Source organism: Oryza brachyantha, chromosome 10 (assembly GCF_000231095.2).
Source record: "Oryza brachyantha chromosome 10, ObraRS2, whole genome shotgun sequence".
Taxonomy (NCBI): Eukaryota; Viridiplantae; Streptophyta; class Magnoliopsida; order Poales; family Poaceae; genus Oryza; species Oryza brachyantha.
In genome coordinates, this window is record NC_023172.2 from 3,296,103 (window position 1) to 3,368,191 (window position 72,089).

The 72,089-nt window shown below is 40.8% G+C and overlaps 5 protein-coding genes and 1 pseudogene across 11 annotated transcripts in view; 4 read left to right on the forward strand and 2 right to left on the reverse strand.

Annotated features, from left to right (window-relative positions):
* The first annotated feature begins 700 nt into the window (after positions 1 to 700).
* On the forward strand, positions 701 to 3,018 carry LOC107305099 (pectinesterase inhibitor 10-like). Of its 6 annotated transcripts, XM_040527957.1 has the most exons (6): positions 701 to 879; positions 986 to 1,146; positions 1,235 to 1,325; positions 1,426 to 1,456; positions 1,539 to 2,267; positions 2,507 to 3,018. In XM_040527957.1, the coding sequence occupies exon 5, from the start codon at positions 1,589 to 1,591 to the stop codon at positions 2,264 to 2,266; it is 678 nt and encodes a 225-aa protein (XP_040383891.1). In that variant the 5' UTR covers positions 701 to 879; positions 986 to 1,146; positions 1,235 to 1,325; positions 1,426 to 1,456; positions 1,539 to 1,588; the 3' UTR covers position 2,267; positions 2,507 to 3,018. The 6 variants fall into 6 exon arrangements, with proteins under 6 accessions (XP_040383891.1, XP_040383887.1, XP_040383888.1 ...); XM_040527953.1 differs by lacking the exon at positions 2,507 to 3,018 and having other exon boundaries at positions 1,552 to 2,375; XM_040527954.1 differs by lacking the exon at positions 2,507 to 3,018 and having other exon boundaries at positions 986 to 1,049; positions 1,191 to 1,325; positions 1,539 to 2,375.
* Positions 3,019 to 6,547: 3,529 nt separating this feature from the next.
* LOC121053197 lies at positions 6,548 to 7,787 on the forward strand. The gene is made up of 3 exons (XM_015841674.2): positions 6,548 to 7,154; positions 7,249 to 7,474; positions 7,649 to 7,787. The coding sequence occupies exons 1-3, from the start codon at positions 7,056 to 7,058 to the stop codon at positions 7,783 to 7,785; spliced, it is 462 nt and encodes a 153-aa protein (XP_015697160.1). The 5' UTR covers positions 6,548 to 7,055; the 3' UTR covers positions 7,786 to 7,787.
* A 4,485-nt stretch (positions 7,788 to 12,272) lies between these two features.
* On the forward strand, positions 12,273 to 14,454 carry LOC107305042 (annotated as a pseudogene).
* A 3,218-nt stretch (positions 14,455 to 17,672) lies between these two features.
* Positions 17,673 to 22,803, reverse strand: LOC102704647 (AT-rich interactive domain-containing protein 4-like). The gene is made up of 11 exons (XM_006662175.2): positions 22,651 to 22,803; positions 22,384 to 22,575; positions 21,272 to 21,325; positions 20,741 to 20,829; positions 20,394 to 20,646; positions 20,248 to 20,304; positions 19,501 to 19,532; positions 18,723 to 18,855; positions 18,466 to 18,639; positions 18,068 to 18,302; positions 17,673 to 17,972 (listed from the first exon to the last, which is right to left on the reverse strand). The coding sequence occupies exons 1-11, from the start codon at positions 22,801 to 22,803 to the stop codon at positions 17,965 to 17,967; spliced, it is 1,380 nt and encodes a 459-aa protein (XP_006662238.1). The 3' UTR covers positions 17,673 to 17,964.
* A 34,213-nt stretch (positions 22,804 to 57,016) lies between these two features.
* On the forward strand, positions 57,017 to 60,259 carry LOC102704645 (receptor-like serine/threonine-protein kinase At2g45590). Its single transcript, XM_006661599.3, has one exon. It carries the CDS (start codon positions 57,327 to 57,329, stop codon positions 59,403 to 59,405), a length of 2,079 nt encoding a protein of 692 aa, XP_006661662.3. The 5' UTR covers positions 57,017 to 57,326; the 3' UTR covers positions 59,406 to 60,259.
* Positions 60,260 to 68,682: 8,423 nt separating this feature from the next.
* LOC102704364 (transcription initiation factor IIF subunit alpha) overlaps positions 68,683 to 72,089 on the reverse strand; it is an 8,501-nt gene continuing 5,094 nt past the window's right edge. Inside the window, exons 5-9 of one of the 2 annotated variants that reach the window (XM_015841968.2) lie at positions 71,895 to 72,010; positions 70,538 to 70,660; positions 70,218 to 70,427; positions 69,938 to 70,135; positions 68,683 to 69,043 (exon numbers count right to left, since the gene is read on the reverse strand). In XM_015841968.2, the coding sequence (XP_015697454.2) occupies positions 68,948 to 69,043; positions 69,938 to 70,135; positions 70,218 to 70,427; positions 70,538 to 70,660; positions 71,895 to 72,010 (743 nt within the window). In that variant the 3' untranslated portion in view covers positions 68,683 to 68,947. The remainder of the gene's footprint in view (positions 69,044 to 69,937; positions 70,136 to 70,217; positions 70,428 to 70,537; positions 70,661 to 71,894; positions 72,011 to 72,089) is intronic. The other variant, XM_040528442.1, reaches the window with a different exon arrangement.

Consider the following 72,089-nt stretch of genomic DNA (forward strand, 5'->3'; position numbering starts at 1 on the left):
GCACCGCTAGATTGTACATGTTGTTGATTGGCATAGTTGCACCGTGAAGTGTACGCATCAGATTGACTACTTCCTCCTATATATCGATGTGCATCTGATTGCTGACATTCCTTTGCCTTCTTAGCATCTTCTTCCGCTACATAGCGCGTCTGATCCATAATCCGTCGCTTGTATGGTTTCTGATTTACATAGTACAAAAAATATTTTATGCTATTATAGCATAGACGTAGTATCCCTACACTATGGCCACTAATTAATTAAGGATTTAAGGCATAATGGATTAAAATACCAATTGCAGAGCTAGCTAGTTGAGATATATTAAAAGACATCCATATCGTCATCTAGCAACATAATTATACAAAATATATGCTACTATGGAAGTAGGGATTAAAAACGTTCATTTAGCTTTGCTCATACATACAAGATGTACCATTTGCCTTCTCTATTTACAGTAGATCAACAAAAATGCATAGACGCCGAGGTTAAGATCAGGGGCGAAGCCCAGTAGAGCCCCATGGGTGCAAATGAACCCCCTCCAAAATTTTTTTTAGTTATTACCCCCATATATGGGCCATGGATGCACCCCCCTCGGCCCAATAAATTGCACCCCTAGTCCAGGTAGCAGCCCAACAAGGTGAGAAGGCCCATATTGAGTCAGCCCATGAGGGAGAAGATCGATCTGGGTAGAGGAGAGGGCAGATCGATCGTTTTTCCTTTTTTTTCTCTTCCACACCGACGAACGCGTATCCCTCTCGCCGGCTCCGTCTCTTTGTCTTCCGTCTTCACGACTTCATCTCTTCGGTCCTCTCCTCAGTGCGCCGATCGCCATGACCGACGCCAGCCAGTCATCGCCGCAGCTCTCCCACAGACCAGCAAAAGGTAGATAAGCAGAACCTTTCCCCCTCTATTCCTTTCTCAATTAATCTGATTTGTAAGATATAAAGCTCTAAATTTGTTGTTGGTGTTTTTCTTGATTATATTATAGGGTTTCAGTTTGGAAAAATTCAGAGAAACACCTAGAAAGTTTCTGACTGAAGGTCGTAATTGATGTAAGTAATGTCAACTGATAATTGTCATTTGTCATGCAACTTTCTATGGTTTTTGTTCGTGTGAGACAGTGAGATTAATAAATGATGAAGATTAAAGGTAATGATTCTATATATGCTCACCTAATTCATCTTTTTATTCAGAAAAAATAGAAGCTGAATTGGATGTTCTCTCTTTTTCTTTCTAGATCGCTGGATTATGTGATATTGTGATGGAATGGCTCTTGTCTATGTATGCATATGCTGAATTGCTAATAATATTTTGTTGACAACTCACAAGTCAGTAACCAATTTATAATATTATTAGTGAGTTTATTTATTTTGATGAACAATGAGCATCACTTTTTTATTTTGTTGCACCCCCCTAATTTTACTCTAGCTTCGCGGCCACGAGAAAGACGGCCTACCAAGTAAACATCTGGCTTCTGTCTTCCATTTCCACCAATTAATAACTAACACCATAATCCAAGGCATGCAACTAACCGCGTCCAGTTTGTATATATAGCTACCAGAAGCGGCCATGGCGTCCTCTAGTCGCAACAATGGCGCACCCTTGCCCGTCCTCCTCCTCCTTCTCCTTCATGGTGGCAGCCGCGGTCGTCGTCGCCGCAGCTTCGTTAGCCGACGTTGCCGCGGCCTCTCCGTCGTCACCCAAGGCAACACCGCCGCCGCCACCCCCATGCATGGCGTCACAGTCGGTCGTGGTGTTCCTCCGCGCGCGCTGCGCCAGCACGCTCTACCGGCTGACCTGCTACGACGCGCTCATCCCCTACGGGTGCACGTTCCGGACCAGCCCTGTCAAGCTCGCCCGCGCCGCCGCCGACGTCAACGCGGCGAGCCTCAAGAACCTGACGGCACTCACCAAGCAGCTCGTGTCCCGCGGCATCCCCGGCGAGGCACCCGGAATAGCCAAGGAGATCCAAGACTGCGCGAGCGGGTTGTCGTCGGCGTTGAGCCTCGCCAAGCAGACGGCGGCCGAGCTCGCCAGGCTCGACGCGATGGGGGATGCCCCGACGGGGAACCAGGCGAGCTGGGCTTTGTCCAACGCGAAGACGTGGCTGAGCGCCGCGATGACGAACGAGGCCACCTGCGCCGACGAGCTTGGGTCGACGGGCGCCGCCGTGTCGCCGGCAGCGAGGGAGGTGATCGCAGGGGTGGTGACCGCCAGGCAGTACACCAGCATCGCGCTCTCGTTTGTCAATGCCATTCCGCTGTCGTGAGGTGAAACATATAGTGCTGTACCTCTTTGGAATTTTCTTAAACCTTTTTAATAAATAATTTTATTACTAAATCTCGGAAAAAATATTTTAACCGGATAAACCTTTTGGCCACGCCAGTGTTAGTAGCGTGGCCAAAAGGTTCATCCGTTAGATATATGTTCTCGCGAGGTTTAGTAATAAAATTATTTATTAAAAAGATTTAAAAAATAACAAAATTTCACTTCGTTGTGCCTGACACAGCGCTTTCTTTCGTTCTGGGACGGAGGACATAAACATGTGTATACTGCACGGGCTAGCAAGTTTAAACATATTTTTCAATTCAGTTACAGTCAACATATTTCTTTATTTGTCGGGTGAGTGACTTCTATTCTCTCGATAAAGATCTCACCATTTTATCGATTTGAATATTAGTAAGCATGCACGTGGAATAACTGCAGGAGCCTTTCGAATTTGATGGGCCATCTGTGATAGAATCCAACAGCATATTACACATACAATCATATTTGATGGGCCAAGACATGACATATTTTAGATTACTGTATTTTGTTTAGCCCGTCACTGATCGAGATATCATCTCTGAAGGGTGTAAAGTTAGACCCAACACAATATATCGGTGATGAATATAATTAAGAAATCGTCACGGATAACATCATGACGGGTCATAAACAAGGGTCGTCAGAGATCAGTGTGCGTGTGTCCATTTCTGTTGCATTTTGTATTCCATTCTACACATTTCGGGTAGGGGTTGTAAGAGAGCGATATTTTGATATTTAATTGAGAAAATGTTGGAAAAAGTATTTTTGGACAGTAATAATAATTAAATATCTAAATAAATGATATATGTACATTATTACATACTTGTATTAACTATTTTTTCATGTTTGCAGTGATTTTCTTCCTTTTTAATTTGAGAAAAAAATTAGAAAAGCATTTGTCCATGGTAATATTAATTAAACATCACAAATAAATGATATATATTATTACATATTTAAAATAAACTATTTCTTCATGTTTCAGTGAATTTTTTCTCTTTATTTGAAGAAAAAGTTGAAAAAGTAACATTGCAATAAATGATATATACATTATTACATATTTATAATGAACTATTTGTTCAATGGATAAAAATTAGATGTACGGAGTTGATTGATTGAGACAAGAGTATACAAGTGGAGTGCAAGATTTCTTAAATGTTGCTGAGGCACATATAAATAGAAAGAATAATAAAAATATGACTTGTCCATGTGTCGATTGCAAAAATAAGAAAACGTTTGTCGATAGAGTACACTTACACTTACGCTCTCATCTGATTCATTAAGAATTCACTAAAGACTACACGTGTTTAACAAGACATAAAGAGACAGAAGCACTTACTGTCAGAGATTTAGCGACTGGATATGGTCGATATCGACAGCGATAGTCTTCAGTTAAATTTCCAACACGAGGTGAGTTACTGGCGTATGGTAATTGTATTAGTGATGCTTCTTGATTCGGTTCAATACCATAACTCATCCTATATAGTTGATGGTTATTGGATTATTTTCCGTTCGGGTTGAGTGTTATATGTTTGATCCGGTTAGTAGGTAGGTGAAGGGTATTATAGATTAGATTGGGATTTTTAATTTTTTTTGGTTCAGTCCAACATCTCGATTGGAGTTTATTTTCCGTTCATCTATACATCTTATCTTATATGAGCTGTATTTGATTCCTGAACTAGTACTGGTCAATCACTTTGAGTATTCCGAGTTAATTTGATAATCATTTTATTGATCTCATACTGCATTGGTTGAGATCGATCTATGGGGTTGTTTTAGCTGATGAAATTCTTGATTAAACTGCTTTATGTTACTCTTGGTTGTGTCGGAGTTCTAGCCAATGGGTCATCATGATACCTTTGTAGATTATGGCTCATTAGATTTATAGCTAATGTGTAGTTTCGCTAGGACTTTTCATCAATCTATGGTTGATACGACTTTATACTGCCTTGATTTGGTCCGATATGGAAAGACTATATTGAACTAAGTCAGTGAACTATTGGAGTAAATTTATAAATTTCTCATTGCTTGTGGCTGATGATCATTGATGCAATTTTATATTCATGATCCCCTGAATGTTCTAGTTCATATAAATAGCAAAATAAATTGGGTGTTTGGTGAATGGCCTATTTATTGAGCATTTTTGTCATGGTAATTTATTTATATTTACTTCTTTTAGGATCTAGGAGCCGATCGATCTATCTCTGTCTTAGACTAAATTGGCTGGATACCAAATCAACCATCGGTTGGATGGTCGATTGGCTGATTTTATTTAACTTGATTTTTTCCTTATTGATTAGGATCAAATCAAGTAGCATACCCCCAACCATCGGTTCAGGTCATGCATTGAAACTAAGTAGATCTTCCAGGCCGCTAGGATCGTTTTAAATCCAAGTCATAATGTCTGGGACATAGCAAAATGTTGATTCCACAGCATTATCCTTGTGGAGTTTCATAGACTTACCGTTGCACATAAGCACGTGGCCAAACAGAGCGTCAAAGATTATCAGAGGCTTTGCATAGAGTCGTTCAACATGACAAGGTAGGGATTGCAGAAAACTCCAAGGTAACCATATAAGGCCGACCATGCTAGAAAGAATGCTCCATGAGACCATCAGTGAGCTCGTCCATCATGCACTGATTAACCAATTGGGCATCCTCATCAACACCTTACAGAGCTTGATCAGGAAGACCATGGATGGGACGGTAGTTAATGAGCCGAAAAGGGGACATGTTTGTTTTCTATGAATAAAGAGTCGTGGGTTACTTATGGGATAGAGAAGGATGTCCCCATACCCCTGGATATCACTGTACTTCCTATTATGGAGGATATCAGAATGGAGGTAATCGTTATGCGGGGCACGATCTCATGGGTACCGGCCATAGAATTTTTTACTTGGGGGGCAACCCAAATGCAACCAGTATAGAGACCCGCCGGAGTGGGAAATACCGTGGAGAGAGCACTAGCCAGTCTAGAATTGGTCTTTGGAGGAGAGGAGAGACGATGAGTAGGCTAACAAGAATATTGAGATTATGATTGAACAATTTGGTTTAATTTTTGCCTAGTTCTCTGGACAGGACAACACCTCGACAGTCGAACACGTCAGTTGATTTCTAGCTTAATGCAGTCTTTGGAAACCTAAGGACTTGATCGTATGGATATGGAAAATACGGGATTTCCGATCCTAGCGGGAAAAGGAGGGAAACGGATACTCAATTTTAAGTGAGTAAACTGAATTCCATACTCGATCTCATAGATCCCTATTGAATTCTGTGGAAAGCCGTATTCGATGAAAGTCGTATGTATGGTTTGGAGGGAGATCTTTCCTATCTTTCGAGATCCACCTTACAATATGGGGGTGAAAAAGCCAAAAAAATAAGCGATTTGTTTTTAGCCCTTATAAAAAGAAAACGGATGAAGTATCTTTCGAGATTCACCTTACAATATGAGGTGAAAAAGCCAAAAAAATAAGCGATGCGTTTTTAGCCCTTATATGTCCCTTCTCTCTGGCTCAGCCTTCATGTTTCTTCGACCTAACTCTATCAGGACATGGGATTTGACATTGGACCCCATATATTTATTTTATTTCCAAATAGTTTTATCGGGGATCGAACCCACAACACATGGGTTTGCTTAAGTCAAGTGAACCACAATGCTACAGGAGCTTTTGTGTTGATGGGAGTCTTGTTTTTTACTTGTTCAAAATTATCGAATCTGTTTGTTTTATCCGGACTCTGGTTTGGTCCATCCATTCCAGGGAGTGAACGGCGGCGGCGTGGCCAACCAGGGAGAGGGGGAGAGTGGCGCGGCATGGCCAGCCGGGGAAATGGGGAGCGTGGCGGCGGAGGCGGAGTGCGGTGCAGCCTACGGGGCAGATCCTCGCCCCGGTGACTCTTACTCCACGGGCTGGCCTATGGAGCACCGTGATGGGTAGCGGTGAGGCGAAGTGATCCTGGTGGCAGGGCTGCATCCTCCTCGACGAGCAGCAGCAGGAGGAGGCCATGTTCCCGCAGGCGTGGACGGACGACGGCGAGTCGTGCCCAGAGGGGACGGTCCCGGTGCGGCGGACGAGGAAGCGCGTTGTGCTGAGGTCCAGCTCCGCCGTCGAACCAGCGCCGCACCGCCGGCGTCATCCACCGCGAATCCACCAGCGACGGCCCCCGAGGTCAGTGAAATCTTAGTCAGCCAACCTGCTTGCAAAGCTGCTGCCGGTCACCGGCAAGCTCGCCAGCCATCGCAGCTGGCTCGCTCTCCGTATCTCCGCCATTATTGTCATCGCAAAACGCATCAGAAAACTCATAACCACATGAGAACTGAAGAAAATTCAGAGTTGGGGAGGAAGCAGATGCACACGGCTAGTTAATGCTACCGTACTGTGCTCTCTCATTAATACCACATCATCACTAACCCGAATGATTAGTTGGGAAAACAGTACAATTAGTGCCGTTGCTAGTACAATTATCACAGCACCCTGTCTCTCAGTCTTGTTGCCCGTCAACGGCGTTGCCGAGACAGATATAAGGTATGAGTTTCCATAACTACATTACTCTAAGTATGAAATACAAGCTAGTTCAATGATGAATGATTATGCTTTTTGATGTGTGAATGGTGAGAGACAACTCAAAATATTATGAACAAATCAACATGTTTCAAGTCAAGTAGCATTTGGTTGTTGCATCTAAGTGTTAGAAAATATTCTGTCATAACAAAAGGTTAACTCTGCTTGCCTAATTACTTTTTTTACATGCCAAAATAGATGGACAGAACATGGATACAGGGGAGACAATTCACATCTGCATACATGGAGGGAGTGAAACAGTTCATGAAATTTGATGGACAGAACCTATACCTGATGGTGAGACACCAAGAACTAGTGCAGAAGTTGTCTCCAAGGTTCTCTCTCTCGGGACAACTCAAATACCACATTTTTGAAAAATGCTGGGCTGCAGGTGAACTCCAAGAAATCAGTGACACCGACAGAAGCAGCACTTCAAGATGAACTTACAGCCGAAAGGCAAAGTTCAGTCATTCTCCATGAAGAAGTTCTCACACTAAAAGAACAAGCTAATCTTGCAAATGAAGCACTAGCAAAGACTCAAAAGGAGTTAGGAGAGTTCAAGCAACAGCAGGAAGAGAATAATATGCTCCTTCGACGTATCTTGAGCCTTTCCCAGGGTAACTTAAAGTTGTCATAGTGTCCTTTATGATTTTGTGCACTGCGATGAATTCCATCTACTGATATCAATTTTTTGATGGCTTATTGTCATGTGGTGGACTTGGTTATGTGACCTGATGTTTGGTGCTATGGTGGACTTAATTATCTTGTTGGTCTGAACTTTTGTGGACTAGTGAACATATGTGCTAGGTTCTGTGAAACTTGTAAGATATGGTTCTCCGTGAAGTTGGTATTTGTGTTACAATGTTTATTGGGCTTATTTGTACTATGCTGTGAAGTTCTAATTGTTTCTCTATGTGATGAATCTTGATGTTGGGCCAATTTCTAAGCGTTGTGAAATTCAGAATATTGCTCCAAATGGGTCATAGCTAAATGTGAATTTCAGAATAGCCAAATCGACCACAAAGGATGGGCCAAATGGGCTGGGCCAGCAGCATTAAACAGACCTTCATCCCTAACAGATCAACACATGGCTACATCTGGTAAAGACACGTGTCTGAAATTAGAGACGTACACATGGCGCTTCAAAATGAGAGCACGTGTTGCCTCCACCTTTAGCCACGTGGCGTCATCCTATACCTCCACGTGGACATACAAAATGCAAACACGTGGCACTAAATATGACAGCCACGTGGCTCTAGAGAACCGGAGATGCCGATCCAGCTTGGCGTACACGTCATCGGTCATTTCACTGCCAACGTGGACTCCACGTGTGAGCCATGTGGCTTGGACAACGTCAATCACTAGCCAGCTGGAAAGTAATTTTGTGACAAGCACCTTCGTCATGGATAAAAGTGTTTCTATGACGAAATATACTGTTTAGTCATAGACACACATATGTGACGCGACTTCTATGACGAATCGTATTTTGTCAGAAGTTTGCCATAAATATTACGTTATGACAATTTTTGCGTCTTCAGTGACAAACGTAGATTGTCATAGATGTGCCAATCTCCACTAGTGGAAGGATTAAGTTTGATGACAGTAAGAGGCCGATGAAATCCATGGCCATCCTTTCCTGGTCAACATGGTGCATGCCGGAATTGGCCGATCAGTTGACAGACCGGAGATCGGTGTACAAGAGACCAGGGTTGTCTTCATCGGGTTTGGTATAGAAGTATCAAAATTAACAGCAGTGCATGGAATCAGTGTCGTACTATGGAGAGGTACGGTGAAGTTTCAGTATTGTTGGGATCAAGGAATAATGTTATCGTTGATGGATGCCTTCCCTGAGTGTAGTGGCAAGTGAGCTTATGCACTGTCTACACTTAGCGTTGGTCTTGATTGGTCTCAGTCCACGAGAGGTTGGGGCCGATCAGCCTGAGACAGCCAGAGTTTGATCGTTCAGATGACGTTGATGCTAACGAGCGATCCAACCTGCAGTGGTGTCTATCAGGTATATTCACTTAGAGACATAAGAGAAGAGTCCAAAGACTACGTAACTAGGAGGTGAAGAAGAAGGAGATTGATCGTCAAGCCAGGCCAGTGCACAAAGAGAGAGCAGGGTGATCCATCAGCTATGCTCATTCAGCCTTTAGAATATAAAGCGTGCACAACTGACGGGAACGAAGGCAGATCGGCACAGTTGGTCCTGTTGCCACAACAAGCAGTGTTTGATAAACCCAATGACGATCACCGACACTTGAAGTTGTTGTACGATCACTGACAACCAGTGAATATTTTCATCTGGGATAGTTTACAATAGCAAATATACATTATAATGTTGAGATCTATTTTGAGAGATGAATTTTTGGATTGATGGGTTGAAACTACCACCTATCAAAGGTAACATAACCTATAGTGGGTGGAATTTTATGACCCGTTAGAGATGAGTGCTCTCATCTATGATGATTCATCCTACTACACCCGTCACAAATAACGTGACATCTCTAATGGGTCATGTTTGTGACATGTTATAGATCTCTTGTGATGGGTTTGAACTACAACCTGTCATAAATGCCCTCCTATCCATGACAGCTTATCTCGAATAACTCTATCTCAAACGGGTTATGTTTCAGTCCGTAAGTGATAAGTCCTCTGTGAAGGGTTATATTGATTTACTTCGGATGCTCTGTGTCATGGTTGGTTAGATCTATAGTAGTGACATATGTTAGATTTGTCTTTTTTTTTTGGTTTTGGGCGCCTCGTAAAGATTGAATGTGGTCATGTGGAACCTAATAGCATGCACTGCCTATTACTTGTTTTCTATTCTCTATGTTTCAAACCATAAGACTTGTTTTGTTTTGTTAATACAAGATTTTAATCAACGATATGTTGTATTATATTATTATTTAAATCATACGCAAGTACTATTCTTTAAATGATACACAAGTAAGTTTGAATAGGAAAATAATAAATTGGGTTTTGTGCCATCTTGCATTTTGAAAAGCACCACACAGGAACGTCGGTTCAGAAATCGGGTGTAGTCTCCGGTTTCACTTGCAACGCTGATCGAGGTGTGGTTAATGATAACCTTGCAAACACAGGAATACCAACGACATTAAATTAATAACAAAAGAGAGCTGCGGCCAAGACGGTGGGAATAAGTTGCTAGGCAGCAGTGTGAAGGGAAGCTATATATATGACAACAAAAGAGAGCTGCGGCCGGAATATAATTAATCAATTATCGCCTATCGGAGCATCTGATTGTGCTACGTAATTATTTAACCAAACTAAACATTACAAAGTTGTACTCCTCCTGGCTTACACGTGATCGATAACTATATACACGCATCGGATTATATATTATTTAGATCATGCATATTCATACATGTGATGCCACGAATCACCCTTGGTCAATGATTTGTTGGATTAAAATATTTAAATAATTTACGTATGAACAAATACAGGAGACTATGAACTTCTGACGCCAACAGCGAGAGAATCACGTGGACGATAATCCCGTTGGAGATAGCTGCAGGTTTGAGGAATCGACCATTTACAGAAATTTCCTCACAATTGCAAATAGATTCAAATTCTATATAAAGTTTGGTTAAATTATGTAAATAATGAACATACAAATCTCATATCAAATCATTTTTGGACCGGTGGCAGTAATTAATAATCATATTCCGAAACAGTCCTAACAGTTTGTAGCATGGTATTACTGTAACTAGCCAGTACAATTACACGAGTTATTTGTATTGTATCTGTTGATAAATTCTTTCTAAAAACACATTTTTGTTGAGTCATCAGTGATATCATGTAATATTATATATATATATATATATATAATTAGATCCTACTATCAGGTGTAGCTACTCCCTACATGTCCATGTTGAAAAACATTTTCATAACTGTTTCTGCTACCATCCAACAGAAAATATGGACACTATTAAATCTCGTATGAATGATATAACAACATGTACAGAGTTTGTACTTTCTGTTGGAAGAGAGAAAAAATATGTATAGAGGTGTTTCTGCACCTTAGACGTGAAGGGAGTAGCTACACCTAGTAGTAGGATAGAGGCTTCCTCTATATATATATATATATATATATATATATATATATATATATATATATATATATATATATATATATATATATATATATATATATATATATATATATATAAAAGAGCTAACGCCAGTCAGTAATGAATACCTATTTGTAATGGCTATTAAAAACAAGTCATTACAGAGATAGTGTTGGACATGTATACTATTGCATCCGTTTTATATTGTAAGACTTTCTTGTTTTGCCTAAATTCATCAATTGATGAATGTATATAATTTATATATATATGTAGATTCATTAGTATCCATATGAATCGTGTTTAGAAAGTCTTACATTATGAAACAGAGAGAGTAACTTTTACAAAGTGAATATTAGATATCACGTAAAATTTGGTACCAGATTTTATATAGAAAACAGTTATACATCTTAGTACTTCTTAAGAATGGTAAAATTACTCTATAAAAGTGGTATTGATATAAAGTTATCCGTAACGTCTCTACGTTACCAACCGTTAAATGTAACCAGAGCTACATCTCTAATAGATTAATTCGAAGTTATTATATACGCACAATACAACTGCATCCATGCACACCCAACCGTGTGCACACTCTCTCTCCTTTATCTTTTTCCATGTTTAATTAAAGTATTTGCATTCTCTTGAGTTATTATAGATAAAGTTTCCACATCACTGACAAAAAATTGCAATGGCAAGCTCGCAATATTCCATAATTAGAGATAAGGATTTTTTGTTGTTAGTGATGAGGGGTCTGTGTCAGCGAGTGTAATGAATTTTTATCTTCTTCATTTGTTCTTAAATAGAAGTGGTTTAGGATCCCGATCAGAGAAAAAAAGTACAACAAAAATCACCTCTCCATGCGATGAAATCCCCCATGCGATATCCCGATCTGGCAGTCTTGTTTTACTTTATTACTGTAAAGATACGCGAAAATTACCACAGACGTCATCTCTATGTACTTTTGTTTCTATGCCAGTTTTTGCTGCAGTGATACAATTTTATATGTTTGTGGATGGAGATAGTATTTGGAAGAAGACTACATCATCATATCTCACTAGCAATTAATACACTGCTATTTAATGTATGAAACTTTTCTTTCGATCTCATAAAACTTCCTCATGTAATAACCATATCAACTTAGTAATTTTATTGACGTATCACCCTATTTAATGTATATGATACCTCCATAAAATATACATTGACACTAGTCTAATTACGTGTACATGTTACTAGCTACTACTAGCTACGTGGCCATGACCTGCCTTGCGTCGCCCATAAATGCATGAGAGCATGAAGAGCTCAATCTATCATCGCCTTATCGGAAATGGCCTTCCTGATTGTATGGATCATGCTCTCACTTGTGCTGGTGATCCCCTCTTACCTCCAACTTCTCGGTCGCTCTCGTCGCCGTCTTCCACCGGGACCATGCCCGCTTCCGCTCGTCGGCAGCCTCCTCAGCATTGGCGATCTTCCCCACCGCTCACTGGCGCGCCTTGCCGAGCACTACGGCCCGCTCATGACCGTCCGGCTCGGCACGGCGACCTGCGTCGTCGCCTCCTCGCCGGCGACGGCCCGGGCAGTGCTGGAGACGCACAACGCCAGCCTCGCCGGCCGCGGCCGGCAGGACGCATGGCGCGCCCGCGGCCACGCGGAGAGCTCCATCTTCGTCCTCCCGCCGTGCCGCAGGTGGCGCCTGCTGCGCAAGCTCGGCGCGGCGCACCTGTTCTAGCAGCGGAGGCTTGCCGAGCAGGCGCCGCTCCGGGACGAGATCGTCGCCGGCCTCCTCCTCCGGCGTGTCACGGAGCAGGCGGAGCGCGGCGCGCCGCTGGACGTGGGGCGCCTGGTTCTCGCGGCGAACGTGGAGCTGCTGTGGCGCACCATGTTCTCCACCTCCCTCGACGCGGCGACGCTGGACGAGCTCTGCGACGTGGCGCGCGAGGCCACGGCGCTGCTCGGGACGCCCAACGTCTCCGACTTCTTCCCCGCGGTTGCCGCGCTTGACCTGATGGGTCTGCGTCGCCGGACGGCCACGCTGATGGAGAAGGCGTACCGGCTGGTCGACGGGCAGATCGACCATCGCATGCGCTGCCGGGAGTTAACGGCCGGCGGCCACGGCGAGGCCAAGGACTTGCTTGACGTGCTTCTTCACATGTCTGAGCAAGAGCAGGATGATGGCAACGACGAAGTGATAAATCGTGATTTGATGAGAGCGTTCCTGACGGTAATGAAAGACTCCAAAACTCTCATCACTGAGAAAATTCGTGACTTGAGATGTCTTAATATTACATAGTAGTGGTAGCAACGTCGTAAAATTTATATCTAAATATATATTTTTTTATCGATATATTAAATATTTTATTCAAAACTTTCATAAGATATATTTATCAATTTATCTATTTTAACATGATATATGATAGATAATTTTAGAGCAATTTTCCAGTCCTTAAGAAGGTATAGGAGATACCAAAATTTCAGTGTAAAATTTTGATATCTTTTACTACCTAAGTATTAGGAGGTACCAAAATTTACGGTAAAAATTTTGATACATCTCAGTATCTACTCAAAGATGATAAAATTGCTCATAATTTTATCATAAAGTTATATATTTTAGCTATATTTTTACCCTTATAGAATTTCTACTACACATGCTACCAGGGTAGTATAATAAAATCAAATTTGTTGGATCCAAATCAATAACGACCCACAGTCATTCTAAATCTATCCACTTGTTCTGTTATGTGGTTTTCAATGATAGTTTTGTATTGTCAGTCTGATCAGAACCTCCACAACTCTACATATATGGTTAACATAAATAAAACGATGCCTTATGTTGAAATAGACTAATAATCATCATTTTGATTGAATTTCAGGATTTATTTGTTGGGGGAAGTGACACTACCTCAACTACCGTGGAGTGGGCAATGGCAGAGTTACTATAAAACCCCAAAATCATGAAAACTTTACAGCAAGAAATGAACACTGTTCTGGGCTCAAAAACACGAGTTGAAGAGTCTGACATTGGCCAGCTTCCCTATCTCCAAGCAATCATCAAAGAAACCCTAAGGTTACACCCAATTGTGCCCTTGCGACTATACGAGGCAGAGGAAACAGTAGAAATACAAGGATACACAATTCCCAGGGGAAGCAAGGTAATAGTGAATGCATGGGCCATTCATCAAAGTACTGAAGCATGGATACAGCCAGAGAAGTTCCTCCCTGAGAGATTCATTACAAAAGATATCGAATTCGCAGGTAGACACTTTGAATTTATTCCGTTTGGTTCAGGAAGGCACATTTGCATCGGATTGACCCTCACAAATCGAATGCTGCATGTGATACTTGGCTCACTTGTGCACCGATTTGAATGGACAGTGCCTGAAATGGTGAGCAAGAATGGTTTAGACATGGGTGAGAAGTTTGGGTTAGCAGTGTCGATGGCCACCCGGCCAAATATTATAGCTAGAAAAAAATGTGAAATCTGTAATGTGTCGACTGTATCTCTCTAGAACGTACGTATATGTTCATTTGAAAGCAAATGTTAAACGGTATCGTACTTGTGCACTTTATGTGGTGGAATATATGTTGTTCAGACATTACTCGTGTGTGTATATACGGTGGTGCTACGTGAAGAGCGCCATAGAAACGATACGCGCTATGAAACAACGTGACGTGGCACACTTAGTAGTTAAAAAATAATAGCACACACAGGTAGGTGGTGGATTGCGATGATAACGTTATGATGTTAAAATTTAACAATTGTTTAAATTATATGAGTGATTGTTGTGGATTTAAATTTTAACCTATAGTTACGTTGGTGATGTGTTCCGATGATAATGCCGTAGAGTTAAAATTAACGACCAATGCTCAGAATGCATATGTAAATACAATTGTTTGTTGTTAATTAATTATGATAGCGTAGTAGAGTTAAATTTTAACTTATTTTCATCAGTAAAAGAGTTATCGTATAACTTTGATGTGGTGGGTGAAGGGCATGGGGTAGACATCTATCCCAAAACACACATGAATTCTCACACCAATAAAAAGATTAATACTCTATGGTGATGACCGGTGTCATCACCACCTTCTTCCTCTTTGCCCACCTTCCTTGGTGCCACGAGTTGCTAAAAGGGCTCTCTAGGGTGAGTTATGGATCGTAGACACTTCCTCCAAATCCGGTTGTCACAAAGGACAATGCTAATGGTAAATTGACCAACCACCTCTACAATCTCCAAATTTGCCTCGCCAGCATACATATCTTCTCTAGACAAGACCTTACACTATTATTGCACTTCGCCCATAGTTGGCGTCCAATTAAGTTGTGACCCTCTGACCGATCAGTATCAATCCGAACAAATAGGAATGATGGACTAGAGTTGGAGGTTCCAATAGGTTGAATTAAATACATAGGTACATAAATAAAATGCCCTACTTGAGGGTAGGGGCGCCGCCCAGGATTGGCTGTGGAAGGAGCGCATGGGGATCACTAGGAGGCTGTGTGGCATTAGGTAATAGTCTCTAATGAAAAATATACTCCATAGCAAATTGATAACTCTAAATGCTATGATCGAAATGATCTGAATAGGAAAAATTCTATCAATTAAAGGCATATTTGTTTGATAATAAATGTTGGCATACATTCTTAAGTAAGGAAGTGGCTAACCTTTTAGTCTTCTTGTGCATGTGGTTAGACTAGGTGGCTAAGACTTAAGCAAATTATAATTTTGGCATAAAGCAAACATTGTTTACTAAAATTATGATTTGTCTAGGGTTAGTTATGGCAAATGTAGTTGCCAATGAAACATGCACTGAATACCTTTCCATTGAAAAAACTAATCCAAAGGAGCCCTCATCAGTTAAGCCATAGAAGGACAACTGAAACCGCCCAAAGAAATTTGTGTAAAACTTCTATATCTATGTTGAGAGGCTTAGAAACTAGAGCAAGAAAATACACTATGATGAACCAAAAAACAGACATCAACTCTGAAATTTAGTCCCAAAATTCGAATTTTGGTTGCGGTTGATAAACTGATACGATACTAGGAGATTCACACGACGAACAAGTTTGTTTCATCATTATTTGGATTCTCGTGGTTGTGAGAAAGCAAATGAGAGGAACTGATTAGTGGCTTGGGAAATATTGTGTCGTCCTCTCATGTATGGTGGGTTCAGGATTCCAAACTTGGAGTATATGAGTTGGGCACTCTGAATCTGTTGGCTTTGGTTGAAAAGAATGGACAATATCCAGGCATAACAAGGTCTTTCCTCGAAGGTCCCCCATATGGCAAATGATCATTTTAAAATGGTGGTAGTCTCGCATGTTGGCAATGGATAGTCCACTCTTTTTTGGACACATAATTGGTTAGAGGAAAGGTTATTATGGAGATAGTGCCTAGCACTTTCACAATTGATTGCAAAGAAGGTGGTCAAGAAGTATATATACGATAAAGCTAGCATCGGAGAACCATAAATGGGTGTCAGATATTAAGGTGCCTCTAACTGTTATAGCCATTAGGGCACGTACAGAGGTGTTTGTTAGCTGATTCTCTTAATCGTCATATAAGCAAATTTAGTGACGTGGAGGAAAAAGAGGGAAGAAGAGAGAAAAGCCGTTGTCATGTATGGCAATAGATTAGAGTCGACTCTTAGCATTTATTAAATAAAACATTCTTGCATGAGGGTGGATAAAAAGGAAACTAGCATAACAAAAAAAATATTTTATTGCATTAATAAGGAAACCATATTTGACTCTACCTTTGTATGTATCATAATAGCATAAGTTCTTGTTGCTGACGTGGATCAGATAAGAGTCGATAATGGGCTCTACCATTAAACATGCCCTTATGGAGTATCGTCGGGTATTAGAGTTACTACATGACGTCTGTTAAATGATATAGCATATCAACATCAAGGAGAACTCACTAGTTAAGGATCTTACACTTCCAAGTTAGTTTATAAACCCTCTTTGTTGGGACGGTGCATTTTGCTCCTCAAAGAAGAATTTGGAGGCTCCTACAAAATCCAAGTTTTTTTGTTTGGCCCTATCCTCAACATATGTTGGATTGCCGACCTTCTTGCCAAAAGATGCTTTCTCCTACCCGTCGGCATGCCCTCTATGTGGCTGGGAGAAAAAAAAATCCATCAACATATTCTTATCCGTTGTGTTTTTAATCAGCACGTTTGGTCGTTGATCTTGCAAAAGGTGGGTTTCTTCTCTACACTCCATGATCATAACACTCAAATTTTCTCTACTTGATCGTGTATATATAGCGCTAAAAGGGCTGATGAAGAATGAGAAAAAGAGACGTAATGATTATTTTGATTGCTTGGAATATCTGAAAACATAGAAATAACTATGTTTTCAACGGGGCTACTCCTAATGTGTAAGTTGTGCTACAGGTTGAAGCGGTAATGGAGGCAAGGCTCTTAGGTTCTTTCACATCCCTATTTAATTCTTAAAAATTTTTAGTTCAAAACTTTATATAATTTTATTTTCAACCCGTTTTAAACCTGACCCTTAAATTTTATAGGTAAAATGGTTAGTCCATTATTACCCCTAACTCCAGGCAGTAGCATCTATGGGTGCCCTTTGAAGGTTGGCAGGAGCCTCAGGACAGTGTCAGCTACTTGCTATAGCGCCTGTGTTAGCTCGGTACGGAGGCCATTGTGGGTGTATTTTTGGTGGTTTGCGCTGTGAGTTGGGGGTGTGACGTTCGGGTTTTCACCCAACTCCCACTTCCTTTCATTCCCCCTTCTTAATGAAATAACACGCAGACCTGCGTGTTCGGTAAAAAAACAGCTGGATTCTCTCAACATATTACTACACTGTGTATTCGATTACTTTGAATCTCGCGTCCAAATTTCATGCAGTCCATTGTGCTAAACATTGAACCTTGCCCTTGCTACAACATATTGCAGATGTGCAAGTGAGCTGCACATCCTGCTTCCATCCCCAACTCTAGCATCGGCGCCCCCTTTGCACATCTCCGCATTGCTTTGCTGCTGCCCTTGTATCTGCTTCACCTCGCTGAAAGAAAAAAACATGCCGATCAATAACAGTTTTGCCCTTCATCAGAAGTTTCTCGTTAGGCTGAAAAGAACTCCATTTGCAGTCGGAATTACCTGGTTTTGGCCCTTGACTTCCCTTAAGCCTGTCCTTAGCAAGGGTTGCCGACCATCTTGGCGGATGGGAATACAGACCGTGTACAGCAGGTTCATCATTATGTTGGTTTGCGCCAAACAAAATCCGATCCACATCTTGTCTATCAAACGAACAAACTGGAGTACCATTTATGCAAGCAATTCCCAGTGCAACCAGGCTTTTGTAAGAGATCTCTTGAGCAAGATATTTCAAAACCTAGACAATTAAAGAAAATCTTCAGTTAGTGATGAACAAGGGTATAGAACACTCTATGATTGAGTTCAGGCAGTGAAGCTTGATTAATCACAACTAAAGAGCATAGGAATCATGATAATCATCCTATGCATTAAAATGTGAAAAAAAAATAAAGAAAACTAACCTGAGCTGCCCACTTAGGTAGGGTCATCCAGACCTCAAAAGTAGAAGCACCACAAGCCACAGACATCGAAGTCAAAGGCTCAGCTGAAGAAGTCTTGCCATCCGCGCTAACCAAGATAGCACGAACTAACTGGCGCTTCTCAATAATTTCTTTTTTAATGCGGTTTTCCAGAAGCTACATAATACAATGAAGCAGCATATGACACTGCAAATATCAAACTGAAGACAAAACTGCAACATACATAAATAAATATATACCTGATCATCGAATAAAGTTCGCACATTACCAGAAACAAGCAGTGAAATGTGTGATGAACTGGACGTTGTGATATCACAACGCATTGTAACCACCCTGCGTGGAAGAGTTCCAACATGGAGAGGTGGAGTAGCACTGCAAAGAGAAAAGTTGTGAACAGAAATAAGGTAATTTCTATCTACCATGCAAGTAAATGCAGATCTCCAAACTAAGAATAAATAGCATTACTTAGGTCGCGTTCGGCGACATAGGTAAGTTAACTTAGCTTCCTCGTTTTTCGCGTGCACGCTTATCAAACTGCTAAACGGTGTATTTTTGCAAAAGTTTTCTATAGGAAAATTGCTCTAAAAAATCATATTAATCTATTTCATATTTTTTTAATAATTAATAATTAATTAATCATATACTAATCTATTACTCCGTTTTCCGCGCTGGGTAAGTTAACTTACCTCCTCCACAACCGAACACGGCCTTAAAACGTCATCACAAAAAGATACATGTTAACTAATCTACCATGATTATAGTTTACAATACACAAATAAAAGCATTTAATTTGTGTTACCATTAAGTTTTGTCTTTAGCAGCGCCAATCGAGATTAGTTAGTTCATTGATATACCATCCGTTTGAGTTTTTAAATAATACTAGTCAGGAAAAATATGATATGATTACTGAAACAAGGATATGATGCAAGCATGACTCACGCATGAGCTATAGTGGGTTGTCAGATATTGAATTTATATATCAATATATGTGCTGGATTATATGGTAACAGAAGATACCTGACTCTGTCCTGGAGTATGCACCATCGAACCTAGGAAAAAAATCAAACATTAAACAGGCCCTACGATCAAGTCTGCTGCGTCATCCTTCTTGTCCAGTTTAAAAGACTAAATGAACCTAGATGCAGTATATGCAATATTATCTTGCTACTAAATTCATGGTGCATCAAGATGTAGATACAATGGTACTAGCCAAATACCAGTATTTGCAATAATAAATAAATATAGAAGTTCAAAAATTTAAATTTTGTATATATTTCTTGAAAAAAGCATATAAAACTTGCGATCCTGTATCAATCAGGAAAAAGAAAATAAAAATCAAGCTTGGATGGCAGACACACTGGCCACCACTGCCAGTGTAGGGAACTGCGCATGCTGAATTAAAAATCAAAACTCACAAAACTCAGACCGTGAGAATGTGACCAAGATACATATCAAGCCTCGCTCTGTAATCATGCTACTGTGGACTTTGGAACCTGGCCCCATCATCTTGTATAAGCTACTAACAAGTAACAACAATGGCCAGCGGGCTTGTGTAAGCTTTGGAACCTGGCGCCACCAGCTTGTATAAGCTACTTCGAATGCGGCAGTATTTATGATTTATAAATTAACATCATGCATGTCATTACTCCAATAACATAGCATTTCCATGAACTAGGCCATTGGGGTCTATTCAGAACTCAGCACCTCACGAGACAGCAATAAAAGGAACGACTCATAGTAACTAGAAAAATAAATAAAACATACTTCAATATTAAGAAGAGCACTCAAACCATCCTCTAATGAGCCCAATAAACATGCATCCTGTAAAGAGATGGAAGTAAAATCATTGATTGTAATAAGAAAAATACCATATTATAAAAGAAAATTCAGGCATGATCATTAAAACTTACCAGGGTGGATGGTGGTCCACAAATAAGAAGCTTCATGTTCACATCTTCATCATATATCTTTATGTCTGGAAAATGTTCAGAGCTACCTTCTTCCTCTGCCATTTCACTCTCTAGAGGGAAGGTATTAATGTTTGGAGCATCCCCAAGTAGATAAGGCCCACGCGCAATACCTTCCACATCATTGTTCCTTGCACAATACAGTCGAAAAGAAGCATGTGCAAGCTGAAATGCATCCCATGCATGGCTGCAGGAGCTACATTAAGGATTAATCCATTATTATTTTATGGAAAAACAAAAATAAATGGGACTTCAAAATACATTCAACAAAGGCATAATGAATATGTTACCTCTGAACAACTGACATCAAGGCATGGCGAAAATGAGATGCTGCATAGGATGAAAATGAATTTCTCCAATATATAACATATGAAATCCCCTGGGAATGAAAGTGCATTAAAACCACAAATTCGAAAATAAGAAATAAGATTCCAATGTCATAACAGATTTGGAATTGCTCTTGTGGGAAGAGATCAGTGAAACTGAAAAATGTGTAAATTTTAGCAACCAGCATGCAGAAAAATGAAAGAAAAACTGATATTACAAGCATGTAATGATATAAACATTCGTACAATAGAACCAAACTTATGCTAGTCAAAAAAAAAAAAAGGCTAAACCAATACAGTTTATGCAAAATAAGCTCTATAATACTGTAGGAAAAACTGGACTTTTTTTAGACAATACATGGGAACATTTGTATATTGCATGCATATATGCCAAATGCATTGCAACAAGCATATTCACATATATGGAATAATCTACAGCTTGCTCATAAATGTAAATAAGAAACACCTACATGAAAATATCGGAAAATGAACTACCTTTGACTGAAGAGATTGAGCAAGGTTTTCCCCAGTAGGAACTTCCAAATAAACCTGCATTAAAAACATAGACAGTAAGATAAATTGTTACAAGGAAGACGAAGGGAAATTTTGAAAAAAAAAAGCATGTTCATGTCAACAGTTAGCGCAAGGTAATTAGAGGAAAATAACCCATAAAAGATATTTTGGGAATCATGTCAGCCATACATATCTCTACAGTACACCTGAGAAAATACTTGCTACATTTTCTACAGCAGGAAAATTAATATCAATCCATCACATAAAAAAGTCTAACACCAAAAATTGAAATTAGAAGCTTATCGTATGCTATGCATGGGGATAACTACTTTATCAGCCCTGCTCTAACATAACGCTTTAGCCCCCAAATTGTACAAATTGGCAAACTTCGTCACCAAACACTAATACGAAAAGTGGATGAGTAAACCCATCCTGTAAAGAAGCATAGTTATAGCTATAGACTGCAAAAGCTAAAGAAGAATATTCCAGGTGATATAAGGCATGATGCAGCCAATCATCAGTGTTCAAAAGTAGCCACTGCAATTAGGCATTAGATGGTGTATTAGGCGGCTAACAACCCTTGAGTGCTCTTGTGTTACTATGTATTGTATAAATTTGATGTTAAATACTTGCTAATTTCTTGAATCTTACTAGTTTGCCTACTGCCTTCATGAACCATGCCCAACATTGTCGTAATAATTTCTTGGATCAGATCTTTTATTATCACTAGGTTGTAATCTAAGCAAAGCTGCTGAGCATAACATTAGAATCTTCTGACTTTCTAAGAAACCATGCCCAACATTATTGTAAGAATTTCGTGGATCAGATCATTTATCACTAGGATGTAATCTAGCATAGCTGCCGAGCATAGCATTAGAATCTTATGACATTCTTAAGAAAAAACAGTGACGGACACATTGTGACACAGCATCACTTATGCATGAGATTGCAGTTTCTGAGCCTTCTATCTCGGGGTTCAGCATACAACTACAACCTAATGTGCAGTTCTGAGTGTTGCAAGTTGAAGTAAGAAATGATAAAATCATATAGTACATACAACACAAACACACCGCTCAACAGAGGTTGGTGCTTACTATGGCAGGAAATGGCAGGCGAATGAGTGAGCTAAACATCTGTGGATCAGATACATCAGCATCACCCCAGACAAGTGTCCCAATTTCTTCCTCGTTCTCAAGCTGCTGACCCTGGAGGTACATCAACCTGGGCTGCAAAGCCCGTTGCGCCTCCAGAAATTCATCTACCGTGGGATTGATAAGCGTGTGCACCTGCATACCAGCATACCAATGTTCACAGTGACGAACGAGAATCCAAAACCATATTAAACAGCAAAAGCAAACTACCTTCAACCTCCCGGACGAGATCAGCTCCGGGAAAGGGTATGATGGTCGCGGCCGCTCCGCCTCCGGCACAGCACTCTTGCCTACCTTCCCGCACAGCACTGCAAGCATCGTGGAATTCACCTGTGAGCCGCTCCGGAAATGGATCGGATGCATGGCTCACGCTACCGATTAACCCTGCAATTCTGCAACAGCAGATGAAACATCAACAAGCCTCCACCCAAATCATACCAAGCACCGAATCCAACAGAGTAAATTGAAAAAATCGAAGCGAGTAAATCGAACGTACCACCGGGCCCAAATCGACGAGCAGAAATCGAAAACCGGGGCTCGATTTGGCGGCGGCGGCGCAAGAGAGATAGAGCAAGAACCCTAATTTTGCCTCAGCGAAAAATCCCCAGTTCGAATCATTTAATGCCGCCAGAATAAGGGGAAAAAACGCCAATAAATAGGCGATCGGAAATCCCTAAGAGAAGAAGGAAATAAAGGCATGCTCAAAACGCCAATAAATTTTTGGATTGGGCGGGACGAGCAGGATCTGGGGAGTTCCTCGCACAATGGCTGCTGATGGTGCCGCCGCGGTGGAGCTATCCCTCTTCTCGGATGAGGACGACGATGATCCATTGTTTGCGGATAGAAACAAGAGAACGGGATGGAAATCTGCATCTTTTTTTCTGCTAAGCTTTTCTCTCTCTCTCTCTCTCTGATCAATCTGCTGCCTTTTGCGGTTTTGGCCACATCCAATTTGCGATCGTATGCAGCGGGATGGTGTTGGATTTGGCTCGGGCGGTGATCGGAGGAGTTTTGGGGGGAATTGAGAATCGCACGCACGGCGTGATCCTCCAATTGGTCGGGGACGTGCGACGCCATGTGGATTGCTGGGGTGGGTGATTGTGCGTGGAGTTCGTGCTTGTTCTTCGGGTTCTTCACTGTTATCGTGGATTGCTGGTGGTCACCGTCATCCCTGTCGTTCGAAAATTGCATCCCTATCGTTGGAAATTACGAGGATGCCATTAAAAATCTATAGGTTTGAAAAATATTATTATTATTTAACACTAGGTAAATATGACACTAATATTTGCCCATTGTTTACGCAAAACACCTCTTTTCAGTTGTTTGTATTGTACCGTATTTGCATATGTACCGAAATACCCCCTAAGGATTAAGAAGGCAGGATGGGCTAGACCAACTCTAGCAGTCTAGTACAATACTAGTTGACATCGGCGGTGACGGGGGTACGATGGCAACCGTGACTGCGGCAGTGGCACGGTGCGACAGCGACAACAGCTGCAACAACAACGACGGTGGCGGTGCGATGGAGGGATATGAACGCTCGAGTGGGTGTAGTGTATGTTTCACAACACGCTTCTTCCATTCCTAGTTCGTGATGTGCTTGCCAAAAACCAGCGGCGATAGTGACATCACATATCCCTAGAAATCATAGGCGTCGGTCGCTTCAATGCTACCGAGATGTTAGATTAAATTTCTTGATTCGTCTATATTTGCCGATTTTGATCCATCTCAGACATTTACTATGTGATGATTGCGGGCTCTAGCTTGTGCCTTATGGATCTGGGAAGATCTCCTTAATCGATATGTTGATGACATGTTGGCATATTGTGAGAAGGAAGAGAAGAGGAAGATAATAGGTTGCACGGTTTGGTAGATGAAAAAATTATGAAATGGGGACACTCAAGGAAGAAATTGGAAACCGGAAGAAGCACTGTGATGAGCTGGAGAAGGAGCCTGCGACAGAGAAGTGTAGTCGTAGGAGACTTAGTTGTTGGGTTTGTTTATTGATTTTGTGTGTTTTAGCTTGAAATCAATGGTTGTAACAGGCTTGAAACCTGAGTGTTAAGTGTATGTTTTGGTTGAAATGTTGAATGAATACAAGCAGTGTATGTGAGAATCAAGTTTATGTCGTTAAAATCACTCATGAATGCAGCATTAGTATTGATCATATCTACCCTATAGTGCATAAACATGGTTTACTCATCATCATCGTGTGACGCATCCAACGGGCCAAATCAGGTTGATTAAATCCAATGATTGCCAATGCCTCCACCCTCCTTCCGAATCTGTGTCATCACTTAATTGTGCTAGTTACCATGTGTGCTTTCCATGATTCCATCCCACATACATTATCCCTTTCTTCCTTCCTCCAATTGATTGCTATATCGAAACGTTGTTTCACCATCGTCGTGATCCTCTCGCCCAAGCCCATGAGTTGGAGCGAACCATTGCCACCGAGTTTGGAATTAATTGCCATCGCCAAGTTCGATATGGATTGGTTCGTTTCTTAGGTCTAAATCCCAACTAGACTTGATCAGTCTCCAATCCGGTTGTCACTTGTCAGCACTTGGACTATACCTGCAATCAGCAACTTTACGGATGCCTGGTGTGCTGCCAATTCCTGGTTCCTTGCAATTGGTTTGGTATGGATTTTATATTTATCCTGCATTTGTATTATTACTTTACAGATATCGTATACCATGTGCAGTTATGCCTGCCTTAGCATCACTTTTGTGATGCGTGTGCTATATATATTAGATACTATCTGACTTTTCTGTAAACCGAGTTCCGGTGCTTCAACAATCGCTATAGATTCAATTCTAAAGGCAATCTTTTACTTAATTTACTTTCTAATTATGTCTTAAACCTTTAATTTTAAACTTCTCTTTGTGCTATGATTGCCGATTCCATGTTTGAGAGTGCAACTTTATGCTCCAATACCATGGCTACGAGTTGATCTAATTAGTTATGTTGAGGATATTTAGTGAAGCCACTAGGTTAGATTAATTTCATGATCGTCCACTGACAGACAGACTGCCATATGACGGATCACTAATCATTTCATTAAAAATCTTAAACAATCATTTTATTCTTTTGTCCTTTCTTAATTTAACTTCCCAATTAAATTCAGTTAAGATTTCTGAATTATTGTTTCTTGATATCAAGAGTCGAGTCGAGAGCTTTTGGAACGATGATAAATTGTTGAAGCTGACTTTTTCCATTATTGACAACATATCTGCAGTGAATACATGGTAGAACATTTTCCTTGCATGTTGCTAGCTTCTCTCTTATTGCTATGCCAGTTGTTGAAGTTTTTGTGGTTCAACGGCGCGTGTGTGTAAACGTGTGTAACAGAAACATTTTTTAGATTTTTCCGATGTCAAACAACATGTGTGGATGATGAACATATATACATATTTTTAGATCTGGTTCATTAATTATTTTCTTCTTATTTGTGTAATTAATTTTGGCACCTCTTAGCATGTATCTTTGCCATGTCGAATATGGTTTAAAGACGTTAGTGTGTCACACATGTCTCTAGCACCTTTTAGCATATATTGTTTCGCAGAAAGTAAACTATAGCTATCATATATTTTATTATCACGTCTATATCGCTCTTTGTGCTATTCTGGCTAATAATCACTCATGTACTGCTCTGCGAGTTATTCTTACTTTAGTATAGATGTCTTAATAACAACGTGGATTTTACGCATATGGCCATAAAATTCATTTGATTATTGGATATGACCATGAATAGTTAAATTGTGTAATGTCCAAAACATAAACTTTCTTTTAATTGTTTGATTTTTATTATCAAATGTCACCATACGTTAGCACGCGTACATTTGATGTATGACTTGAATCGAATTAAAGTGTAGTTAAACATATTTTAGAAAAAATTAACTAACATAAAATTAAATGATGTATAAATATAAACGTTATGATAACGTAGCGCTAGCATGGGTATATTGCTAGTAACACATAATTGTCAGTGTGCCTCTGACCGGTAGAATGCAATGAGAAGTAACATCAGAACTATCAAAATGAACATTCATTACACAAAGGTTGTAATTAGCATCTAGGACATTTATGTGCGATACAGTAGAAAATATGACAAGAATTGCATTTAACTAATAGTATGGTTATGATAGAAAGGCATATCTATGAAGTCATAACTTCATTACAGCCATCAAAATGGTGGAACATGGTATAATTTAGTCTTCATCAGTGTAGGATAGCAGCAAAAGGAACATCCATATGCCATACATTACAGCCACTTAAATCTAGCTATACAAAATAGACATGTTGAAATCATCTTTCATGATTGCTTACCTTGTTCTAGCTACATCCATAGTACAACTTGGTGCTACCAAATGCCCTATCCTTCCATCCGAGCAACACGCTGTCGCTGTGGTCGTCGTCGTAGCCATCGCCGTCACGATGGCCGTCGCCATGTCGGTCGCCTCAATGGCTAGGGTTAAGGTTAGCAACTAACAAGAGAAGAGTAGTGTGTATGTGTGGTCTGGCGGCATCTCAATTGATTGGGTCGGTTTAGCCGATTCACACAGGGGCATTTCATACATACAGAAATACAGTATAATACAAACAACTGAAAAGAGGTGTCTTGCGTACAAAGTGGTGTGGAGACAGTTTCATCCAAACCAGTGTCATATTTACGAATTGTTGAATAGTAATGGTATTTTTTTCAAACCTCAAGTTTTTAATGGCACATACCTAATTAACCCATTACCATTTTGATGATCATCCAAAGTAGATTATCTACTGATATCAGTTATTATTTTAACATAACATTCATATTACATCATTGATATATATTTTGTTAGTATTTGTAACCACATCTTCTCATGTTGTTATCGATTTCTCCTCTCGTGATTAGATATTGAGATATGAAGGAGGAGGGAACATCCATATTTTGAGTTTTTTCCAACTAGTACTAGTTCATGTTGCAATGAGAAAATATTCATACCAACAACTCCATACTATGTAAACATAAAAAAAAATCTTAAATCATAATAAGTGCATTCTGCATAATACCATCACAGTTGTATTGCATAAAGAAAGGAGTCTCATTGCATATAGATATGAGTTTTACGAACCATAAAACACATATTACATACAGACGGGAGTTTCATGGCATATAGACTGTAATGACGACTAACAGATACAGTGACAATAATACATTGAAGCATTAATTACCAACGCCAAGCATGCTAGCTAGAAGTATCGTAGCACAAGATATGTCTACATAACACACATGATTTATGTATTGACCAACCAAGTGGAGTATAAGGCATGGTGCAGAGACAAGATCTTTCTGATGTATTAGATCCATCAACCACTGTTGAAAGAATTTATCGCCACCATGATTGGTGTGACACATGTTGTATTCAGAAATCACCCAAAGGTGGTGATACTAAATAATTTTAACGGAGGCAAAGGACCTTGTTTTCGTATGAAATTATCTTTGCCAGGAGGGTTTGACCATGACATTGGTGAAAGAGCCTTTACTAAATAATAAATAAAAATAAAAATCAAATATGAATGGAGGTCCAAAGATGATGAATTATTTAGTCAATACCATCAGATGATGATGAATGAAGGTCCACGATACTATCAAGCATTAGCAAAAGTTTCTATTTGGATTGTTAATCTTGTCTTACAATGCTAGAAGTACAATACTTTCGCATAATTACTAAAGCCTTACAAAAACATTAACAGCGCATGTTCGCAGTTCCCTATTACATAGAAAACATTTAATACATGTGTCAAACAAAAAAGATATTTCTTCGCTAACATTGACATGTAGATTTTCTTAATAATAAAACAAAGGATCAGTTTAGCCTATGTGCCAACTAATTGAGATTGTATTATATGCATGTATTTATTGCTTTCTCTTTGGTATAAAGTATGAAAAACCTCTAGGAGTCCACATTCTATTTATATTATTTGTGAGCTGATTCAGTTAGGAGCCATCCTACTGTATTCAGAAAGCTAGCAGCGCAAAGTGTAGTTTTGAGCAGATAAAAAAATACCTAATAGTCATGCTTAGAAACAAGACACGCATGTAGGGAGCTACTGTCAAACTCTGAAATGTTAAGGACCAAACGCAAACGACAGCATGTCACATGCTAAGATGAAGAGAAGAAGAACCTACAAAGTAAAGCAAAAATATGGATGGACCATAGTTAGTGAGGCAATAAGAAAGACACTTTTTTTAAGAGTGAAACAGAATGAAAAGTATATTCCTTCACTACATATGGACCAAACGAATCATTTTTTTAAGGAGCAGATGTCATATGCTGATAAGTAAATGTTTCAGGAATCTTTGAATTATTAAAAACCGTATAGTCTAATAAGACATAAAAACAAGTGTGGAATTAGCATGCGAAAACATCAAAAGATTGCCAATAAGCGTAACAAATCATACGGCGTTGTTGTTTGGGTAAAAACCAATTTTTCCTCCCAGGGCACGTGAATCTTTTCACTCTGAATTATTGAAACAAAGAAAACAAATTTGTGAATCACTCTGAACACAAGGATCGCCTAAACGCAAAAAAATCAAACAAACATAACGAACGAGAGCAAACGAGAGATGGAGGAGACGAACGAGAGCGAAGCTTCCAAGGGAAAACAGGGGAAGCGATGACCGCAGCGACATCGGCGTCGGCTTGTTATAGTAGGCGGAAGGGAGGCCGCCGCCACCACCTCGCCTCGATGCCTCCATCTCGGTTTTTTTTTCGCCCAATCTTTCGGCGAGAAAGAGAGGCTAGATCCAATCGTTTGAGGAGGTCACGGAGAACGAGGATGAGGTCAAGGAGGCGACGGGGAGCGAGAGTCGCCGGCGGGAGAGGTGGCTGTCCCAAATCAAGGACGGAGAGGGATCAAGGAGAGGAAAGAAGAAGAGGAGGGAGAAAAAGTTAGTTTGTTGTGTAGAAATAACAAATGGACACACTTAGCATACTAAGTAGTCTAGTTCAATGACACCATGCCCACGGTGAGGCGCGTGGCGGGCAGCCTGGAGGTCGCCGGGGCACACGATGGGTGAAGGAGCAGTGGTGGAGAACTGAGGTCTCTGGGGCACGGAAGGAGCGGCGGGCAACCGAGAGGTCGTCGAGGCGCGCGACGGGTGAAGGAGCAGCGAGCGACCAGGAAGCACCGTCCCTAGTCCAAGAAGCTTGGGGATGCCTTCCACCGACAAGCTAATACTGGCCCATATGTCAACAAGAGTCGACTGACAACCATGGCCCACATGTCAGCGATTGCTAGTGGTGGTGGTAGACTCACTGTCACTAGCCACCACCACTAGAAATCTTTATATTCTTTTCCACTATAGATGATGCTCTATTTTAGATAATGACATAGATAACCTACTGGGACCCCTTTTTCCCCTTACATCATCTATTTTTCAGGATGGACAAAAGGATTAGAGATGAAAACGGTCAGTAAAAATGCAAACCATTTTCATGTCCATATTATTTCTCGGAAACAAAATCAGAAATGCTAAGCCATGAATGAAAACGGTATTGGAAATATAGGTATATTGGAAATGGAATTATTCGGTCAGCAACATATCGGAAATGGTCAGAAGACTCCAAACTGGTAATTCATTCTGGTAAATAAACTACATGTGTATTAAATTGATAATAAGTTTGAGATGTCATCAATAATTAAGCGATAAGTAAGTTCATAAACCATGATAAAATAGGATATACAAATAGAAAAGTACGCAACATAGGTCAGTACATAAGAGACACTAGATAAAACTAGTCATTACCTTGTCACCTTATGGGAGGAAGAATCATAGATGAGCAAAAAATGATATTTTTCTGTATTCGTAAATGATAATTACTGGAGTAATACTGCTACCGACAAAATGGTTAGTAAATAGCAAGGCCATTTTCAATATCATTACCATATTATTTACCGTCAAAACATTTTTGTTTCCTTTAATCAATATTTTTTTGGAAGCGATAGACGGTAGAATCAGGAATTTCCGTAACCGCTTTTATCCCTAGATAGGATAGATGATATCTTAGGTTTGCCCTTAGCAGAAATTTGGATATCTACTATCCTAACTTTTGAATGACTCAAATATCATCACTTTAGTTGGCTTCATTAAAATGTCACTGTGAACCGAGACCTGTAGGTCCCCTTGTTATTTTTGATATTTTTTGCAAACATAAAATAATTCATTATTTTGCCATTTTTGATATATTTTTGCAAGCAGTTTTTTAGTTTCTCCTTACCATTTTCCCCCAAGGACTCACTTATTTTCCTTTCCATGTTCCATTTAACTGAAGATGTATTATATTTAATTGGGAAAATGCTACACATACAAACTTTGGTATGATCTTTTGCACGATCAAACAGCTACGGTTCACAAGGAGCTCACGGCGTACGCAGCAGTCAAGAACACTCTGAGCAGTGAAGGAGGGATCCGTTTCATCACTGAAAAAACGTAGTAAAGAACTGTCGTACGTATAGAAAAAAAACACCCAAAAAGGTGGGCATCCAGGCAGGGGGCAGCATCGATGCACCTAGCGAGTAGAAGTGCAGTGACGAGGGACTTGGGGAGGAAGCAGGGTAGGATTGGGCAATCGTTCATTGCGGTTTATTTGGTTCAATCTATTCGATATTTTAATATTTCAGTTTTTGAACGTTAAAAACTGAATTTTACTCTAGAAAATTATTAACCAAACCTCAATAACCGAATTATTTCGGTTAGGTTGTTTCGGTCATCGGTTAAAAACCAAAATTATTGACAGATCTTTATAACATTAATCGTTATAGTTTCACCAATAAAATACCAACAATAAGTTTAATACACCATGCATAATATACTGATAGATATAATCAAAAACCTTTGGACTAGAAATAATAACTAATCCAAAGACACTAAATAATCAAGAGTAGCTTTGTCGGTCTTGTGAGTCGTAACTTGCATGAGTTCACACCTTCCATGACTCGAGAGCATCGGCATCTTCCGTGGGCTGGACCCTAACTTACAAAATATAGACTAGCGAGGTGTCGAGGTGATAGTTCGGTTAATTTGGTGATTTCGGTTTTCTAAAAATAAAAGCTGATTAAAAACCAAAAACCAAACTAATTAATTTTCAAAATTGATTTAAAAACCAAAATAACCGTAACCGTATAAATCGGTTATTTTGGTTCGGTTTCGATTATCATATTCGGTTTTCGGTGAATTTGGCCAGACCTAAGCAGGGTGCTTGGGTAGGGCTGAAAACGGATCAGAAACAGACGGAAACCGTCTCTACCGTTTTCATTTCCATATTTTTTCGGAGTCGAAACCGGAACTGAAAACCTCGGATACGAAAACGGAATCGGGTAACATCGGAGCTAATACGGAGCAGACTGGATACGATATCAAAAATTTACTGGAGTATAAAAATATCTCAAAATGAGTATCTAAATCTTTTTTAAAACAACATTTCAATTTGTTAAAGTAACCAATAGAACAAGACATCATAAATGCTAAAATACCACCGAAACATTCATCACTCCGGCAGTCGGAGGGAGCTGGTGGTGGCGCCGAGAGCGACGCGCCGTCGTGGCGTCGTGGGCTGGGCTGGAGGCGGCGTCGGTGGCCGGCAATGGCGTCAAGAGCCGGTGGCTGCAGTCTGGAGGCGTCGGTGGCCGGCGCGACGTCGTCGACCGGGCTGGAGGCGGCGTCGGTGGCCGGTGCTGGCGTCGGGAGTCGGGCTGGAGACGGTGCAGGATCTCGCTGGCGCGAGGCTGGCAGGGCGCGGCGGGGGTGGGAGGTGTGGCGGCCGGCTTTAGCAGCGCCTGCACGCACGGCGGCACGGGCGGCAGCCGCCTCCACTCCGCCAGCCCGCACACAGCACGCGCGCGCGGCGCTAGCAGGCAGCAGCACAACGCACACACAACTGCTACTCTGCTAGAGAGGAAACATGTTGCTGATTGCCTGACTCCAGTTTGGGCCGGGTTGGCTTATTGGGCCATTAGGCCAATTAATTATTTTATATGTTGGTACTGTTTTGGAATTCCGGAAATTTTTCTCTAAACTTTCTGACCGTTTGCACGTTCCGGTGGATAATACTCTTACCGTTTCCGTTTCCGTTTTTAAAAAAAATTCTGATTCCGATACCGTTTCCGAAAATTTCTGAAAAAATTCCGACCGTTTGGTTCTGTTTCTGAAAATAGGTCCGGATTCTGAAAAAATTCCGAACCGTTTTCAACCCTAGTTGGAGGGGGTTGAGATGGTTGGTTGCGTCACTGAGAAAGTTGTCACGGTCCAGGACAGCTTGGTAGAAGACAAAGGACTTAGGCCCTGTTTATTTCGACTCAAGATTATTATAATCTGGATTATTAGAAATAATCTAAAATAAACAGATGAAGTATTGTGATAACTTATTATAATCCTACTATAATCTGATAAGCACTTTCATAGGTGCTTTTTTAGATTATTGTTGGCAAAAGACCTACCGCCCTTTGATATTTTGAAGTAATTACGCACGTTGCCATGCAAATCCAAAATAATTGAGTGCATTTCAGACTTTAGGCATGCAAACCCAGTAATCTAGTCTATCCAATAATATGATAAACAAACATATTACAACTTATTCTCCTTTAGCTTATTGTAATCCAGCTTATAGTAATCTAGCTTAATAATTCAGTTTACAAAGTAAAAACAAATTAGGAGGGTAGTGTCCAAGGCACGCTGCGTCACGCCCCAAAGTTCCTTTTTAGCTCAATTAATCAAAAACAAATCGTTAAAAACAATTCATTTATTTGGATTAGAAGCTAAACCCCCAAATAAAAACTATCTAAATAAATGCAAGTGGCTCATTGGAATATTCTAAAATATTCCGTAGGTGCCAAAATGCGCTAACAAGAGTTTGTGTGGAATTTCAAGTCATGGAAATAAATAAAACAATGATCAAAAATCAGGAAAACAAATTAATCTCATCTTTTTTCCTCACTCCTTGGCTGATGGGGCTTTTTCGGCCATCGCCGGCTTCCTCCCTCCCTCCCTCCCTCTCTTCCACTCCTCCTTCCTCTCTTTATTTTTTGGTTAATTAGTTCCATGAATATTGCCCTTGTGGCCGTTTGTGGTGCTAATGTGCTATGCCCTGTTGTGTATTGTCCCTCGTCCTAGAATTCTAGCTGCGCATATGCCCATCCAACTCATACTCCAACCGTCAAATAGAAGATAAAGGTAAAAAATATGGTTAAATAGTTTATCTAACATATCCTCTATTTTTAGTCACCATCTCCAAATTAAAGTTTCTATCTCCTTACTCTAGATAGAGATGTAAGATTATTTTTTAAGTAGTATATGCTCAAGGTGAAATGTGTAATTGATATATATATATATATAATATACTTAAATATGGTATGGAAGAATGATGTAATATAGATGTTCTGCTAGATTAGAAACAAATACAACAGAGAAATCTTTTTTAAATAATCATTAAAACGAAGATATAGAGCGGTTGGACATGCTTAAGGGCCGAACGAATCGAACAACTACTTCCTCACAGGCCGATATTGCCGTTTTCCGTGTGTACAGTGGACCGGCCCGATAAAAGAAAGGAAAAATTTCTTATATGCCCCTGAAACTTTTCTCAATCCCTTACGTACTCCTAAATTTTAGCTCATCTCTGGTATACCTTTGAGATTTTATTTTGATTCCTCTATACTATTTCCGTTAGTTGAACATTAGTTGACCGTTAAATATTTTTAAAATAACTATATTACCGCTCCTATATATATGTGCTACCTATTCGATACATTTTCATGCGCAAAGAATAACTTAAACTAAAATAAAAGGATATAATCAGTTAATGCTAAATTTAAACCACGGTGGCGCATAACGGCCCATGAGCTGGATCAACGACCGTAGCGGGAAAAGTTAAATTCGATCAGTGAAGGGACAAAGATTGATCTTACTCCTCCGGTTTCTTTTATTCGACCTAATTAAATTTTAAATATATGTTTTTATTATTTATTTTATTACAAAAATTCAAATTTACTTAAAGTTTTTTATAATAAATAAATCCCAACAAAATAATTCATAATTATGTAACTCTTTTAATAAGACAAATAGTTAAGGGTAGATAAATAATCAACGGCGTACCTGTTTAATGGCCCTATCTGTGGATAACTCGTTACTAACAAATTCAGAAATCAGACACCTAGCTTGTGCTGCCCTCACATTCTTATGAGTGATGACAATTTTCTAGTCGTATATGGACCGTTCCCATGAAAACTATGATGGGACAGTTTTACTACATAATATATCTGTTCTAAAATAAAAATATTTTAAAATTAGACACATGAATTAATAAAATACATGAAAATAATTGAGTAAAACTTGTGATTCGTTTAGAGGAAAATATAAGTGAAGGAATTAAATATAGAATGATTATAATTGACGAGGGACAGATCAATAAATAACTTTAGTTGGAAACAAATCTTTAGTGAGGCAATAGTGCATCTTCAAACGGATAGAGTACAATAAAACTAATTGAAAACCATGGTGGACTAGCACTTTTTGCTATAATAGTTCCTTGTTCAATCTTTTAAATTATGTATTACCTCTATTTTATACTATAAGATGTTATAATTATTCCTAAATTTATATATATATGTTAATTAATTAATTTAGACAAATATATGAATGCATATACATCGATACATAAATAGTTCTACATATAATACAAAGTCTTATACTCCATCTGCACTTTTACTTAACATCGTTGACTTTTAAATCTACGATTGACCATTTATCTTATTTCAAATATTATATAATTATGAATTATTTTATTATAATTTCATTTATTACTATAGAAATGTTAGGCATGACTTATAATTTTACATATTTAAATAAAAAATTCTCATAATGCAAATGATTAAACATAAATTAAAAAGTCAACGGATCAAATAAAAATAAATTAGTAATATGTAAGGTGCGGATCTAGCATAAGAGCGAGAGGGGAGCCCCACAAAGACCCTCCCTGAAATTTTATGCCAAGGTTAACTGGAAAGGAGAATAAAACTTTATTATTAGACATATTTAGACCGCTCTAAGTAGCTGTTTGGATTCAGAGATTTTTTTTGTCCCTTGTCACATCAGATATTTTGACGTTTATTAGGAGTATTAAATATAGATTGATAACAAAACTAATTGTATAAATAAAAACTATTTTATTAGATAAATTTTTTAAGCCTAATTAAGACACGATTAGCAAATATTTACTGTAGCATCACATTCGTTAATCATGGACTAATTAGGCTCAATAGATTCGTCTCGTAAAATAGTCCAAAATATGAGATGAGTTTTATTAATAGTCTATATTTAATACTTTTAATTAACGTCTAAACGTTCGATGTGGTAGGTAGTTTCGCGGGAACCAAACAATCCATAAGTACATCACCACTGAATATGTTACTGGTATTTTAATCACGCGACTGCACCGCCGGGAGACGCTGGGCCTTGATCTCACCGGTGATGTCACGCGACAGCGGCAACGTGGAGGTTGACAAACAGAAGGCAACAGAGTACAATAATAGTCCATGAATAACAAACAAATACGGTCTCTGCTCTGATGGCACGCGCCATTGACTTGGGTGAAATGAAAGCCCAGGCATGTGCACGATTCTGCCGTGAAATCGAGCGCAGAGCTCTGCGCATGCCATCCTCGATCGCCTCCACCTTTTGGGCTCCTTGCACGTTCTATTGGGGCGCACCGCACACACTAGCGAGCTGTACCAAACAAAAAAGAAAAAAAAATGGGCCGTAACCTCCTCCGTAGATGTGGACGAGTAGATCCAATCTGTCTCGCTTGTCCTGATGGATGGACAGACGTGAAAAACTGTGATTTCATTTTGCCGGTCTATAAATTTATTCCTAAATGTTTGACGATTTTTTAGCACACGCTTGTCCATTAGTTTTATTTAAATCTATTATATATATAAAGAAATAGAAAAAGGAGGCTTCACGTTGTCTCTCACGGGCTATAAATCACCACGTTAATAAAAAAAAGAGAAAAATAAACACCGTTAGATCATGGTAGGATCAGATGATAACGGTGTAGATTGATAATTAAATACACACCGTTAGATTATAGTGGGTCCAGATTATAACGGTATATAAAATTAGAAAAACACAAATAAACTATGACCGATGAAAAAAATTCAATCGGAAAAAGAAAAGAATCAATCGGGCATAGAAAGGAAAAAGATTGATTGTCCGACTCCAGAAAGAACAGTATTTTACTTTTCTCTCTTATGACTCCAGAAAGAACAGTATTTTACTTTTCTCATATTTTCTTTCGACTAATCTCAAAATTTCTAGAGAAAATAGGAAGATAAAAAATAAAAGATCAGATATAGAAACATCAATCGGACAATGAAATTACACGTCCTGCAAGAGTCCATGCGTAATAAAGTTTAGAAAAAAATTCTAAATCTCAAATTAAAAATTTTAATTGAGGGAAGAATCCATCTATAAATACAATTTAGAAACATCTAAAATTCCATTTAAAAAAATTAGATTAGAAATACAATTTCAAAATTAAAAATAAAGAAAAATAATAAAAAAGAGTCCATGCATAAATAAATCTCAGATTAAAAAATTTAAAATAATTGACATTGAGAGAAGAGTCCATATATAAATACAATTTTGAAATATCTAAAAATTCGGTTAAAAAGAACTAGATTATAAATACACTTTAGGAATTGAAAATAAAGAAAAATAAAAAAGACTCCATGTTTAAATACAGTTTAGTAAAATTCAAATCTTAATTAAAAATTTTAAAATAATTGATATTAAGGAAAGAGTCCATCTATAAAAATCTAAAAATTTGGTTAAAATTGGCAAAAGTCAAGAGAAAAAAATCAATATATAAATAGAATTTAGAAGTATCTAAAATTTGAATTATAAATTAAGTATTATACAGAAAAAAGTAGAAAACAAGTAAATGAGGTTTCTTGTAAAAAGTATAATTTGGAATAATTTAAATTTAAATTAACAATTAAAAAGTAATTATTGTCAAGATAAGAGATCCTCGATCCTATCGTTGCGCTTATCAGAGGAATAAGCGAAAATGAGTTTTGCAAACGAAAAATAATTTATAGATAAAACTTTTATGTACGTGCTGACAGCAACTCAAAAGCAAAATATATAAAACAAACCACGAGAAAAAAACTATAAAATTAAGTCCAAAATTAAGTTCTAAAATTTAAATTTTGGCTTATAAGCAGTTGCAACTGCGAAACGATGGGAGCCCTATATAGCTATAATTTATAATGATGCTAGCCATGCAGTATGCGCGTGCCACCATACTAGTTCTTTTGTAAAATATGTAAAGTTATATATATACATAAAACTATATTATACTAGTTCTTTTGTAAAATATGTAAAGTTATATATATACATAAAACTATATTTAACAATAAATGAAATGATATAAGAATAATTAATAATTATGTAAATTTTTTAAATAAGACGAATAGTCAAACGTATATAGAAAAGTCAACGGCGTCAAATATTTAGGGACAGAGGGAGTATTCATCTGCATATAAGGTACTGACGTACTGTGGCGTACTGGTGTACGTAGCCTTGCTATTTTTCTCATGGGATTTCCTGGATTGTTACATCCTGTGCAAGCTATTTCATTAATGGTATTCATGATACAATTAACTAAAACAAATTTAAAAATCTAACATCATATGAAGATATTTAATATAGATTATTATTAGTAATGGCACATAGAATTCTAGAGGTCCCTTGATAGTCCATTGACCAGAATGATATTGTTGATGTAAAACATGTGATCCGACGTGTCACATACGAAGGCCTGGGAGTCGTTTCTCTGAATGCTCTAATGCAGAACCTAAATCTTAGAAACCAGGCGTGTCAATCAGTTTGATCCTGTAACTGACAAGATATGAAAAAGACAGGAAAAACCGTTAAACCTAAAGCCGCTATCGGTCGGTTAACCAATATTGCTTGAGGACCCTAGCCGATACATTAGATAATTTGTTTTGCAGGAATTTCATGATGTCATGTGAAAATATACCTTATCAGCTGAATTATGAGTAATCACTAAATAGTTCAACCAACTAACTTATCTTAAAAGATCAGACTTAACCGAGACAGTTTTAAGATTAATCAGCCGATCAGACCGATTTAGCACTTATCTCACATGCAGTCAGCAACCGATAGGACGTTAAACATGTAAACTAAAGTAAAACTGGATTGCTAGATTAGTTACCAGCATAAAATAAATAATAAATGATCGCATAGATACTCATGCTAAACCTAAAAGATCGAACTAAACCAAGACAATTCAGATCTAAACATAACCAAGCATGAAATCTATGTAATATTGCGATGTGCAGGAAATTAACTATCAAACCAGCATAATCCACCGACTCACCTATTAAATCTAGTAGATTGGACAAGATTCTATAGGCTTGTCGGACCAAACTTACATAGATCGAACCAACCCGAGATAGTATACAGTCTGATTCGATATAACTATAGAAAACATAAAGATCTTATGAACTTAACAGGCAAACCAATGAACTACTTAAGATAATGCTGGCTAGAGCTCTAGTAATAAGCTCTCACGAGCACTTGATCCGATCTATTAATACAAATCTAGCCGACTAGATTGATTGGACTAAACCGAGGCAGAATCAAAGTCGACCAAACTCATATTGATAGGTTGAATGAAGAACTCATGAGACCTTGATTGAGAACCTATTAATACTTCGAACCAAGAATAGATCAAAAGCAATAACAAGCCTCAGGTAAACTCGTCGAACCACTATATAGGAGATCGAGCTAAATCAAGGCAGTCCTATCTAGCCGATCGACGAGATGACTATCACGAGCTACGTTACGAAGCTGACAAACCTCGTGCCGAGAGTTCACTACTGTTGAATATTTGTGTATTGAATTGCTGATGATTTTACAAAGCTACGGGGTGCTCTATATTTATACCCCGAGAAATAACTAATCTAATAGGATATGCATCTGTATCTAATAACTAATCTATTACACACGAACTCTAATTAGAGATAAACTCTTAAACAAACTCTAATATGTAGATAAAACTAAAGTATACAGACTCTATCTACTCCTGAATCCATCTACATGACTCCCATGCCCAATCGAACTATGTCTCCCGTCCGAGTCAAACTACATCGGTTGTATCCGAGTCGCATTACGATTAACCCTTGTCCCATTGTCCTATACTGTCCGATTCGGTCTTTAATCATGGTTCAATCTCCAACGGTAATTATCCAAATTCTGGCGTTAACAGATACAATTTAACAAGTTATGTTATCTAGATATATATGCATTTTGAGGGTAAACATACCTAGATAACACCTGCCAACAAGTTTAAGGACAAATACACTTTGCGCTTTTATTTTAGGAGATAAGCCACAAAAATACTGAGGGACTTACAATATTTGAAAAAAAAACAAATACTAAAGCCCTTAATTTAATTACACGCTTTGGTTTGAAAGTAAAAATTAAGATATTGAAATTTACAATTTAAATTATTACAAGTTTGAAAGATCAAAAGTCTGATTTCCCAACTTATTGTTTACTCCGTCTATAAATACAAGGGATTTTACGATCTTTTAAAGATATTAAAGATGGATAGAAAGACTAGGATATTAAATAATGGGGTGAGATATAAAGATATTTGAATTATAACTGCATGATGTGATAGCGGGTATACAAAATTGTCACGCCCAGAAATTCCTCACACGATTTTCTGAACTTAATTGTGTATTAAAATCCCTATCTAGGACTAGCAAGGGTACACAAATAGACAATGTTTATTACATAATCATCGTTCTTAGAAACAACTGAAAATGACACTTATTCTAACGAAAATGCAGCGGAAAGATAGGGTAGACTAGCTCCAATGGGTACGGCTCCAGTCCACAGGCAAAGCTTCGACGGCAGACCAGCTCACTCCTGAGAGTCACCTCCATCGGATTCAACTTCTAACTCTGAAGGGGAAATTGGGCAAGGCTGAGTACAAACCACCGTACTCAACAAGCAGCACAGAAAAGAGGGTAATAAATGATGCATAAGGATCATCAAGGATAGGCTAGGATTAGTTACAATAAAGCAACATTTAAATAAATAATAGAGATTAAAATGATTACAGGTAATTAAATAAATTAAAGAATAAGAAAATAACAGTCGTAAAATACCACAACACTGTCGAATGTTACACCACGTTGCGACAGGCCCAACCACTACTCAACGTTACACCACGTTGCAGTAGTCCCAAGTAAAAGCTAGTTTACCCAAGTCATTAAAGGTTAACTAATCACACTGAAGCTGGGAGTCCGCCCGTAACCGTGGGCACGACTATTCGAATAGATTATACTCTAATCAGAGGTGTACTACTGTACCCACAAGACACGTCTCCACTACACTGGAACGTGCGCAGACATACCACCATGGCATACCAGAAAGGAGACCGTGATAGGACCCGTCACATAACCCTCCCTATTTAATGGCACCGCACTTTAGGTTTCACCCTCTCCTTTACACCAAGTCGGGTAGTCCCCTCTTGTGCCTTGGTAGATCCGGAAGCAGTAGAGGCTTTTGTTACACCACGATTGCCCGTCCATACTCCATCACGCCTACCCTTGCCTTGGTACATCAAATAGCTTGAAGCCATGCTCCAGATCCCACCTTACCCATTTCGGCATATGGTTAGCACTAAATTACTTCTAGGATTTCCCGTGAACCGGTCCTTAATTGCCATGGGTGTGACTCTCAAAATCATGCACCCACAACCCACCATCATCAATATTTTAGTTGACATTAACCCGAACCGGGTGATGAATCATAATTAACAGCTATTCAGAACTAGTAATGATTAAGTGTGATCCCATGAGCTACTTGTTCTAAGCATGGCTAAGCATTAACCTAGGCCTGACTCTACTCAAGTTACCCTTAGTCTAACATGAATAAAGTTGGATAAACAACGGCATAACAATAAGGATTACCCGAAAAATAAATACAGTAAAAATTTTAATTAAAACAATGCATATTTGAATAAATAAAGCGGGGAATTTGTAATAATATGTTCAATATGATCAAAGATGAGTGCCACTTGCCTTGCTCTAGCTCCTGGGGAACTTTGGCGAAGATCTCGAAATAAACCGGCTCTTCGGCGGGGTCCGAATCTAAGCGACAAAGCATAAAATAAATAAAACAGGCACAAACTCTACTGAAATAGTAAAAGAAAATATTTTTAATGGATTCTTGACAATTTTATGAATTTAATGAAATTTGAATGGACCTAAACGGAGACTAGATGAATTAGATAAGAATTTTAGAAGTTTTCTAGGTTTTTTAACTAAACAGAAAAGTCCTAAATCAATTATTGCGCAATTAATAGGGTTGCTGATGTCAGCGGAGGGTGAGGTGGCGCCGACAGGAGGGGGCCACCTGTCGGTGGGAGAGAGGGGAGGCGGAAGCTGACAAATGGGCCCGGAGAGAGAGGAGAGGGGAGGTGGCGGCTGACGGGCTGGGCCCACCGGCAGAGAGGGAGGGGAGAGGGAGGGGAGTACCGGCCGGTGGGGACCACCGGTCGATGACCTGGTCAGAGAGGGGAGGGAGATGGCGTCGGCCGAGTGGAGGAAGGCGGCGGCAACCGGCCGGGACGGCGGCCGGCGGCGAGGGCGGCGACGAGTGGCGTAGGCCGGCGGGTGACGCGGACGACGGCAATAGCGCGGTGACCGGCACCGAGAGCGGTGACAAGAGATGGGCGGCGAGGAGCGGTCCCGAGGCGGCTTTGGCCTGGGGAGACGGCGGCGTGGTGCGGTGGGCACCGGCGCGCGCCCGTGACAGCGGCGCCACTTCCGCGGTGGCGAGGCGAAGGTGGCGACGGGCGGAGGGGCGGCGACGGCCGAGAGACGGCGCGTGGCGCTCGGCAACGGCGCGGTGGTCCGACGACGGCGGCGGGATGGAAAAAGAGGAGGGGAAAGAGATGCGGATGCTCACCGGTGTCTTTGAGTGAGCGGTGAGACGGCGTCGAGCGAGAACGGGCGGTGACGGCTGGCGGCACGCGAGAACGGCGGCGGCTCGCGAGATCGATCGGCTGCGGCCACGTTGGGCGCGGCGGCGGTCGGTGAGGGAGGGGAAAAGGTGAGCGGCGGCGTGAGGCGGCGGGGTATTTATCGCGCAGGGAGGCTGTCTAGGGCAGGGCGGCAGGTGGAGACCGAGTCGGGCGCGGCGAGGACTCAGCGGCGTGCATTGCTGGCGGCCGTTGCGGCAGCGGCTCAGTGGCGACACGGAGTCTGGCTCGTACACGGCGGGGAGGCGGCGCGGACTCACGCGGCGCGGGTGCGCTGGGCCGGCTAGCTGGGCAGAGCGGCCGGTGGCCCAGGCGGAGGGGAGGGGAGGCACGCGCGAGGAGAGGAGGAGGCGGGCCGGCTTGGCCGGACCGGGCCGGAGAGGGAGGAGGGGAAAAAGAAAAAGGAAAAAGAAGAAGGAAAGAGAGGAGGAAAATTGGACATCGGCCCAATTGGAGAAGGAAGGGAAAAAGAAAGAAAAACGAGGGAAAAATAAGGAAAGCCCCACTTTTGCCGAGTTTTAGATTAATTTTTGGGCAAAATTTTATACTTCTCCAATTTAAGTTTAAATCCTGTTAATCGATTTGGAATCTCGATTTAATTAAATTAATTTCTTTAGAGGGATTTTTCCTGAGTTAATTAAACCAATTATTATTTACGAATTTCTTTTACGAATTCAGGCTTATGATAAACTCCGGGTGTTTCAAACCTACCCACCTTAAACTTAATCTTGACCCCGAGATTCGGAGGTGCTGGCGAAGAGGTGCGGATGGGCGGCCTTGAGCTCATCTTCTCTTTCCCATGTCGCTTTTTCCTCTGAATAGTTACTCCACTGAACTCTGCAGAATTTGATCACGCGGTTCCAAGTCTTCCTTTCACTGGTTTCCAGAATCCGTGCTGGCTTCTCCACATAGGTCAGGTCTTCTTGTAGATCGATGTGCTCAGACTTGATTTGCTCTTCAGGCACACGTTGATACTTTTTGAGTTGCGACACATGGAACACCTCATGAATTCCGGCCATGTTAGCAGGGAGCTCTAACCGGTACGCAACTTCTCCCCTGCGTTCCACTATTCGGTATGGTCCCACGAATCGTGGTGCCAACTTTCCCTTGGTCTGAAACCGGTGCACTCCTCGCAAAGGTGTGACACAAAGGCTAGGTCTCTTCGACGGTTGTTTGCATAACTCTTCTGCCTGGTTTGAGCAGTTTTCAACCTGTCACGGATTATTCTGACTTTTTCTTCCGCCTGACTCAAAACTTCAGTTCTGAAAACTTGACGTTCTCCTATTTGATCCCCAAAGAGGGGTGTACGGCACTTTTGCACATACAAAGCTTCAAACGGTGTCATCTGCAAGCTGGCTTGGTAACTCTTGTTGTATGAGAACTCTGCATAAGGCAAATTCTTATCCCATGCTCCACCAAAGTCGAGAGCGCACTCTCTAAGCATGTCTTCAAGAATTTGGTTTACCCTTTCGGTCTAACCATCTGTCTACGGATGATAGGCTGTACTGAAATTCAGTCGGGTTCCCAATTCTTCTTGCAACTTCTGCCAAAACTTTGAGGTAAACTGACTTCCTCGGTCAAAAACAATCTTTTTAGGCACTCCATGTAAACATATGATCCAACTAAATCTCGGCTAGTCTTTTCCCTGAGTAAGTAGTGTGAACTGGTATAAAATGGGCGACCTTCGTCAATCGATCCACGATTACCCAAATCGAGTCAGGACCGGCAGAGATCCTTGGTAAACCGGTGATGAAATCCATCCCGATTTCTTCCCATTTCTATTCCGGAATCTAAAGAGGCTGCAACAGTCCTGTAGGCCTTTGATGTTCCGCTTTGACTCGTTGACAGACATCGCACAAGGCGACATATTACGCAATCTCTCTCTTCATACTAACCCACCAAAATTTTTCCTTCAAATCTTGGTACATCTTTGTACTCCCGGGGTGAATAGAATACTAAGTTTGATGAGCTTCTTGAAGTATCAACTCTTTTAACTCCTTGTTATCGGGTACACACAACCTGTTTCCCAACCAGATTGTCTCATGTTCATCTTCTGAAAAGTCTCGAGCTTTACCAGCTCAAATATTCTTCTTTAGTTCGGCTATTTCTGGATCAATTGCTTGGGCCTGACGAACTTGATCCACTAAAGTTGGTTGCGCCTCTAGGGCTGCCACAAAACCTTGTTCGACTATACCCAAATTTAGTCGTTCAAACTCCTGCTGCAACTACTCGCAAACATCCGTTGCTACCGAGGCATTGCAGTAATTCTTCCGACTTAAAGCATCTGCAACCACATTTGCTTTACCCGGATGGTAATGAATACTCAGATCATAATCTTTGCCGGCGGAGATTCAGATCCGGTTGTGTAAAGATATACTTTAAACTCTTATGATCCGTATAAACTTCACACTTGTTACCGATTAAGTAGTGTCGCCAGATTTTTAAGGCATGCACTACGGCTGCTAGTTCCAAATCATGAGTCGGGTAGTTACCCTCATGCGGTCTCAACTGACAAGAGGCGTAAGCAACCACCTTTCCTTCTTGCATCAGCACACATCCAAGTCCTGATCTGGAGGCATCACAGTAAACCTGGAAGTCTTTCGCCTGATCTGGCAAAATCAACACGGGTGCTGACACCAATCTTCACTTGAGCTCTTCAAAGCTGTTGGCGCACTCGATAGACCATCTAAACTTCTCTTCCTTTTTCAACAATTGTGTCACTGGCTTGGCTATTTTCGAGAAATTCTTAATTAACCGGCGGTAATAACCCGCAAGTCCTAAGAAACTTCTAATCCGGGAAACCATCTTAGGCGGGGTCCACTTTGTTACTGACTCCACATTACTAGGGTCTACTGCTACTCCTTGAGCATTGATCACATGACCTAGGAACTTTACTTCACGAAGCCAGAAATCACACTTACTGAACTTGGCATACAACTGATGTTCTCTTAGCTTCTCTAGCGCAATCCACAAATGCTGCTCGTGCTCTTCTTCTGACTTGGAGTAGATAAGAATGTCATCAATGAAGACGACCACGAACTTATCTAGGTATTCTATGAACACCTTATTCATGAGATTCATGAAGAATGCCGGGGCATTGGTAAGTCCAAACGACATTACTGTATATTCATACAAGCCATAGCGAGTAGTGAATGCTGTCTTAGGAATATCTTCTTCCCGAATTCTCAACTAGTGATACCCCGATCTCAAATCAATCTTGGAGAAAACTTTGGCTCCTTTCAACTGGTCAAACAGATCATCGATCCTTTGCAGAGGATACTTATTCTTGATGGTGACGTCGTTCAAAGCACGATAGTCCACACACATTCTCTTGGCTTTGTCCTTCTTCTCAACAAAAATAACCGGGGCACCCCAAGGCGAGGTACTCTGTCGGATGTAACCTTTCTGAAGCTGTTCATTCACTTGCTTCTTCACTTCTGCCATCTCATTGGCTGCTATCCTATAGGGTCTTTTATAGATCGGTGCAGTTCCCGGTACCAAGTCGATACGGAACTCGATCTCTCTTTCTGGTGGCATCGTTGTGAGATCATCTGGACAAACCTTCGCATACTCACAAACCACTGGTATGTCTTCCAACTTCTTTGGATCTTTGACTGCTTCTGAAGGTTGCTCTTCTGCTTCCATCTGATTCAATCTGGTCCCAATTATCACTGACTCCGACGACTGATAAGTCACAACTTCACCGCCTTCACTGGTCAAAGTGACGGTACGCTTGGCACAATCAATCACTCCTTGATGCTTGGTAAGCTAGTCTATTCCCAAAATGACATCTAGGTCATTGGATTCGAGAAGGATGAGATTGGCTAGAAATGATGTCCCTTGGATTTCTATGGGCACATTAGGGGTATAAAGGTCTGAAATCATACTATGCCCAGAGTACTAACCCGCATCGGGTTTCTTAACTCTTCCCTTCTTAACCCAAGCATTCCCACAAACTTTCTTGAAATAAAAGAGTGTGTAGCACCAAAACCAAAAAGTATTGTAGCAGGTACGGAGTTGACAGGAAACGTACCCAGTATTACTTCTGACGCAGCCTGTGCTTCTTCTGTGGTGGCGTGGTTGACACGAACTTGCACGAACCTCTACCCGCTGCGCTTCAGCTTCAGGCACTTGTTGGCAAAGTGGCCTGGGTCGCCACAGTTGTAGCACACCCCAGGCTTAGAACATGTATCCTTCCTCGCTGGAGGAGGCTGAACTGTCGGTGGAGGTGCATTCTGTTGCCGAGGTGCTGGTGCTGGGAGAGCACGTTGAGGTGGAGCACGCTAGGACGAGCCACTGTTGTTGAAGTTGTTGGGGTTGTAGGGATGGTGCTGGCGGACAATGAAGGTAGATTGCCTGTGCTGCTGACTTGGAGGGTGAGGGCCGGTTGGAACCGGGGCTTCTGCGGGTGCGGTTGGTTGGATCTGAACTGAGAGGCCTTCCTCTTTCTGTCCATCTGGAGGTGCTGGTCCTCTTGACGGATGACCTTGTCGACCAGCTTCTCAAAATCGACGTAGTCGCCCGAAAGCAACTGCTTCTTTAACTCATCCTCCAAACCTCCGACGAACTTCTCCTGCCTTTCAGCGTCAGTGCGGACATCCTCGGGGCCATATCACGCTAGGCGATTGAACTCATGAAGGTACTCGGTCACCGTCTTGGTACCTTGTTGCAATGCGCGGAACTCACGCTTCTTCTACGTGACTATTACATCAGGGATGTGCGCTTTGCGAAAGTTGAGACAGAACTCCGCCCATGTGACTTTTGTCGTAGCCGTACGGGTAACCAGGAAGTTATCCCACCAGGCAGAGGCGGGATCCATCAGTTGGTGTGTAGCAAAGGAGACCTTCTCCTGGTTAGTGCACCGCAGTAGGTTGAGCTTCTTCTCAATGGCATGGAGTCAGTCATTTGCCTCCATGGGGTTGGTGGTGCTCGAGAAGGTCGGGGGACGGACACGGAGGAACTCCGGCAACTTGGACAGCATTGGGGGTGGTCCATGCTGCTGTTGGTTGTTCTGGTGCTGGTTCACAAGCTGTTGTAGCACCTGTTGATGCTGTTGTTACTGCTGTTGCATCTGCTCCATCATTAAGGTGAGCATCTGTGTTTGGCTGGCGAGGATCTGAGCGAGTGACGGGTTCACTGGTGGAGGAGGTGGGTGAGGTCCTTCGGTGCTGGAGTGGTCGGTGTCGCGGTTGTCATTGCGGGTGTTCACCATCTGCAGGAGCGGGAGGGAACAGAAAGAGAAAGAAGAAAAAGAAATGGCTAAGCAAACATGGGCTTTATTTAATTAATGAACTGTAATTGTCTTGCTTAAGAAACACGCTTAAAAACCACACAACTCCTAATGGTACAACCATAACCCCACTACTGCTATGGTTCACCACTAGCCCCAAGCGAAGCAAACCTAACACATCAAAACTAGCACACAACGACTAAAGAACGAAGCTAAAGGTGACGTCTAGTGCGCGGAAGGAGAGCGACGATCGACGGCAGGAGACGGGTCTTCTTCCTCGTCTTCGGAACGGCTCCTAGAGTTGTTGGGGAGACCGTCTTCATCTTCACCAGAGGCGGACTCACTGCTGCTAGAGACTATGACGGTCCTGTTGCGGTTTCTTGCAGAGTTGAAGGGGGAGACGCCGTCCTCGAGGAGCGGGGTCGGAGACGTTGGCACCATCTGCATCAGTGGTCTTGGTTCATCCGAGGCACCGGGGTGGGACTGAACTCTTGGTGGCCCGCAGGTTCGCTTCCTTGCTATGGTGCAAAGCCTTGCACCGCTGGGCTCTGGGAGTCCTTTGAGACTGGCATTCTCCTTCTTTAGATGATCGATCTCATCCTGCAGTCGGACGATCTAGGTGAGCTTGACGTCGTTCAGGGCCTTGGACGTTTCATAGAGGTCGTGATGCATCTGGTCGAGGTCTTGCAGCACCGTTCACATCCTACGAAGGTAGGGTCTTGCTCACTCCGGGCAGACCGAAACCTGCTGACCATGGAATTGGGTCCACGACTAGGGTGATACCGGTATGCCAAATGACGGAACGTCAGGTCATGCCTGGCCCTGAGCGTTGTCATCAGACTGTAGGCGGCTTCCTGGTAGGCATGCTCATGTGAGCCTTCGGCTCCTGCTGCTTCCATGTTAGCAACGTAGACGGCAATCCCATGTAGCTCCAACCTGACGCGGTGGGGGAACTCGCCTTTGAGAGGGTGGATCGTGGTGTACTCGGGCTCATAAGGATAGCCTGCTGTGAAGGACACCCTTGCCAGCTCTGCCACGAATCCAGTCATTCCATTTCCACAGTGGAACAAGGGGTGATCGGCCATCTAAAGAACAACAAGGATTTAAAATCAATGGATGCAAATTTTGTTTTAAGATAAATAAATCATAAAAGAAACAATTAAACAAAGTTTTACCCGTAAATTATTTTACTCACGCTTTTCTACCAAAGGGATTTGGCTTTTTAAATGACTCAAGCTTTTGAAAAGCACTAACCCATTTTCAAAGCAACTCTAATTTTCACAAACTATGCACAAACATGAAAAGCAGAGGGCTCTCAGGGTTTCCATTGGACTGATCCTACGGTCAAAGGAGGCTCTGATACCAATTTGTCACGCCCAAAAATTCCTCACACGATTTTCTGAACTTAATTGTGTATTAAAATCCCTGTCCAGGACTAGCCAGGGTACACAAATAGACAATGTTGATTACATAACCATCGTTCTTAGAAACAACTGAAAATGACACTTATTCTAGCGAAAATGCAGTGGAAAGATAGGGTAGACTAGCTCCAACGGGTACGGCTCCAGTCCACAGGCAAAGCTTCAACGGCAGACCAGTTTACTCCTGAGAGTCACCTCCACCGGATTCAACATCTAACTCTGAAGGGAAAATTGGGCAAGGCTGAGTACAAACCACCCAACAAGCAGCACGAAAAAGACGGTAATAAATGATGCATAAGGATCATCAAGGACAAGCTAGGATTAGTTGCAATAAAGCAGCATTTAAATAAATAATTAAGATTAAAATGAATACATGCAATTAAATAAATTAAAGAATAAGTAAATAGCAGTCGTAAAATACCACAACACTGCCGAACGTTACACCACGTTGCGACAGGCCCAACCACTACTCTATGTTACACCACGTTGTCATAGTCCCAAGTGAAAGCCAGTTTACCCAAGTTATTAAAGGTTCACTAATCACAGTGAAGCTGGAAGTCCGCTCGTAACCGTGGGCATGGCTATTCGAATAGATTATACTCTGATCAGAGGTGTACTACTGTACTGACAAGACACGACTCCACTACACTTGAATGTGCGCTGACATACCAACATGGCATACCGGAAAGGAGACCGTGATAGGACCCGTCACAAAATCCTCCCTATTTAATGGCACCACACTTTAGGTTTCACCCCTTTCTTTACACCAAGTCGGGCAGTCCCCTCTTGTGCCTTGGTAGATCCGGAAGCAGCAGAGGCTTTCGTTACACCACGATTGCCCGTCCATACTCCATCACGCCTACCCTTGCCTTAGTACGTTAAATAGTTCGAAGCCATGCTCTAGATCCCACCTTACCCATTTCGGCATGTAGTTAGCACTAAATTATTTCCAGGGTTTCCCCTGAACCGGTCCTTAATTGCCATGGGTGTGACTCTCAAAACCATGCACCCACAGCCCACCATTATCAATATTTTAGTTGACCTTAACCCGAACCGGGTGATGAATCATAATTAACAGCTATACAGAACTAGTAATGATTAAGTGTGATCGCATGAGCTACTTGTTCTAAGCATGGCTAAGCATTAACCTAGGCCTGACTCTACTCAAGTTACCCTTAGTCTAACATGAATAAAGTTGGATAAACAACGGCATAACAATAAGGATTACCCGAAAAATAAATACAGTAAATACATTAATTAAATCAATGCATATTTGAATAAATAAAGCGGGGAATTTTCAATAATAGGTTCAATATGATCAAAGATGAGTGCCACTTGCCTTGCTCTGGCCCCTGGGGAAATTCGGCGACAATCTCGAAATAAACCGGCTCTTTGACGGGGTCCGAATCTAAGCGACAAAGCACAAAAATAAATAAAACAGGCACAAACTCTACTGAAATAGTAAAAGAAAATATTTTTAATGGATTCTTGACAATTTTATGAATTTAATGAAATTTGAATAGACCTAAACGGAGACTAGATGAAATAGATATGAATTTTAGAAGTTTTCTGAGTTTTTTAACTAAACAGAAAAGTCCTAAATCAATTATTGCGCAATTAATATGGCTGGTGATGTCAGCGGAGGGGTGAGGTGGCACCGACAGGAGGGGGCCACCTGTCGGTGGGAGAGAGGGGAGGCGGCGACTGACAGATGGGCCGGAGAGAGAGGAGAGGGGAGGTGGTGGCTGACGGGCTAGGCCCACCGGCCAGAGAGGGAGGGGAGAGGGAGAGGAGACCCGACTGATGGGGACCACCGGTCGGTGACCCGGGGCAGAGAGGGGAGGGAGATGGCGTCGGCTGAGTAGAGGAAGGCGGCGGCATCCAGCGGCGGGGATGGTGGCCGGCAGTGAGGGCGGCGATAGAGCGGCGCAGGCCGACGATCGACGCGGATGACAGCGACAGGGCGGCGACCGGAGCCGAGAGCGGCGACAAGAGATGGGCCGCGAGGAGCGGTCCCGAGGCGGCTTTGGCCTGGGGAGACGACGGCGTGGCGCAGTGGGCACCGGCGCTCGCTGGCGACGGCGGCGCCACTTCCGCGGCGGCGTGGTGAAGGTGGTGACGGGCGGAGGGGCGGCGTCGGCCGGGAGATGGCGCATGGCTCCCGGCGACGGCGCGGTGGTCCAACGATGGCGGCTGGAGGGAAAAAGAGGAGGGAAAAGAGATGCGGATGCTCACCGGCGGCTTTGAGGGCGGCGGTGAGATGGCGTCGAGCGGGAACGAGCGGTGACGGCTGGCGGCGCGCGAGAACGGTGACAGCTCGCGAGATCGATCGGCGGCGGCGACGTTGGGCGCGGCGGCGGTCGGTGGCGGATGGGAAAAGGTGAGTGGCGGCACGAGGCGGCAGGGTATTTATGGCGCGAGGAGGCCGGCTAGGGCGGCAGGTGGAGAGTGAGTCGGGTGCGGCGAGGACTCGGCGGCGGCCGTTGCGGCGGCAACGCGGAGTCCGGCTCGGATGCGGCGGGGAGGCGGCGCGGACTCAAGTGGCACGGGCGCGCTGGGCCGGCTAGCTTGGCCGAGCGGCCGGCGGCCTAGGCGGAGGTGGAGGGGATCGAGGCGCACACGAGGATAGGAGGAAGCGGGCCGGCTTGGCCGGACCGTGCCGGGGGAGGGAGGAGGGGAAAAAGGAAAAGGAAAAAAGAAGAAGGAAAGAGAGGAGGATAATTGGACTTCGGCCCAATTTGAGAAGGAAGGGAAAAAGATTGAAAAAGGAGGGAAAAAAAAGGAAAGCCCCACTTTTGTCGAGTTTTAGGTTAATTTTTGGGTAAAATTTTATACTTCTGCAATTTAAGTTTAAATCCTGTTAATTGATTTGGAACCTCGATTTAATTAAATTAATTTCTTTTGAGGGATTTTTCCTGAGTTAATTAAACCAATTATTATTTACGAATTTCTTTTACGAATTCAGGCTTAGGATAAACTCCGGGTGTGTCAAAAATCCTACATAGTATATATTTGTAGATAAGTGAAAAAGAACAAAACACCTTATTTTTACGTACGTATGGAAAATTTTAGAACTTATTATTTATCCTCTTCATTTATATTTTAAAATTTAAATTTGGCAACCAAAGTTCTCATCGTTGGCTTGCACTTATAAACCAAAATTTGAATATTAAAGTTAATTTTGATGTAGATTTTGAGATTTCTCTCCATAATATTTTCTTTTTGAGCAATAACTACACATATGCAAAAGTTTTATCCTCAAATTGTTTTTATTTGGTAATATGGTTTTTTAATTTTCCTTATTATGAGCGTACTATCAGGCTTTAAGTGTACATTAGACGTGAGTTCGACAAACATTAAAGTTCTGGAATTTTGTCGTTTAACTCAGATAATTTGGCAGCCCAATTAAGAAAGTTCGGCAGATTAGTCGGTCATGCTATGTCTCCTACTCTCCTTTTCCTGCAAGAAATTATATTATGTTAGCTCCGTTGCCCTCTAACAAACGTTCACGACATAACTAGCCTGTCCATCGGATAAGATCGATTGTGATGGCTGCCCTCGTCTTTTAACTTCTTAACTTCTGTTTATCATTACAAGTTAAATATAACTTCTAATTTTAAATTTAAAGTTGATTTTAAGGTTTTTTATCGAGGTTTATTTTCTAGCTTGAGCTTTTAGATTAGTAAAAATACATATATATTTTTTTTATAATTTATTTTTTATTTGTAAATATGTTGTTTGACAATTACCCCAAGTTTAAACAAGAAATTTAATGGTCATCTTAATTTATTATTGAAAACATCTTCTTGCGATTACCTTTGTTAGAAAGCAAGATCTTTCAGAAACTAGATGACAAACACTACGAAGAAAAAATGCTAGGCCAATAGACTTCACAATATCGCTCTCAAATGAAGCACTAAATTAAGGAGGTCATCGGTCGTCATTGTCTGTAGCCAACACGCGAATCTAAGAATTAAACTGTGGTTACATGAACACCTCCGTGTCATGGACGTTGTTTTCTTTCCATGCGTTTTAAAATAAATTGGTAAAAAGGTTAAGGTAGATTAATGTGCACTCAACACCAACCAAATCTCTCTTGAAAGACACACAAACAGAAGGATATCATAACAAAACAGATAGAGACACACAAGACTAATGCAGAGTTAGATTGTAAGGAGCTATCACGTGACGCCCCTTGTTGGACTTTGATTGCCATGTCAAAAACCTAAAGTCAAGTGGGAGTATTAGGCCCCGTTTAGCTAGAAAAACTTTTCGCAAAAACATTACATCAAATCGTTGGACACCTAAATGAAACATTAAATATGCATGAATATTAAAACTAATTACATAGTTATACGGAAAATCATGAGACGAATCTTTTAAGCCTAATTAGAACGTGATTAGCCATAAGTGCTTCAGTAACCAACATATACTAATGACGATTAATTAGACTCAAAAGATTCGTCTAGCGGTTTTCAGGCGGAATCTGAAATTTGTTTTGTAATTAGAGTACGTTTAATACTTCAAATAGGTGTCTAAAAACTTGATTTGATGTTTTTTAAAATCTTTTTACAAACTAAACAGAGCCTTAGAATTAAAGCTCTAGTTCTTTTTTCACTTTTTCCTTTTTATATACTTCAAAAGTAAATACTGTCAGTACTCGCCAGAGAAAAATACTAATAGGCTAATCTTTTCGCTTACGCTTATACTTATATTTGAATTTTAACTGGACTTTGCTTTTTTTAAGTTTATTTTTGTCTTGTCTTTTAGATCACTAAAACTATATTTATAAAAGTTTTATCATAAATTATTTTTAATTTATAAATATATTATTTGCAAAAGGCCAAACAATCAACCGTAACGTTACCGGTGACCTTAAAAAGTCGCACGTCAGTGGTAAGGGTTTAACCATGAACGTGGCAGCAGTGTTAAGGTAGCTTGCGTATGCCACTGCTTATGGCGTGTCAATATCTGCAACTAAAATAAAATTATGTTTACAAAAATGTTTTATTGCAAATTTTATTTTAAAAAAGGTTTTAAAAACAGTAAAATTTCCTGTTGCCTCTCCTTGCCTCTCACTAACCACATGTATACTATATACTACCTCCGTCCTTTAAATGTTTGACACCGTTGACTTTTTTACGTACGTTTAACCATTCGTCTTATTCAAAATATTTATATAATTATTAATTATTTTTCTATCATTTCATTTATCGTTAAATATACTTTTATGCATATATAATTATATATAGCTTTACCTATTGCAGAAAAGAATTTGAATGAGATGAATAGTCAAACGTATATAAAAAAGTCAACGACGTTAAACATTTAGGGAACGAGGAGTATTAATTACAGTTGATGAGCGTACGACGTTGCTCCCAAAAGTTTTGTCCAGAGATTGGCCATTCATAAAGAAATAGCCTTCCAGCCCATGATAGTGCCATAATTAGCTTCATCAGTGCATCTGGGACCCATCAAATTGGATAACAACACCTTTCAATGTGATTAAGTACACGCAAATATTCTATTTTAGCAACCTCTTTATATAATTAAATCTTTGTCTCACCTCCCGGTACTGCCTGTATATAGTTTCGGTGCGCCTCGCCTACCAGATTTCACATGCACCAGCTATGCTCTGGCATGTACAGCTAATAAAATTCAGCAACAGAACAAAGTTTTCATTTTGAAGAGTAAAAACAAAGAACATACCTGGTGCTACCTCTTCCTAAATATTTGACACCATTAATTTTTTATAAATATTTGACTATTTGTCTTATTCAAATTTTTTTATCAAATATGTAAAGATATATATATATGCATAAAGGTATATTTAATAATAAATAAAATGATATAAAGATAATTAATAATTATGTAAATTTTTGAGTAAGACGAATAGTTAAATGTGTATAAAAAATCAACGGCGTTAAATATTTAGGGAAGGAGAGAGTACTACGTATGCTGGGCCTTAATGTTTAATTATTCTTTTATTTAATTTTTTTATGTAAATGTTTATTATTAATCATGCTTGAAGTATTTATAATGATAACATAAATCATAACAAATAAATGATAATTTTATAATTTTTTTAAACATGATAAATGATCAATCGCGTACTCAATAAACGACGGTGTTAGACATTATAGACCAGATGGTTTATAATTTTACAGTAGCGTGTAATGTTATTATAACAACATTAATACCGGAAGTACACCTCTTCTTTAATGATATATAAATGGGGACGTTTTGGTAGCAAGATTTCTCTGGTCCAATACCTCTACCTGGCAATTTATTTCTTAGATTAAATTAACAATTTAAATTTGTTTGTGCACATGGTAGGCCTGAAAACTTAATTAATAACGTGTCCAGCGCATATAGGATCGGCTCTAGTCTCTAGTCACACAAGATTATTTGTCAAAGCACAAATGCGATTGACGTCCACTTGCAAATGTTTATGTTTCTAGCGTAGATTTACTTTTTTGGTTGCGTGGCTTTAATTTTTATAAGTAGATGACTAATTAAACCAATTGTTTATTTGAGAGAGGTACATAATGTCAACCGTACATACGTAGAGGCACTTCGAGGTAGCTAAGGTAGAGTGGAATAGAGTCGACTCCGGACCAATATTTGCAATGTTGCATTGGGTTGAAAAGCAAGCCCAGTGAGATGACTAATTTCATAAAAGTTGTTGAAATTAGATTAAAAAATTGTCCAATTTTGAAAAAAAAAACAGTTTATGCTACTATCTTCGTCCTGAAATAAGACTATTTTTTAGGTTTTTTGATATAATGTTTTGACTCTTTGTCTTATTTAAAATTTTTTTACGATTAATAGTTTTATTCTTAATAGATGATAAAACATGAATAGTATTTTATGCGTGACTATTTTTTTAAAGTTTTTTACAAAGTTTTTAAATAAGACGAATGGTCAAACGTTAGATATGGGAAAACGAAAAATAAAGTTATTATGGAATAGAGGTAGGAAGATATTTTACCCTTCTTTTTCTTACATGATAAAAAAATAAACAATTCCTAAGCGAATTCTAAAATAAAATTCGCACTAGCGTCCTAGAATTTCATTGTGTGTTCAGGGTTAACACCATCCTAAACGCAAAAATCCTTGGGGGACCACTAGATCCGAATCTGCATAAATTTCAGTCCAAAATAATTTAAATCTTGAACTAATTTTAACCAAATCTGATAAATTTTACAAAATTCACAAAAAATAGCTTTGGCGTTAGGCGGTTCAAAATATCGACATATTCAAAACAAAAAAAATAAATGGATCAAAATTTTCATATGTTTTTTCCTAATATATACCACATTCGTTCTATATTATAAAACATTGATTAATTCAGGTATCAATGTATGTATTTTATATATTAGTAGATTTATTAACATACAACACAAATAGACCTACTTCCACATCTTATAATGTAAACCTTTTAGTGTTGTCTAAATTCATATAAGTGCTAATAAATCTTAACATATATATAAATTATATATTTATTAATCAATAAATTTAGGTAAGATTAGAAGCAGTTGATATCATAAAGTATTATTATGATACGAACCGAGAAAATATAAACCAGAAAACACGAGACCAATATACACGTGCCCTGGCGAGTGGGACCCAGCCCCCGTATCCCGCGGCTGCATCCTGCCTGTAGACCAGGCCTACATTGACTCTCCCGTCTCCCCCCTCCCTCAACCCCACAACCGCTTTACTTTACGATCACTTCTCCTCCCTCCCCACTTAATTAATCACCCGCTGCCTGATTACGAGCCTCCCCCGCACCCCTCCACCGATTCAACGCACCCCTTGCTCCGCGCACCCGCATCCCTAATCACACCGCCAGGTGGGCCCCACCCCTCACCTGGCCCCACCGATCAGCGACTGCGCAACGGATCCTAATCCCGCACGCGCACCCGCTGAGGCCTACACAGGAACGCGCCTCCTCTGAATTCCATAGAGTGGTGTGTGGGGGGTTGGGTTTCCTCTTCCTCCTCGTCTGGAAGAGAAGAGACTCGTCGTCGAGCTCGGAGAGTCGGAGGTGAAGCTGATGGTGGTGGAAAGCCCACCCGCTTTACGGCGTCTCCGCTCCCGCTCCCGATGCCCTCGCGCCAGCTGCTCCAGGCGCCTCCTCCGCCCCCCGCCGCCGCCGCCTTCCACAACCGGGGCGCCTCCTCCCGCCGCCACTCCGTAGCCGTCGTCGCGGCGGCGGCGGGCGGGGCCGGAGCCGTGGCGGTGCTCGTGGTGGTCGCGGTTCTGTGGTTTTGGTGGAGGCGGAGGAGGGGGAGCAAGGGGAGGCCGGATGAGGCGAGTGAGGTCGTCGCCGCTGGGAGGCTGCAGCGGCTGTCGTACCGGAAGCTGCGGCGGGCCACGGGGGGGTTCGCGGCGGGGAGCAAGCTCGGGCAGGGCGGGTTCGGCCCCGTGTTCCGTGGCGCGCTCCCGCCGGCCACGCGTGGGGGTGGGGCGGGGAGGCCCGTCGCCGTGAAGGTCATGGATGCCGCCGGGTCGCTGCAGGGGGAGCGGGAGTTCCACAACGAGATCGCCATCGCGTCCCACCTCCTCGAGTCGGCTTCCGCGCCGGGATCCCCTCCTGACCCCGGCGCGGACGCCGCTAAGCCCGGTGGGAAGGGGCGGGACACCATACTTCTGCCGTTCGCGTACTCGATGTCCGCGGCGCGGGGCGAGGGGCGGCCGCGGCGGATGATGCTAGTGTACGACCTCATGCCCAACGGGTCGCTGCAGGACGCGCTGCTGGGGCGGCGCTGCCCGGAGCTCGTGGCGGAGTGGCCCCGCCGCCTGGCCGTCGCCCGCGACGTGGCGGCGGCGCTTCATTACCTCCACTCCGTCGTCAAGCCGCCGGTCGTGCACGGGGACGTCAAGCCCAGCAACGTCCTGCTCGACACGGATCTCCGCGCCCGCCTCGCCGACTTTGGCCTCTCCCGCGTCAATTCCGACGCAGATGCGGATGGCAAGCCGGAGAGCGGCGTGATTGCGGAAGGATGCGACGTCAATGGGAATGCCGATGGGGGATGTGATGATGACGCCTCTGTTGTAGCGGAGAGCACGGTCACCACGACGGTGAACGGCGAGGGGAACGGTTGCCCCAAATCGCCGGAGGATGACGACGGCTTCACATCGGCATCGCCGGCGGAGGCTGCGTCAACTTCCGGGTTTGACCGAACCAGTGTTGAGAGCGGTAAGAACAGCCGCAGCTGCAATGGTGGCGGGTCACGCACTGGAGGTGCCATGGGATCAGGTACTGGGAGTGACTGGTGGTGGAAGCAGGATAACGGTGGGGGCAGCAATGGTGTAAAAGACTATGTGATGGAGTGGATTAGATCAGAGATCAAGAAGGAACGCCCGAAAAATGACTGGATTTCAGGAGCAGCTATTACCAACCCAACTGCAGACAGGAAGAAGCCAAAGAGGAGGGCAAGAGAGTGGTGGCGTGAGGAGTATGCTGATGAGCTTGCAAAAAAGCAGAAACGAAGGGCACTCGCTAAATCAAGAAGCGAGCAGGCAGGGCTGCAATGGTGGGAGCGGGATATTGACGATGACTTGGATGCAAAGGGACGATCCAAGTGGAGTGTGGTGAAGAGCTGGAGTCGGAGGAGCAATGGCAGCAGCGGCAATGGCAATGGCAATGGCAGTATTAATTGGTGGGTCAATGGTGCAAGAAGCAGCTGTGATTGGGCAAGTGGGGAATTCGTCCCCAAGAGTAGTGGTGCAGTGAGCAGCACACCGAGCATGCGCGGCACCGTGTGCTATGTGGCTCCTGAATATGGTGGTGGTGGTCCTTTGTCTGAGAGATGCGATATCTATAGCTATGGTGTCCTGCTGCTGGTTCTTATCTCAGGGCGCCGGCCTTTGCAGGTGACGGCCTCACCCATGTCTGAGTTTGAGAAGGCAAGCCTCATATCATGGGCAAAGCATCTTGCACGCGTGAGCCGTCTGATTGATCTTGTTGATCCAGCCCTACAGGATGTGAATCGTGATGAGGTTTTGCTCTGCATTACGGTTGCACTCCTTTGCATCCAGAGGTCTCCAGCTCGTCGGCCATCCAGTGAGGAGGTGCTCCGGATGCTGTCTGGTGAGGGAGAACCTCCACATCTCCCACTGGAGTTCTCACCATCTCCACCTGGTGGGTTCCCTTTCAAGTCCCGAAAGAAAATTCGGTGAGTCTGTTTAGGTCTTACCTAGACGCAAAAGTTAGCTTTAACTTTGTCCGCTAATGTATGTGTTCTCTGGTTCAAGCTCCTATTTTATGTATTCTTTTACTCACTACTGTATAAAGTTCCCTAGGGAAAAAAAGGTAATGTCATCTCAATTCAAAATTGACAACAACAGTGCCTCGTTGCTCACATGGGCAATCACAGGCCCACATTGTCTTTATATTTTTTCTGAAACCTTAATCACGGACCGATAATTATGCGGATTTAGTACTATGGAGAGGACTTCAGTGACCCTGAGGAGGATGATGTGTTGTTCACCTTTTGAAATGGTGTATCTTGAAGCATCTTGCTTTTGGATAAGCATAGAAGGTAGTGCTTTTCCTGGCCCCCTGGAATCTGGTATTTTTTCTTCCTCCTATGGCGCAGTCCTTGTGTTCAACGAGTGTGCCCACAGCTCACTGATGTGGGCTTTAATCTTTTCATGTCCGGATATGCTTTTCTCTTTTTTGCTTTTGTCACTTACTTTTTTCATGCTTAGTCTATTCTGCAGGGTTGCTATTCCTGATCTAAAGTATGAGAGTCAACCAGATGATTATGTCTTCTGGAAAGGCTTTATTGAGGTGGTGCTAGCACTGTTTGGCATTGTCTGGATATTTTGATGTAGAGACTATCGATTTCCATTTTCACAAGGAAAAAAAACTTTGACACAATATACTTATAGGTTTGCATGCATTGCTTTCCAACTGGTTATTTTGAAGTTGATGTTGATAATGTTGGTTGTGGAATCCATCCCCCATTTGATGTGAATGGTTAGGAATCCCATCAACATCAGGGCATATAAAGTACCAGGACTTGTCAAAACTTGTGTGATCCCTTTTATGTGCTTAAGAACTTGACAATCAGATTAAACCATTTTGTAAAATACTGCAGTTATAAATAATGGACTCTAGGAAATTTCTTCTAAGCTTATTTGGATGCAAAGGAATATGCTCAATGCCCCCAGTCCCAAGGGATTGTGATGGCAAATTAAAGGAAAATCTCGTCTCATCGAAGTGATTGGGCGCAACTCCCACTGATGACTGATCCAGATAAGCCTTCAAGATATTTCCTGTATTCTCTATTTATTCGCCTATCTGTGCCGGTCTGCGTTCCATAAATTTCAGAATAGTTTTAGTTGCTAGTTGCATTTATTTTCCAATTCACCAATAATATTTTGCTGTCTACCATTTTGTGGTAGACAGTGACCCAAGAGCTACTAGCAATACCACAGCTCAACATGAAAGAAGCCTTGTGTGATCCGCCTTTGGTGTACGGTTTTGCGAATGCAGAACTAATTAACATGCTCCAGCTCGCTGTACATGCTGTTTGAGATTTTTCTTGTGATTATACAGTTATACATATGAGTTTAACATGATTCATGACTTTGTGAGTGCACAATTAACCATAGAGAATGATGGTTTGCCGTTGGCTTATACAGTTAGACTGCAATATGGTTTAACATCCATCCAGCTTGAAAAAGGGTATGATACCCAGAAGACTGGAGCAGTTTTGTCCTGAAAAGGCAGCAATTGCCTGTTATGTTTTGATACGTTTCATAAGACAGAATTGCTGCTGTTAATGTGCATTCAGCTTTATCTGCAATGAAGAATTGGATATTACTAGTTTCACATTATCGGCACTGAGTTTATATTCGGTTCTTTCTTTTAAGCATTTTAAAGAAATTACAGAAGTTGAAGACATTGAATGGTAGTGGATTAGAGAATGATTCTCCTGACAAAATTCTCGTACTATTAATTGGATAGTTACGGAAGTAGATTTAACATTTTATATCGAAATGTATGTAAAACCCTTTATCCAGATTGCGCAACCTGTACATTCTATTTGAAACTTTGAAATGTATTGCACATTTGCATGATAGTTGTGGGAGATTGTATCTAACCAGGAATATGTTTTTCCGAGTAAAAAAATCGGTTAATCTAATTTGAAGTTAGGATAAATTTTCTACATTTTTCCAAAGTTTCATCACACATTATTACACCGAAGTTCCTAGGTAAGAGTATGGCCAACAACTTACCAAAATTTGGTTATTCGTATCTCCATTTGAATGATCATTAGAAAAAGGTTTCTTCATATTTATTTGTATTCTAACATATTATCCATATTACATCATCCATATCACATTTAACCATATTTTATTAATATATATCACCCTTAAGCATATACTCCCTCCGTTCCAAATTGAACGTATAAGGTCTGAGTATAAAGACCAATAATCTATTTAATCAGCATTGAAAAAGCTAGAGAGCCACAAATCTCAAGTGCATGTATATACGCAAAATCAAAATTCGCAAATCACATCAAAGCTAATTGATAGATGCATGTAAGCATTTAATATGTGTGTGAATTGAAGGGTTGTTTGTATTTGAACTAATGCAAATAGGCTCTCTTCTCTTATATAATGATTAATTTTGGATTTCTCATTTCTCTTACGTGATGGTTAATTTGGGATGGAGGTATTACTACTTAAGAATAATCTTGTATTTCCATTTGGGGCAAGGGAGAGAGAAATTTCAAATTTGGAGTCTCTCTCCCCACATGTATAATGGTTGAAATGGAGAATTGCATAAATCATTGGACCATATTTTTTATCCTTCATCCTCTATTTTGTATATGGAGTATAAGATAGATGAGTTGCTGGAATGCTCTAATTCGAAAGGTATAAGAGCATTTCTAATAATGGCTAACTTGGGCTCTCAAAGCTTACTTTTGAGAATTAGCCTAAAAAGTGATCTCCAGTAGCCCACAATACATACTCTCAATTTTACATTACTCCTAATAATGATCCAAAAATGAGTCAAATTTAGAAGTGTTTTTGGCACTCTTAATTGCTCCAAGTGGTAAAAAAATCATCTTTCACACGACCTTGTTCTTTCTCAGCATGCACTTTTTCCTTCCACATGCCCTTCCTTCATCCCTGGCGACATTCGGCCACCTGAGCCCGCGACCAGCCTTCTTTCCCTCTGTCACTCGGCCACCACTGTCTGCGCCTAGCCTCCTTCCCCTCCATCGGTCGTCCACCTTCGCCATCCTTCAGTCGCCTCCACCTGCACACCGAGGGCACCATTGCCATCTAGGGTGCCACCTCCGTCCAGGCATTGTTGGAGTTAGAAAATTTTGTAAGAGTCCTGCCTACATCGCAATCTAACTAAATTTAGAAATCAAAACATAGGAGCAGTGTTATAGTTGATAAAGATTTAGGAGGATGCTCTAAATTTTTGGCAATCTCTTGGAGATGCTCTAAACCCTCTGTGACTCCACGTTTTCTAGCACAATGCTTATAATTTTAGCTATTTACGAATGTGTTCCCACTAGTTCAAATTTAGCACAATCTCCTTGCGGTCCACGTGTCAGCAATGTAGCACGACCCTAGGGGTTTTGGATTTTTCAAAATAGCCTTCATCTCCAATATCCCAGTCCACTCAACAAGCACAGCCTGCTCGTCAGTGAGAGCATGGGATAGTTCAGTGTGGCTAGGTATGGGCTCCCTAGCAATGAATGATGAAATAGATCAGCACCACTAGGAGGTCCCGACGACCATCCTCTGCAGGGGTGGGTCGAATAAAATCAAAACCGAACTCACCAGAATCGAATTATTCCGTCAGTTATTTGGTCTAGTTGAGACTAATCAAAATAGTTCCAGTTCATTTGGTTATATTGTTGGTTAACCAAAAAACGAACTAATATAAACAACAATACAATAAGCCCACCACATTATACAACTATGATGCTATGGTTGGAGATATATTTGTGATTTGGTATCATTTTTCTGTTATTTAGATGTCAAAAAAGACATTAAATAGGGGACATGTTGTTATTTTTTTTCAGTTTGTGTCATCTTACCTCAATATACCAAATTGTGGTCATGATCGAAACCAAAACCGAATTTCTTGGTCTTGGTTTTTCCCAAACTAATTTTAAGTCCCAACCAAATTTGCCCTATTAACCGAAATAACTAAAGTAATTAAATATCCACCCTCTCTAGTTGTTTATGTGATAGCTATGTGGTATGATTATAGGGGCTTTGTCTCAACTTGACCTAGACACGACATTCTATGGAGCTTAAGGATGGTTACCTCATGCTTAACTGTAGGATGGTCCACCCTATGGTTAATCGGAGTGGCACCTGACAACCCTGATCTAGTGGATGAGGACTACATCGGCTCCATAGCATTGGAAACCTATAGCTCATTATGGGGAAAACTTTAGAGGGGTCTGAGAGCATGTTGGCGAGGGTTTGGGATGGAGTTTACTGAGGAAGGAGATAAGCTACATGGTACTATGTCAATATGTTTTGGCCGGCAGGGTGAGAGACAACAGGGTAAGACCTGCTCTATGCTATAGGGTGGAGTGTGATTTCATCCATCCACATCAACACAAGCTGTCGTGGAGGAGAGGAGAAGGAAAATGCATGCCTTATAGAGGGGATGCCTTATATAGGGGAGGGGTTATGGAGCCTAGAGGAGTCATGGTGATTTCTAGAGAAAGGCGATGATCCAAGAATAAAGCGGTGGTCCAGGTGAGTTGTGTACCTGTGCATCGCCATCATTGATTTATCCATCGTGTAAGCTCACCCTTTAGGCCACGACTCGCTCTGTGCTCACTGGTGAGAGAGAAGAGGGGCTACATTGATCTTCACTCGATCCACTGCCATGGACAAGCTCATCAACCTGATCTACACCTAGAGATGGAGGTGAGAGCGAGGCGTGGGTGGTCATTTTGATCAAGAATGTAAGATGGAGTTCAACTAGGCATATACGAAACATGTGCATGCAAGAGTGGCTACGTGGATGGGAGGAGAGAAAATAGAGTAGTAGTATGCTTGGTGTCCTGCTCCAGTTGATGGGTGGGAACAGAGGTGTTTCTGCCCTTTGGTCAGAGAAGGGAGGCTAAAAGGATATCTATTAAGGCCCTGTTTATTTTCCAATTTTTTTTTGGAAAAGGGATCACATCAACGCGTATGGTCACACATTTAAAGTATTAAATGTAGTCTAATTACAAAACAAATTTCAGATTCTACCTGAAATCCATGAGACGAATCTTTTGAGTCTAATTAATCTGTCATTAGCACATATTGGTTATTGTAGCATTTATGGCTAATCATGCACTAATTAGGCTCAAAAGGTTCGTCTCACAATTTCCCCCATAGCCGTGTAATTAGTTTTAATTTTTATCTATATTTGATGCTCCATTTAGATGACCAAAGATTCGATGCGATATTTCTGAAACTAAACAGGGCCTAAGGTTGCATTCATTGGTTTAGACTATCAGTTTTTTTCTTGGCTTTTGCTTGTGCTCTTCTCGAACTGTTAAGCAACGTGTTTTTTAAAATTTGCTGCGTAAAAGTTTATCATCTCATATTTTTAAGTAGATTTTTAACTTAGTATTAGTTAATTTCACCATTATACCATTAAATAGTTATCACAAAAATTAAAAAATATTTCATCTTTCATAGAGAAATAACACATGCTAACGTTGTCTTCTTCCAAATAGCTTTTTCCTCGACTTCTGTGTGCAAGCTTACCAAACTGCTAAATGTTGTTTTTTGGCAAAAAGATTTCATATAAAAGTTCATCGTCCTATCTTTCTAGAGTAGATTTTTAACTAGTTTCATCATTTATACCGTTAAATAGCTATTAAAAAATAAAAATATTTTTCATCTTTTATTTTTAATCGTGGAAGTTGTGTTCAATCGGCCAGATTATTCCTCGACTTATGCAAGCACACATGCCAAACTATTAAACAGTAGATAGTTCCTGTATAGAAGTTCATCATGTCACCTTCACAAAGTAGATTTTCAATTTTTATAGTAGTTAATTTCATCATTTACATATTAAATAGTTATAAAAAACATATAATATGTCATCTTTCATTAACCAAAGAACACAACCAGGCAAGTACAGGATGCCATGCTGAACATTTTGACAAGTTTCGCACACAGGATTTTCATCTTTCGTCAAGCTGATTTACAGATTTGAAATGGTTTGGTGACTTGACCCTAGGGTTTGACCAAGTTTTCTCGTAAAATCATGGCTAACATTTTGGACTCAGAATTAGGATTTTACCGTGGTAAAACTTAAAAAGATGACTTTCGGGGTGGGGGAGGGGGGGGGGATCAATGAGATGAGCTGATAAAATTAATCTCTTAGACGCATTGTAAGATTTCCACACGCTAAGATTTGATCACCCTCCCCAGGTTGATCACCCAAACAAAACTATTTGATATAAATGACTACTAAAGCATTGCTAAGCAGTGCCATAATTGACTAGGACACATATATAATTATTTGCTAAAAAGGGACAAGATATTCAATAAACAAGGTAGGGTTCATTAAGTAGGTATTAATCATTTGCATGTAATTTTATTTGTAAACAAAGTAGCTCACAGTGGGCTCAACATGTGCAAGGGGTGGTGATTTTCCTTTGCTCGAGTTCATGCGGAGCCGGGTCCTCGGTCAACACTTCCTCTCCTTCACACTCTATAGAACGTGCGGGAAAATAAATAAATAAAACATAAAGAAATTTTAAATAAGCGAAGAATCAAATAATAAAGCTATTTATAAAGCTTCTGTGAAAACCAAAGGAAAAAAGTTTAAATAGATAGATTCATAGAATTGATTAAATTTCATTAGTATATGTAGGAGAGTGAATCCCCTCTACCGGAAGCCGTGAGGCCCCCTTTTGTTGGTTCGGCCAGGGGAGCGAGCGAGAACGAGTGTGCCGTCTAGATGAGAGGGGTTAGGCCCCTCGAGAAACGTGTGAATGCGGGGATGCCTATAGGTTCGGGCTATCGGGAGGCATAGTACCCTACTCGTGTGGCTGATTGTTTGGGGTGCAAGGAATTACATCCAGGCCAGGCTCAGTGGCTAAGCGCGCTGAGTCCATGTGTTTTTTACTGTCTAGGGAGAGTTTGTGTCTCTTCTTCTTCTTCTAAGGCAAGGACCTCCTTTTATACTTGAAGGGGCTTCAACACGCGCCTAGACTCGAGATCTTCAGGCCTAGGAAAGACACACAACCTAGAACATTTAATGCTTGTCTTAATCTAAGGCGCGCAGCAACAACACAGACCTTTTCGGGTACGGGCCACGTCCCATCATGACATGGGCGGAGCGCCCGACATCCTCATATTAAATGCTGGATCTCCTGGTTCCTTCATATCCAAGGCACGGCAAGGGCAATGATGGGCAGCCTCGAGAACGATCTGCCCTTCTCTCACATGAGTGGGAGCCGAAGAATTACTTCTATTAATGGCCAACATCCTTTGCTGGGACAGGTGCATGCTCTTGACATTCTTTTAGGTCTACCGTCATGTCAGTCAACTTGGTGGTGACTTATCGCGCCCCTTGCATACCTTATTAAATGCGACACCATGCAGGTGGCAGGACACATTAAAGACGGTGCAAGGCCGCCGTGTGCTAGGGCCTGAGGGGTCAGGGAGGCCCAACCCCTCTTCATGGGGATGGCTGTATCTCGGCCGCCGGCCCGAGGCCCCTTAGGGCATACCACGTTGATCTAGGGCGGCCTCCCTGATGAAGGTCGTAGGTCGAGGCCAGTGCCTGTGGTGACTTTGATCTTCTTATCGAAAGAAAATGGTAGTGTTAGATGGCATGCTCCATTCGTGAAGCATACCTCCAGGCCAATTTCACTGACAATATACTATATATTTAAATGTTTAAATAAGTATGTCATGATATTTATTTCACTAGTCCATTCAAAATTGTTGTATGCGTGGACAAGCACTCTTTGGGTGTTTCAACAAATCTATTCTGGGATCTTTAATAGTTACAACTTAATGTTCCATGTATAATATAAAAATGTTCCAATCATAATATATATATATATATATATATATATATATATATATAACAAGACTAATACGTGCACCCCTTAGTATAAGCTATTCTACACCCCAACCCTTCCAAGGTCTCCCAAGGCTCATCCCACGTCACACCTTCCTCCTAAGACCCAAAAACTACCTCATCTTATTTAAAGGCTGGTCAAAAGGTTAATCACGTGGGTCAACCCTTTTATGAGCTTCCCCTCATGTCTATCTAAACTCACCTCTCGTCTCACAGGAACTATGCAGTAACACAACGACAAAAATGTAGTAACACGATAACTAATTTGCAGTAACAATGTTGAAACATACACATGAGGGATCTACTTTTTTAGAATAATTTTTTTTCAAACAATATGGTACAAAATTTCTTAAAAAATAATATATGAGGTAAGAGATAAAGTTGTTTAAAGTTCAAAATCTTAAGAAATATCTATAAGTACAGTAATGATGCGCCTTCTATGCAACAATAACGCTATGTTGCTATAAATATATGTATTGTTACTGCACAATTGCAGTAATGTCATGATAGAAGTGCAGTACCATCGCGATATACGTGCAGTAACATGTGTGTTGTACAGTTGCAGTAACGTAGTAATACAAAATACAATAACATCACGATAGAAGTACAGTAACATCGTGACTATATATTGTTGCTACAGTACAACTAATGCATGTGAGAGAGCTAAAAATATTGTATTCCTAATCTATAGAGAGCAATATCTCATGTGTTTTATATTATTTTTCAAAACCGTTTTCACCACATTGGTTAAAAAAATATGATTTAAAAAACTAGATCCGTCATGACTAAATTTTGACGTTGTTACTACATTTTATAAGGCATATTATTGTATTTTTATCTTCGTGTTACTGCACTTTTTAGATAGATGAAAGTCGGTAAAGATGGGGTATGGAGTAAGGTTAAAGGAGCGGTTTGACCGGTAGAGGAGGGCTTTGACCAGGCTAGTTGAAGAGGTTTTGTGCCCTTAGAAGGAGGTGGGTTTGGGCCTTATAAGGGAAGGAGGTATAGAATATCTTATTCTAAGGGGTGCCTATATTAGTTTGATATATATATATATATATATATATATATATTATCATATGAGATTCTAGATTATATAACTAATTTTAGTGAAACAATCGTTTGAAATTTCTTTAAAGTTTGCATATAAAGTGATTAGTTATAGATAGACGCAACAAAGAACATAGCCATGCATATACGAACCACATGGCACGAGGTGTTGTGGCTAACAGCGTAGAAAACAACGAAGGATGAATGCATGCGTGCAGGGGGCCGGAGTGCAAAGGCGTGCAGAACAGCACAGGGCTAGATTGGTGCCTCAGAGTGCTGAATATGCTCACTGTTGCAGCACGGGGACGCGGAGCCCGATTTTTGACATATATTGGACCATACCGGGCCCCAGTCTGATCCACATTTTCTTAATCCAGTGATAAACTATGAACATGTCCGATCAAAGAGGACTACATACCGGAGGGTAAATCACTATATTTTAGAAGCGCTTATACATCAACTGTAAATCTCTATTTTAGGTTGGAAGACCAAATTCTTCCAGCATACTTACAAACATTTTATGTCAAAAGACACAGAAAAGCAAAAGTTGCATTTTAAGAAAGCACCACTTAAGTTTTGCTCTTCACTTCTTGTCATCTCTAAGGACGACATAATTATGGCCATTAGTCTTCTGAATCTTCGAGATTTTCTTCAGAATTTCAGCAAAAGCATTCTTGTCCTGCAGTGCGAAAAGAATCATCAAAACATGCACTAGCTGAAAGGCAAATTATAGCAGCTATAGATAGATTCATGTGCTGCGACCTCCAAACTACAGTTTTTTTATCATTAGTTGTTATAATTTTATGTTAATATATATCATCATAGTATTATTTTCAATAACAAATCAATCAATATGGCTTTTATCTACCAAGATAGTTCTGAACATACCAATTAGCAAATTTTAGCAGCATGGATACTAAGTAGTCAAACTAATATGGAAAAAAAAACGTAGAAATAGAACAGGTTACTGAAATATGTAACACAATACTATTATCACATTTATAGGCTTTCTCGTTTTAAGTTTGAACGATAACGTACGAAATATGGCTACATCAAAGTAAAAACCTTCCTTTCAGGTAGACTATCCCACAAAACTCGTCAAAAAGCTAAATTCATGGGGCACAAAACCAAAAGAAATATTCCATAGATTTCAAAATTAGAACTGGAGTACAGGACTCAAACCAGAGAGGATGCCAGTTATATGCAAATCAGTAACACAAGGATTTTTGCATTTTTCTTTTTGAGCAATTTTCAATAAGATACTAGATAGCAGCATGCCATTCTGGTACTAAAGATGAGTTCGAAAAAACAAATTTAGATGCACCAAACAAATACAGATTGTGCTACCAAAAACGACCTGGTTGGTTCAAAGGCGGTTAATGAACCCACTAGAGAAAAAGTACAAGGAAGAAAGCTACCTCTGGACCCATAGTCCAGAAGGGTTTGTCCACAAAAACTGCATTTTCCTTCTTGTCTACATTATTCAATAAGATTGATAACTGTGCTTTTTGGTTGGTTAGTTGAGTTTTAGGTATCTAATATAAATATAAACATGGAAACTGAGAAAACCTACCTCTGGGCCTCGTAGTCTAGACTTAAATCTAGATACCAAATCTTGTGTAGTGACAGGAGCAACAGCAAGAAGAACAGTCCTGATTTCATCCTCTGTGACAGGAGATACATTTGCGGCAGTTTTAGATGCAGCAGTGGCCTTTGATGCAGGTTTTGAGGAAGATGGTGTCTCATCTTTGGCAGCTGATGTTTTTGTATCCTAAAAATGAAAAGAAAGAACTTATCACTTAGATACTAAACTAAAAGAAGAGCATTCTTGATAATAGTGTGCAAGAACTTACAGATTCCACCTTTGCTTTTTTGGAAGCTGCACCGCCAGTTGCTTTTGTATCATCACCACCCGATTTCCTCTTTTGCTTAGATTTGGATGCAGGAGGTGTGCCACGAGCATGTCCTGATGGTGTAGGTTTAGCTGGGCTGTTATCTACAGGTTCATCTTTGGTTTGATCTTTCTGTTTTGGAGCAAGCACTGGAGATGACTCATCCTCTTGCTATATGAAGAGATGTAGACTTAAAATCAGAACATCCTTCCAAACCAAATTGTACTCTCCAGATACACAATGAAAAATACAACATTGAAGTTAAGTGAATAAATTATTACATCATCGTCTTCGTCATCCTCCTCGGCATCTGACTCATTCAGTCCAGCAGCTTTCCCAAGGAGCTTTTTCAACTCCTTGCCAGACTTGCTTAGACCACCTTCTTCTTCATTCTCTTCATCATCCTGAAAGTATAATATGTCACAGAATATTGTGATTCTATTGGTACCTATGAGCAAGGAAAAAAAAGTAACAAATACAAAGGAATATACCAAAAGGGGAGGGAAAAAGCATATTTGCTTTCAAATAGGTTCAAACTACATTTGTACATAGGGCCCGTTTGAAACAGATTATTCATTGGATTACTGCCATGGATTATCTACTTGATGATAGGGATAAATTAAATTGAAAAGTAAGCTTAGAAAAACTGGTCTAAGCTGATACAGTAGAAGTAAGTTTTTTGAGAAAACATATTTTAGAGACGTGGACCAGATAATCCGTGGCAATAATCTGGTAGTAGCTGAAAAGAACTGGGCCATAGGTAGGTATTCTTCCTGTTATAGCAGTATGTTTGCTAGAGGTATGTTTCCACAAAAATGAGATGCAAGCAAGAATTAGCTATTGGTTAATTCTATATTGAATAAGAACCTTATAAGAATTAACAGAAACTTAGCACAACTAAGGTGGTGTTTGAGATAGCTAAGATTGAAGGATTATCTGATTTTTTTTTGGCTATTCAGGAGTAGAAATGATGGAATAAACTACTACAAAGTGAAAATCTTTAGAAAAGTCAGTTGAGGAACTTTTACATAGTTTGTCTGCACAAAACAAATGAATGCAAGCTTAAGAAGCATGCCCATTTTACGAACACAGTCTAACTCCTCTCTCCAGTTTGATAGCTCCTATCGTTTTGGACGATGACAAGGTCTCCAAAACATATCTTTGACTATAACATTATATGCAATAATTACTATTTTATTAAGGTACTTTTAAGGTTTACGTATAAGTATGTTCCGGTGTCTTCAAACTATCTTTAAAGTTATTAATAGTCAAAGTTTTAAAAGTTTGACTTTAACCTTATCCTATCCAAAATGACAAGAATTATCAAGCTGTAGTCAGTAGTATTTATCTTGTTGATTACTTCATTAGTTCGTTATATTAAATTCAACACAAAAAGATCACGTGGATTGAAACTATTACATCAGACATAATTTTCAGAATGCTTGGCAACAGACAGAAAGAGTTAGGACAAAATCAAGTATGTGGAAGATTAAGCTATATAAATATTTACAAATTAGATAGTTGTCACATTGCAGTTACAGATGAGATGGCAATTTTCATGTGCTCGTTCAAGGTTTCTATCGGACAAAGACTGACAACAGAACTCATAAATATTGTGAAATGAATAATCCTGTCTACCTGCTTAATTTCGGGAGGAGCAGGAATCTCAGGAGCTAAATCTGCCCGCTCCTCTGGGTCTATATCCACAGCCTCATCATCGTCAGTGAATGTTTCTTCGTGCTCCCAGTCATCACCTGACAGGGCAATTCCCAACAAAGATGTCAATCTGAGATATCAATAATATGCCCAAAAAATATATATACATTGTTACTA

Coding starts and splice junctions, on each gene's coding strand:
- LOC121053197 (XM_015841674.2), top strand. CDS start 7,056: ATGGACAGAACATGGATACAGGGGAGACAATTCACATCTGCATACATG. Junction 7,155..7,248: donor GACAGAACCTATACCTGATG/GTGAGACACCAA, acceptor GCTGGGCTGCAG/GTGAACTCCAAGAAATCAGT. Junction 7,475..7,648: donor TATCTTGAGCCTTTCCCAGG/GTAACTTAAAGT, acceptor TTTGTGGACTAG/TGAACATATGTGCTAGGTTC.
- LOC102704645 (XM_006661599.3), top strand. CDS start 57,327: ATGCCCTCGCGCCAGCTGCTCCAGGCGCCTCCTCCGCCCCCCGCCGCC.
- LOC102704647 (XM_006662175.2), bottom strand. CDS start 22,803: ATGCATCCGATCCATTTCCGGAGCGGCTCACAGGTGAATTCCACGATG. Junction 20,647..20,740: donor TTGATGTCAGTTGTTCAGAG/GTAACATATTCA, acceptor TCCTTAATGTAG/CTCCTGCAGCCATGCATGGG. Junction 20,305..20,393: donor GTGGACCACCATCCACCCTG/GTAAGTTTTAAT, acceptor ATCTCTTTACAG/GATGCATGTTTATTGGGCTC.
- LOC107305099 (XM_040527957.1), top strand. CDS start 1,589: ATGGCGCACCCTTGCCCGTCCTCCTCCTCCTTCTCCTTCATGGTGGCA.